General features: G+C 42.7%; 2 protein-coding genes across 3 annotated transcripts; both read left to right on the top strand.

Annotated features, from left to right (window-relative positions):
- Nucleotides 1–10,118: 10,118 nt before the first annotated feature.
- slc6a13 (solute carrier family 6 member 13) lies at nt 10,119–19,227 on the top strand (the record flags this gene model as incomplete). The annotated part of the gene is made up of 14 exons (XM_079162362.1): nt 10,119–10,323; nt 10,726–10,860; nt 11,753–11,893; nt 12,658–12,739; nt 12,954–13,086; nt 13,467–13,601; nt 15,543–15,646; nt 15,810–15,934; nt 16,387–16,499; nt 16,676–16,813; nt 17,267–17,369; nt 17,711–17,811; nt 18,042–18,212; nt 19,063–19,227. Exons 1-14 carry the CDS (start codon nt 10,137–10,139, stop codon nt 19,225–19,227), a joined length of 1,833 nt encoding a protein of 610 aa, XP_079018488.1. The 5' UTR covers nt 10,119–10,136.
- Nucleotides 19,228–22,536: 3,309 nt separating this feature from the next.
- Nucleotides 22,537–55,947, top strand: mon2 (MON2 homolog, regulator of endosome-to-Golgi trafficking). Of its 2 annotated transcripts, XM_079162544.1 has the most exons (35): nt 22,537–22,991; nt 28,550–28,613; nt 30,140–30,267; nt 33,378–33,509; nt 33,741–33,870; nt 34,125–34,222; nt 34,637–34,762; nt 34,965–35,156; nt 35,558–35,682; nt 36,212–36,351; nt 36,539–36,683; nt 37,833–38,023; nt 38,421–38,502; nt 39,002–39,183; nt 39,886–39,998; nt 40,833–40,937; nt 41,273–41,353; nt 41,453–41,526; nt 41,925–42,015; nt 42,228–42,329; nt 44,271–44,381; nt 45,958–46,133; nt 46,294–46,456; nt 46,972–47,265; nt 47,412–47,610; nt 48,096–48,733; nt 49,398–49,541; nt 50,393–50,410; nt 50,931–51,059; nt 52,351–52,541; nt 52,624–52,684; nt 52,763–52,886; nt 53,158–53,365; nt 54,528–54,610; nt 55,063–55,947. In XM_079162544.1, the coding sequence occupies exons 1-35, from the start codon at nt 22,884–22,886 to the stop codon at nt 55,224–55,226; spliced, it is 5,112 nt and encodes a 1,703-aa protein (XP_079018670.1). In that variant the 5' UTR covers nt 22,537–22,883; the 3' UTR covers nt 55,227–55,947. The 2 variants fall into 2 exon arrangements, with proteins under 2 accessions (XP_079018670.1, XP_079018671.1); XM_079162545.1 differs by lacking the exon at nt 50,393–50,410.
- Nucleotides 55,948–61,686: the final 5,739 nt, after the last annotated feature.

Here is a 61,686-nt window from a genome sequence, read left to right as displayed (position 1 = left end):
GGTCTGTGGGGGGAATAAAGACTCTTTTCCGGGGGCTGAATTAAGGATGTGTTCGGAGAAGGGGCTTCATGAAGCAAGAGAGATGTTTTAATTCCACTCAGTCAGAGAAGACCATTGAAATTATTTGAAATTGACAGGGTTTGAGGTTGATGCATTTCTTTATCTTTAAGAGGTGAATAGAGTAAAACATTTACTAATAGATGTCACAATGAAACTTCCCCAGTTGATTTTCTAAAATGTTATGTATAAATATGCAAATGTGGCATTGTCTAATCAAATACAAGCTAATTTGCATACATTTCAAGTTCAGAAATCGGAACATTGGACAGTCAGGTTAAAAAAAAAATATTTTTGAAAAAATGGTCATTAAAGATATGTAAAGATCAGACACTGCAGGTGAATGGGGTAAAAAGGTTAACTCATAATTATCAACAAGAAACTTCCCCAGATGATAATTTACATAGAGACAATTCTTTTTTTTGTTTAGATATGCAAATTAGGCATTATCTAATACTAACTTTTGATGAATTAAAAGGAAATCTGCTGAAGCAAATAAACAAAGAGTGGTAAAATAAACATCTAAATGCGTATTTGGGATGTTTTCTCTCCCCTAGTCTGAAAGAAGATGCTATAGAAGCATAATAATCCCAAAAGCTCAAAAGTGATCAGTGCACGAAAAAGCAGTGTTTTTGCCTGGGGGGGCTTCGACTTAAATCTTTTGCAAATCGACCCCAGAAATATTTGAACTCTGCAGATATGCACACACGTGTCCATGCCTGTGATATATGTAATCTGATGGGCCACCTAAACACAAGTGTGACAAGCCTCTCCCCCATGCTCCCTGGCTGCTCTTTGGACAGAAAGGCCCTGGGAGAATGTGTGTGTCAAAAGGTTACGCAATCAGCCCACCACACTGAGACAGCACAGACCTCTAGTGTGCTGTGGGGAGTGAGTGTGTGTGTGTGTGTTTGTGTGTGGGGTGTCTGAATAGAATTGGATAAAGGGAGGCGGGGGGGTCTTCAAAGAGGGGCAACTCCGAGGGAAAATCTCACTGCGGGCTGCACCAAAGATTTCAGTTTGTCAGATCTCCTCCCATCCATGAATGTTATATAGTGAAACCTAAAACGGCAGCAGGCCCGTATCTGGTGGCCCACTCTCTCCTCATACAACATTATGAAAGGTGAGTGCCTTTGGTTGTTGATCATGTGATTACATTTGTTTTTGCCAGAGATGGACAATAAGTGAAAGTGTTGCTGTTTATGAGACAAAATGGACATATTCATGGAGATCTTACACTTGTCTTTCGTTGTTTATTGGCAGTAGAGCTCAGTGAAGGCTGTTGTTTTTGAAAGAGTTCTGGCTTATTTTAGTTTCTTTAAGAAATAAACCCCGGTTTTGTCCAGCTAATTCAGTTCATTACATGCTGAGATCATGCTGTAATCCGAAAGCAGATCAAATCGGACAGAAGGTGTTCTAAGACAAGAGTTGATTGTATGGAACGTAATTCATCGTCAGTCCTTCATAACTTAATCAGCAGCTGGTGGTGATGCTGATAGAGAAATGTGCTTATTCATGTGCCTGTATCAGTCCCATGCTCCGGGACACCTGTAGCTGGCTACTCTCTCCCACTGGCTGGCTACTACCATACCTTGTGGAAAGCCGTGATCATCACAGTGGAGTACACAATTTTAACAGTTGTGGATGGTTTTTATCATGTTTCCTCTTTCTAAATCTTACTTGTAGCCCTCTTAATCCTTACACCTTGGTGTAGCCCACATAGGGGAGTGCAAAGGTGGGTGGCACGTGGTGCCTTGTAGTGGGCCGATTTCTTTGTACCTGTCCAACCCTGGAAATAAATGATCTGTCAGAGAACATGGATCTACAGTGCTTTATCATTGTTTTGTCATTATACATCTATTTGAGATATGTGACACTGAAAATATAACAGATAAGGCTCATAGCTAAGCTAATAGCCTTAGTCTAAAAGAAATATTTGCCATTTTTAGTTACAGTTTATGTATTGGTATTGTTATGTGTTCTTTTGCATCAACCAGATATATCTCTCCTAACTTCCACTAATCCAGTTATGCATTATGCAATTATCCAACTGTATAGCTGTTGTGCCAACGTATATTGATGCCATAAATAAAGTACCATACTAATGTCTGACTGATCTATCAGTGTACTCTTTGGTATTTTTCCACTTTCCCCTCGACTGTGTGGTCTCTACTTATCTCAATTGTGGTCACTCACACACAACAAACAGCTCATATTAACAATCAATTATGTGACTCCTATGTGAAAAGGGTTGCTCTTAATGACAAACCCACATCACCCGACTTTGCAGTTTCCTTCAGCTCTACATAGCGTTTGAGTGTCTTTCAGCTTATTCTTTTGGTTTCGCGGCCCTCAGTTGTACTAAGATCACTCTCAACACTCTCGTCTACCTTCTATCCCGCCACAGCAAAAAGTTAAGTGTTCAACCATCTCATTTGGTTAGAACAAGGAACTGGCTGGGGTCAGGTAAACACAACCTGATGCCTGATGAATCAGGGGTTATCAGGGTTAACTTTGACATCTTAATCCCTGGGTGCCACAAGACTTAACATGCTTGACAGGAAGCTAATAAAAACTGGAGGAAGTTAGCAGTTAGGAGGCAGTGGTGGATTTAAATTCTAATTTATTGAGTTGCATTATGGGAAATGTAGGATAGATTGAGCTTGACCCATACTAGAGACTAAAAGTCAGGATATCTTGGTCTCTGCTGCTTTGATCTTGGCCATTTTTTAAATATATTTCTCATTTTCAGTCCCCCAACTTTATGGAAGTGTACTGCTAAATCACTGTAGTTACCCTTTAGAGCAGGGGTGGGCAATTATTTTTTCCCAAGGGGCCACACGAGAAACAGGGACTGTTGTGGAAGGGCCGGAGCAATAGACTGAACTCAATCCTGCTCAATATTATTCCACCTCTTTAGAAAAAGCAGTAAATTGTATGGTTTTGATAAGCGGTGAGTGGTAAGAGTAAATATTATGATCAGTGGTGGAATATAACTAGTATACTTGCTTAAGTACTGTACTTAAGTACAAATACAAGGTACTTTACTTGAGTATTTCCATTTTATACAACGTTGTACTTCCACTCCACTACATCTCAGAGGGAAATATTGTACTTTTTACTCCACTACATTTGTCTGGCAGCTTTAGTTACTAGTTACTTTGCACATTATCATTTTTCAAACCCTTCCTAACTACCCAAACTGAACAACAGTGTATAAAGGAGTTAAAATAAACTCCACCTGAAACATCTGCAGCAGGAATAATGATCCAAACAATATACATATTTAATATCCATGTATAATAGTAAAACACTGGCAGGGTTGACTGACATGTTTCTGCAAAGTTAGTACTTTTATCACTATTGTTTGTAGTCCAATTACCTCATTTTCTATTTTTCCATTCAGTGCGAGAAATCTAGTCTGTGTTGAGCTTGAACGAGTGCACTGAAGTCAGGTTGAATGTGTGAGGTGAGATGTGAAGGACAGCTGACAGGTGATCGTCAGTGAGAGAGGATCTGGATCTGGATTTGTTTAAACTTCATCACAGAGAATGTTTGTTCACATTATGTAGGTCGATCCAAAGAGAAGCAACATCTTCTGTTGCATGTTGCTTTTGCAGCTTAACTAGCAAAGCCTCAGATGTCCGCGTCCGCTCTGCATCAGTCAAGTTTTTGTATTTCTCTGTGTTTCGTCTCATAATGGCGATTCAAATTGTAATCCTTAAACACTGCGATCTGTTCTCCGCAAACTAAGCACACGGCTTCACATTTGACTTCAGTAAATATAACATAGGCTGACATTTTTTAGGGTTAACAGCTGGGGCTGACAACTACAAGTTTGAAAATACAAAAAACTTTTATAGTGGAGTACCAGCAAACTTGATTTTGGAATGTTTAATCTGTATCAGCGCATCCTATTTCAGTCATATGTGTTGTGTGCAAAATCAGTTAAAGATGTCAGATAAATGTTGAATCTAAAAGTAGTTGACAGCTCAGATGGAGGGACGGAGATCTTTCTGTCCAATTCAGCTCTGGTAAAAGATCCAAAGGCCAAGCAGCCACTGTTTTCTGGTGGAATAAACAAGCTACTTTTAGACAAGCTCCTCATCTCTGTGTGAGGCTAAATAAGGCTCGAGGCTGCTAGCAGGATAAAACATCGGATTTCGTACAAAACTGTCGGAAGCCGACTTGCATTGTGGTCAATGTAGGCACCGGGTTTTGACAAGGAAGAAGAATGCTTGGAATATAAATGACGATTTTGCTGGTTTTGCTGCATCCTTTTTTGTACTGTTTTTTTTAACTGTCCATTGTGCGTCCGACAAGTTCAATGCCAAATCGGCAGAATAATGTTACCAAGGACAAAAGAGAAGACTCAATCGCCACTAAGTGAGCCACACATTCATCCAATCATTCAATAGGTCACTCTGTCAGTCAGTCACTTGCTCAGTCAGTCCACAGCTTTTCAGAGAGAGGTGAAGTTGGCATTATTTCCTGGGATAAAGCTCCACTGTGGCTCGATGAGGTAATTCACAGACTTGGCATATTTTCTCACAGTGTGCCTTTTCTCTCCCGTTCTATAAGCATGTATGTATGAAACCTATTTCAGCTCGACTATGCTACTATAAATAATGCCCGTATTTAGTCTCACCTATTAAAAGAACTGTGTTCAAAGTGAGATATTTGGCTTGTGTGTTGGGCTTCCCAGCATCCACAAAGGCTCTGTGAAAAAGTAAGGTAAACTGTGATCTGGCTGCAAAGCCAGTGAGGATTCTCATTTGCCAGCGCAGAGCAGTGGGGCTCCTTTGGCTTTTGTTGCACCAAGCCTTCATTCCCACCAAGTGCCTTCTGAAAACAAGGGGCTCTATTTTTACCTCAGGCCACAATTTGGCACAAGTGCTGGAGATTTTGGCTCCTAAAACATGTCCAGCCTCCAACCTCATGCGCACAGCACACACAGAGTCACAGTTGTGCTCCACCTCTGCCCCTTTTGACAGTTGGAGCACATTCCAAAAAGTGGCTTCACAAAAGCCTTCTGGCTAAAGGTGATTTCCATCCCCTGTGTTGTTTTCCGAACTCCCGTGAGACCGGGTCACACAACACGTCACACGTGTTTGTTTGTGTGGATGTGTGAAGGATAAATGAAGGGAAGGAGGTTTGATGGCATGTATTCTTGCAAGTGAATTAGTTTGAACATGTCTCCTGCAGACTGATGAACAGTCCGTCTGAATTTGGACTGCAGCAGCGATCGTGATGTGTTTGAGAGAGGGGGGTAACAGAGGGGCCGGTGAGAGGCCTGTTAATGCAACCTGACAGCAGTGAGCACAGTCAGTGAGTTGTCTGTTTCCTCCACAGAGCGTAATTCTTTCAGCGGCACTGGACCCTAAACAGGGTCTGGCCAAGGGCTTGACTAACTTCGAGCGTGGTCACGTAACATCAAGCCATTACTGACCTCATCCAACACAGGAAGAGTAGTGACAGACGTTATGTAGTAGCTCAGTTTAACAAAAACAGGCATATTTGGCTCATCACATACACAGTGGGAATTCTCCTTGAGAATTCGCCATGGTCCTGTAATTCTTTCTTCTCCCTCCAAGTACACTTAATCTTCCTAAGACCCCTTTTACACTTGGTCCAATTAAAGCAAACTGTTAAGTCCCTTAAGGACCACTGAGAGACATTTTAAGTTTGTTCTGTTTTGCACTGGGAGCCATCGAGGGGATTTAAGCACTGCAGTAATATGTTTGGTTTTGAGAGTATACATCAAGACTGTCTGCTGCATTTTGGATTTGCTGGCTGTTACGCTCCCCGATTAAGGTCTAGGGCAGGGGTATTCAATTAAAGTTCAGCGAGGTCCAGTTAGAGAGAATTTTCTCATCCAACGGTCCGGAACACCGAATAATGTCTCAACTTGCGCCATGATTTAGTCCCATATACACTACCGTTCAAAAGTTTGGGGTCACCCAGACAATCTCGTGTCAATTTTCAGTTTCTTCGCAATTTCTCGCATGGAATAGCCTTCATTTCTAAGAACGAGAATAGACTGGCGAGTTTCACATGAAAGTTCTCTTTTTCTGGCCATGTTGAGAGTATAATCGAACCCACAAATGTGATGCTCCAGATACTCCTATGTAGATATTTCATTAAAAACCAGACGTTTCCACCTAGAATAGTCATTAACCACATTAACAATGTATAGAGCGTATTTCTGATTAATTTAATGTTATCTTCATTGAAAGAAACAGTGCTTTTCTTTGAGAAATAAGGACATTTCTAAGTGACCCCAAACTTTTGAACGGTAGCGTACATATGTATATTGAAGTAGCCAACAGTTGTATTAACGTCTGTATGTCGTCAACATCTGACTGTCAAATCAAATAAAGAAAGTTCAACTGAATAATACAAACAATATTTATTGTCAGATTTCAAATTGAACTGGATTCATTATAAATAATATATACTCTTACTCTAGTACGTAATTTTAGAAAAATGAATTTAACTGAATTGTCTTTGCCCTGCAGCTTTAAATGCAGTTCATTCAGGTGTGAAGTGGTCAATCAAAAAAGCCACAATATCCATATCTTCAAAAAAGAGAAATTTGTGTGCAGGGACTTTATCTGTGTTTAATAAACCACTTGTTTCAGCTCTATTCCTCTCTGTTAACATTATTGTTGGGCAGTGAATTAATGCATTAGGATTCTGATCATTTTGGGCTCTTAGATCGTTTATTTTTTGTACCTTCATTTCATTTCATTTCGGATCTCGGAACATAAAGGACATACTGGTTTTAAACTGCCTGTAGGAAGAATGAAGATATACGAGTCTGTCTATTCTTGGTTAAAGACTCTGATCTCTCTGGTCTCTCTGGTCTCTCTGGTCCACATTTCTCTTCTTAGACAACGCTATGTGAAATAACTACTCTGACTCACGTACTTCTCCGACTGTTGGGTCTCTCTCTCGTGTGTGTGCAAATGTCACTGGAGTTGCGAAGCTTATAGGAATGCACATATATGATTTACAACACATGTAATTGGTTGGTGTGTTTCCTGGACCTCTGACCGAGTGCCGTAAAGGCTGGAAAAGCTGTGCCGGTAAAAATAGAAGAATTTCTAGAGGATGAGGGGAGTAACAAAGTAAATAACCCAGGGAAAAATAATCCCGGGCAACGGATGAATAAACAAAAAAAAGATTCATTAACAAAAAGATGCTCACATAGGCAACATCGGAAAACTACTTCCTTTAAAAGGAAAGTGACACTAACCAACAGCAGTGATAATGGAACTCAAAACACCACATTAGGAATCACACTAGTGGGTCAGAGTATTAACACTACACGTTTGAACGGAGGAGATCAACACACCAACAGCTGGAACGCTGCACTTGGCCCACGGGATTGTCTGTGTGGATCTCCCGGCCTTTTAACCACCATGGGCACTAATAGGTGGTTGAGCCCAGCCACTTCGCTGACAAGCTGCAGCTGCTAGGCAGGAACAAGGGAGGCACCTGATTGGACACTGGGGGTGGGATAGAGAGAGAGAGAGAGAGCAGAGAGACAACATGGCACATAACACCCCCTCCCATAAGACCAAAGCTCAGTTTGGCCACAACCAACCCCCATTATTAAACCAAACATGAATTTACATGAAAACACACAAAAATATCTCACCCACGGGACAGAGCATCAACCACCGCATTGTCTGCCCCCTTTCTTCTGCTATATTTCAATAAGGCGTTGGGCCCTGCACCAACCGCTGGTTATGGTTGTACATCTGGGCCAGGAAGACAAGAGGGTTGTGATCGGTGTACACAGTCACCGGCGATGACCTGGAGCCCACACACACAAGCATGGCCAGAGCGTCTCCTTCTCAATGGTGGAGTAGTTCAGCAGGTGGTGCTTGAACTTCACAGAGAAGTAGCACACAGGATGGCACGCATCTCCCTCGCCCTCTTGCAACAGCGCAGCACCGGCTCCAGAAGCACTAGCATCGACTTCAAGTTTAAAGGGAAGCGGGAAGTTGGGAGCAGACAACACTGGAGAACTGCATTGGAGAGAGTTGGCAGCATTAAACGCATGACAACACTCAAGGGTGGCACCCGAATGGACACTGGGGAGACAGAGCGGAGAAAGAGCATAGAGAAGACACAACACAGTACGTAATACCCCCTCCCATAAGACCGACACTGCAGGATCAGTAACGGACTCTGTTACACCCTTGGGGTCCTTTTAAGGCAGTGGTTCTCAACTGGTCTCGCTGCGGGACCCACCATCACCCCTTAATGACAAGCCGCGACCCAAATTTTCAACTTCTCAAATTGATTTCATGAAAAGATGGTGCAATTCGAACCTGAGCTGTAATTGTTCCTGTAAGTCCCCGTCCCACACATGTTTCACGTCAACGAGTAAAACTGCTTTGTTTGTGATGTCTGTAGATTCGTCCATTTGTAATACAAAATGACCTCCTGCCTTAACTCGAGCTGTGGTCTGTTGTTTGATGTCATCCGACATGTCTCCAATTCGTCTACTTATAGTGTCATTTGACAGAGGTATAGTGTTCAGCTTATCCGCTGCGGATTGATCCAACAAATGCCGCTTCAGTTTTGACGGCTTCATGCTCTCTTGTGCCAGAACCTCGCTGCACAGAACACACTGAGGTTTTTGCCCTCTTTTGTCCTCAATGTAAGAAAATCCATATCTCATTTAGTCGGTGTCGTACTTGCATTTCACCATGCTCAACTAGCATATGAAAACAAACTTGTTACATATGAAAACAAAAAAAAAGCATATGAAAACCCCCACAAAACTGTGGGTGTTCTTCTATACCAGGGGTATTCAAGTACATTTCCAAAAGGTCCTGATTGAGAAAATCTCCTCGTGCAAAGGTATACATTACAATAATACATACATATATATATAAATATATTCAAGAAGTCTAGTAGTAGTAACGTCTCTGTGTAGTAAACAACTGTCAAATCAAATGAAGAAAGCACACATCAATTATATTTTAACAATTATTATTCTCAGTTTTCAAATGTAACTGGATGGATTATAAATAATACATAGATATACATAACAGAAAGCTTTTGAAAAATGTGCATCTTAAAATAAAGTAATTGCCCTGCAGCTTTAATTCAGGTGTGACGTGAAGTCAATAAAAAGCCACAATATTTACAACGCATTATGCCGTGTTCACATCGCGTCAGTTTGGTCCGGTCTCTACTGATGTGAGGTATCGTAGAGCTCTGGGTGAACACAGACGGCTACAGTATGTATTTCCTGATTCAACAACGGCAGGACGTCAGTGATGACAGGAGAAACATCTCAACGCTGATAGGCTATCGCACCACAGCCGCAGATACCGCTACCTCTAAGCCAGTAGATTCTACCTGTGCCGGTAAGCTGAGAACACCCTTACTGCACAAACTATTAAGAAAAACTGCTCTGAGATCCCCTTTTTCTTCCAGACTTGTTTTGTTGTTTACTGTGAAAAAGGCAGGGATATAATTCAGTACAGTACTTGGTTGACTGCCAGTATATTCATTTTGTGTTGCTATCTTTGTCAAGATCTGTGATTCAGATCAAGAGTTTTGACTGGCATAATGCAAACTAAAGAATCAATCTGATTCTTGATGGTGTGATTTTCTGTTTTTGAAAACGAGCTGGACACAGACATGGGGTAAAAACCACGTCTGTGTCAAAACACTGTGACGTGGTTTTATTGCCACAAGGATGAGAATGTGAGACTAATGGCTGCGGAGAATGGGAATCCAGGGTCCACAGGGAAGAATTGGAGATGGCAGAGCTGAAGCAGATAACGAGGCATAGCTGGCAGGCAAATAGTCGACCTGAGACAGAGGGGGAAAAAACAGAACAGGTTAGAGCACGAGAAAACACTATGGAATACATTCTACTCAACATGGCCTGTCATGTGTAGCTATACCTCTGGCGTATAGGGACAACTACCTAGTGAGGAGTTGTTGGAGAGCCTGGAGTTGCATGTGGGGGAGCTGATGAGAAGTAGGTGCTCTTGATGAGATTTTTCTTTATTTCTCTACGCTTTGGTCACACAGGGGATACGGAGAACATGTCCAAAATGGAGCCCTCCAATGGGCACAGCAGGCCCCTGGACATTGTGCCCAGTACAGAGGAGAAGATGACAGAACGGGGTCAGTGGGGCAACAAGATCGAGTTCGTTCTGTCAGTGGCTGGAGAAATTATTGGCCTGGGAAATGTCTGGCGTTTCCCCTACCTTTGCTATAAGAACGGAGGAGGTGAGTGCTAGAATTTCTATTCTCTGGCCTGTTCAACACAAAAGCTTTTAGATTTAGTCATCGGGTTTGAATTAGTTTAGCAGGAGATAATACACGGGTTAATACATAAACCCGTGAAAATAGGAAAAGAGCCAGTGGTTGCCAATTAGCTGATGTCTGAGAGATCAGTGACGAAGAATAAAAACTGGTAAACAATATAATCTTGTATCTTTATTATCCCATAGGAAGTACAATTGTTTGATTCTCGAGATGATCTACCAGCATGATATCTGCATGACTTTGTATCATGACCATAAAAGGCTTTAAATTCCAACAACTTGCAGCGGCCTCTACTACCCTACATTGCTTGGGAGCACATTGATGGGCGAACTGTTCCTTTTAATAATCTGTGTGCTTATACAGGTGCCTTCTTCATCCCATACCTCATCTTCCTGTTTGCTTGTGGGATCCCGGTCTTCTTCCTGGAGACGTCTCTTGGTCAGTACACCAGTGAGGGAGGCATCACATGCTGGAGGAAAATCTGCCCCTTGTTTGAAGGTAATCTAACTATTTTCTAAAGAAATATAAGTTAGTGGATGTTAAAAACACTCTACAGCACCAAGAGTGGATCAAACTCTTCAGCCTAGAACTTTTAAGTGTCTCCCAACATCACAGCATGCGTCTTATTCTGAAACGATGAAAAACAATGGGTTGCTTGTGCTCCAAATGGGATACATACGAAGATTTAAAAGGACAAACCAGTGACATATTCAAAATAGGTGCAACCATGTGGGATGACAGGGGAATTTCTCTTTGTTTATGTGCATATATCCTTTTTGTTCACATTACGTGCATTATATGTGTGACTTTGTGTGCGTCTGTGGCTGCACTCGTGTGTCGAACAACCAGCGTGAACGCCATACACATGTAGGATGGGGATGAATGCAGTTGTTACAGCTGTCAAGCAACCAACACGGGCTAACATTGCTTTTTTTTTTTTCTTTATAATCATAATCATGATATAATATAATCATGACCCACACAGGATTATAGTCGGTAAATAGTTGAGTCGAGCATGCAATCACATGTTGGATCAAGAATTATACAAAAAAAATGAGGCCTGGTACAATTTAGGATGCGTCTAATTTACTGTACTCATGCTGTCGCTTGAAAAGGCAGCAGCGATGACCTAAAGATGGGTGTAATCAAGCTGTTTACAAGGTTAAACTGTGCCTCTGTCTATAGTTAATGGATCTGTCAGGGAGCTCTTGTCAAAGTCATTTCTGTGAGTCATTTGAGAGAAACTGTGGTGGTGTTCTCAGACTTCTGTCAAATGCAACATTGCGCTTGCAGCGGATGCAGGTTGGTTATTTAAAAAGTCTTTAAATTTCCCCTTTTTCCCCAAAAAGGTTTACAGTTCAGTCATAAACTTGATGTTTTTCTGTTCCAGGAGTGGGGTATGCCACCCAGGTGATTGCTGCCCTGCTTAACATCTACTACATCGTTGTGTTGGCCTGGGCTCTCTTCTATCTGTCCAACTGCTTCACCTGGGATCTGCCCTGGGCCTCCTGCAACAACACCTGGAACACAGGTGAGCCACTGGGCCAAATGCCAAAAAAACAATGAGTGCTTCTGCTAGACATCTCTACTGTTGTGTGTATTCATTAATCAGGTGTAGCCAGGTCTCCATCATGTCATGCTTATGGAGATCTGAATAAAACATTTTAGCCACACGTGGATGGCAACGGGAGTCACATGAACACATTTGGCTAGACTAAAATATATATAATATTTGAATTGCCGTGAAATACATTCATGGTCCACAGAGGATGAATCATTGGGACTTTGGGGATTTCTTGTCTTTTCCTATTGCGCCATTATGAAGTCGACATTTTGGAGTTTGAGTTAAATGTTTGTTAAATGATTTTAATTTGTCCAATACTTTACTGGTTTATGACAAAATACTGTGAAAAACCTACTCCCATTAACTCCAGCAGAACTTTAGTTTAGTGCTAATTAGCACATGTTAGAATGTTAACACCAAGAACGTAGAAGCTAAACATGTTACACGGTAAATATCTGCATGTTTGCGTTGAACGACTATGGCTATAGACTTTTCGTTTTATTTATTTCAAAACAATTACACATATTTTTTTTTCCCGGGTGTTCCCCATCAACATTTCATTCATTTCCAGTTGCATTTTATCTTAAGGTAGTGAATGTTCCTGCACCGTTTCACTTCTCCGTCTCAGTGGTGGCATTGTTTCACTTGCCTGTGTGTAACTTGGATACCTCAGAGAAAGCTTGGTTTTCTTCACAGGATTGAATGTCTTTCTGTCTTTTCTTTCATTCAAGATTCTTGTATGGCATTTCAGAGGGGGAATAGCTCCATCAATCACCATGAGAACACCACCTCTCCTGTCATTGAGTTCTGGGAGTAAGTGCCTTTTTGTTTTGGCCTTGTCCTCAAATGGCCTTATAGGTGCCAACAAGCTCACCAAATATTCAACTTGAATCTTGTTTTCCATCCTGTTTTTAAAAATGTGTGACTGTTAGACCGGATACAACTTTTACTACTGGTTCTGAAACTTTGTAGCTTTGCCACAAAGCCCTTTTGAATTTCTTATATATTATTTGTGTGCGATCCCCAGGCGAAGAGTGCTGAGAATTTCCTCAGGTATTCATCACATTGGCTCTCTGAATGGGGACCTGGTTATCTGTCTGGCCGTTGCGTGGGTCATTTGCTACTTCTGCATCTGGAAGGGAGTCAAGTCTTCTGGCAAGGTGAAACCTCTCCCCTACTCAGGACAGACAAATATTCACTGAACAGGATAAAAAGAGATTATTGGAAGATAGTTTTCTGTAGCATTCCTTATTTAAAACACTTGTTTTGCTCTGATTTCCTTCAACATGTGTTCGCTGTGTAGTTAGGTCCTTCCCAACACTTGCAGGAAGTGTTGCATTGTTTACAGTAGCAGAAGATAATTGAGTTGTGTCAAACATACATGAGTTGTGCAGAACCCTTTAACACATTGTCACCAATTTAACACAATATATAATTTCACGTTTTAGCCTAAACACTCTATTGGAGAAGGAAGAACGTCTCGTTGTTATAAGTCTTGTAAATGTGTCTCTGATTGAGAATTGCTGCTATTCCCCTGCAGGTGGTTTACTTCACAGCCACCTTCCCTTACGCTATGCTGGTGGTCCTGCTGATCCGAGGGGTCACCCTGCCAGGAGCCTCCACGGGAATCCACTACTACCTCTACCCCGACCTGCAACGGCTGTCTGACCCACAGGTATGCTGCAAATGCACTTGCAACATTCACAGAAACAAAAACTCAGACACATGCAGATACAACTGTAAGAGACTATGATGTCATGTCTACCAGCATGTTAATATTGGTCATTATTTGTATTAATATTAAAACTAACAATAGTTACTAAAAGTGTTTTGGGGAATGCCAAACCAACACATCCTCCTAGCTCCTTAAAGCTTACGCCATCTCTTCGATTTTATTGAGAAATTAAACGATACCTTCTGCTCGCCTAGCAAAACAGTGGCATCAGGATGAGGGAGATGGAGATACGGAGGCTGAGGCTGAGCAGTGACCTAAAAGTCGCTGGTTAAATCGGGAATATGTGGAGGACGTTGCTATAAATTGGAATGATGGTGATTAGTTGTGCAGACGTTTGGCAGTTTAGGCATTGAAAGCTTATTATTTACCACATATTCCACAGCATTCGAGTTGGCATTTATTCGCTTGAAAGTTTGTTTCCATCTTGTTTGGATGCGATTGATCAGAAACGTTACACTGTCAATAAATAGTTTGGGTGCAAATCCTGTCTTTGGTGTCAAACACATTTTGCATCCATCCACTCAGGCGACCGTCTGTGGCAATAACGTCACATTACTTCCTGCTTTTGCACTGAACCAGGACAGCCCTTTCCAGGTTGATATTTGTATTTTGGGTTTCTACTAGGAACATGTTTACATGCTTTAGTGTTTAATAACGCTTTTATTTTTCTCATTCTGTCTGTCTGAATATGCCTGTTTTCACCTTCTGTCTGATACGCTCCATTTACGGGCATTTCAATGGAATTGTCTTGCTAGTCGACAGCTTGTTTACTTCCTGTCGGCTGTTGTCATTCACATACACTGCAACCCGAAAAAAAACAACGAAAGAGTAGAATTTGAAGTTTTTACGTTAATAAGAGTGAAAAACTCTTATATATGTTTAATGGTCATTATATATTGAATTTTTTCATTTTCTGTTGTTTAATTGTGACATCACAACCGTACGGAAATCCAGACGGCTCGTTTAAAGCCACAGTTTCTGAATACGACTGTGTGTATTTCCCCACGGATTGAGCATTTTAATACTTTATAGCACCTAGAAATGCTTTATAGCTTTATAATAAAAAAGTGTCGAGGGGACAGTGTCATTTAATGGTGCTAGCAGAATCTCATGCCTTATTCACCGCTTCAGGAAAGAGTGAATAGGGAATGGTGCAGGGTTTCCACAATTTCTTCTGTCCGATAGATTGCAACCAGTGTGGAAATCTAAAAAAAAAGGCCCTCTTAAATCCCTCTCAGGGCTCTAGGGATGAATACGAGCCCAGTGTGTGCAGAGCCTGACAAGCTAGGCTGGTGGAGTCGGTGCCTTGGGAATACCTGCCTTTGTGTAGTGTTGTGTCCAGAGCTTGTGTTGTTGGTTTGATCCCCAGTCAATCAGATCTTCAGCGCTGGCTGCCAGCTATCTAAAACATGCCCCAGTGCCCTGGCAGCACTTTACCAGAATTGCAAGCATAAAGACAAACCTCATTTGAATTTTGAAGTGCGAGTGAGTTTACAAAGAGAGGGTAGAAAAGTGCTGCACTTTATGCCTCGGAGAGACAGGGGTGCATAAATAGGCTTTGCTGAGTGGGTGAGGTCAGGATGGAGGAGTTGAATGAGTGAGTTTCGGGATTTGATAGATGCATTGGGTGTTTATAAAAAGTGAACCGAGTCTCCTAGGAGCGTTAGCCATACATCTCTTTGTATTGGTAATCGGTTGTAAATGTGCAGACTAGAATGATATAGAAAATATTCAATGTGTATAACTGGTTATACTTTGTGTTTGTTGTCATGATCAGCCGACGGTTCTGTTTGAACTCCATACTAGTGATTATCCTGCATGTGACAGCTGGCAGCTCATTTGTATAGGAAACTGGTATTATTGGTCCTATTCTGTCCTAAGGTATGGATGGATGCTGGAACTCAGATCTTCTTCTCCTACGCCATCTGCCTGGGTTGCCTCACCGCCCTAGGAAGCTACAACAAATACAACAACAACTGCTACAGGTGAGGACTGACACGAGGATGCACTAGGCATTAGGATCAACTGCACAACACTACCTTTCTAATCTGCTTTAAATTACAGTAAAATGCAACCTGTTGTTCAACCTCACACTACCATAATTGTTGACATTTTATCTTTACATTCCCCTCTCTGTCTTATTTCTAGGGATTGCCTGTCCCTTTGTTTCCTGAACAGTGGTACCAGTTTTGTTGCAGGATTTGCTATCTTCTCCATCCTGGGCTTTATGTCCTACGAGCAGAACGTGCCCATCTCAGAAGTGGCTGAATCTGGTTGGTTTTTCCTCTACTGCCATAATTATTGTGTCAATACATATCATTGATACATTCCTTTCCCTTCTGTCATTTAAACTACTTGACACATTTTTTAAAATATTTTATTTTTATTTTTCACTTACAGATAACACTGTGCATAAACTGACAAAAACTAAGAAAGAAAGAAAAAATAAAGAAACATATATTTCAAGTTTTTATATATGGGCATTCTACTGTGACATGTTCTTCTATTTCTGCTGAATTACTTTGGTTGAATTATTTTTTAAGACTTAATGAGTCAGAACACATGTATGCAAAGCTCCCGCTTGAATTAATGGATTTCCTTCAGCCTCTCAATGGCCTCTATATGGTTTTAATGATATTGATTATATACTTTCACAGCATGCACGTGAGCGAGGGTGCAATAAGACTTTGATGAGAAGATGACATTTCAATTATGTCCCACTCAGGTCCAGGTTTGGCCTTCATAGCCTATCCTCGGGCTGTGTCCATGATGCCTTTCTCCCCTCTATGGGCCTGCTGCTTCTTCATCATGATTGCCTTTCTGGGACTGGACAGTCAAGTGAGACCAACATATGCACCACACACACACACACATACACAACAGAGATGACAGCGAAAGAGACATTTCAGTATCACACACACACACACCCATTGGATAGCTCAGCAGCACACATGCACAAACAAACATGCGTACACTCTTATATGCAAATATCTCATAGTTCTTTCTTCGATCAGTTTGTGTGCGTGGAGAGCCTGGTGACAGCCATGGTGGACATGTATCCCTCCACCTTCCGGCGCAAAAACCGCAGGGAGCTCTTCATCCTGGCGGTGGCTGTGGTGTCCTTCCTCTTGGGGCTCATCATGCTGACAGAGGTTGGTCTCAGTGACCTCACTTCATAATGTTTTTTTTTTACAGATTAAGAGTACAGAATAAGCATTTCATCTTGCCCAAAGGAGGGTATCTACACCCCTGGTTCATGTGCAAAATCTTTTCACTCCTTTTTCAACATAACTTTGAACTCATATTGACGATACCCAACAATCAGCTATAGGAATATAAAGAGCTGCTACCTGCTACAGCTTCTTGTTAACATCCTTCAGTCCATGTAAACGGCAGTTCCTTGTTCATGCGCAGCCCATTCTCTCTGTATGTGTTGTTTCAACATGGTCCTCTTAATTATACTCTGCAGAATTGTCTTCAAGTATACAAAATTAATGAGTGGCTTATTAATAATATGTCAAATTTGAGTTTTTCCTCATAGTTTGACAGCCTGGAGGTTTTCTTTTGCTAGTTACAGGGTTATAAACCCATATCTGTCTCCACAGGGCGGCATGTACGTCTTCCAGCTCTTTGACTACTACGCAGCCAGTGGGATGTGCCTGCTCTTCGTGGCCGTTTTTGAGACTGTTTGCATCGCTTGGGTTTATGGTGAGTTGTGTTAGGCAGGCTATTTGGGAAGGCATAAAGGGGGCATTTAAGAGACAAAGGCTTTACTCTCACAAGGCACTATTCATCCCAGTGCACACTGCCCCCTACATTCAGCCAATCACTAAGAATTAACACATTGCAGCCAAAGAGTGTTTAGAGTGTTATTTCGGTTAGTTGGTTTATTTAGGGAATGAAGTCAGTAATATGAGACTAGCTTATTAAAGCAGTTCTCATCTTTCTGTCAATCATGGCTATTATTAATGTGTTTCTTTCGTCAACAGTTTTGACACAAATGATTGTTCGATATTGATATGTTTTCCCTCATCTCTCCCTGATTACAGGTGCCGACCGTTTCTATGATAACATAGAGGACATGATTGGCTATCGCCCCAGCCCTATCCTCAAATACTGCTGGCTGTACTTCACCCCTGCAACATGCATGGTGGGTCTCACATTCATTTTCAATATGCACGCTTTCACACTGTACTCTCCTGAAACAAGAGCAGCCTCTGCTGGCCAACGGTGAACACACAATGATGATTATTTAAGTTAAGGTTAAAGGTTTTTATCAGGTTTTGACTTAAAGCGTTCACTGGTTTTTCAAATATCAGGTATGTCGTATAGGCAACGTCCATCTATACAGAATCATAAAATATCTTTGTCTGTTTTTAGGGAACCTTTGCTTTTGCCTTGATCAAGTACTCACCTCTGAAGTACAACAATGAATACGTATACCCATGGTGGGGCAATGGGATAGGCTGGATCCTGGCCCTGTCCTCCATGCTGTGTATTCCTGTCTGGATAGCAGTGAAACTGTACTACACCCCGGGAACATTGAGAGAGGTAAGTTTTACCTTAAAGAAATAAAATAAAATCTTTAAAAGTGCTAATGTATGACTGGCTCTGCCTCTGTTCAGAAGAAGAATGGAGCGCGAAAAGATGGGAGTCCACATGATGACAGAAACTTGGGAAATAAATTGTGTTAAAGCTGCTCTCATCAATATGTTTGTATTCGCACTGGATCACATGATTATGTGAAAGAGATCACTCTCAACAAACTCAAGACAGAATTAACACCGGTAAAGCGTCAAGGCTTTTTTTCTGCTCATTGATTTGGTTTCGCAACTTAACTGTTTGATTCAGTCTCATTGCGCTCATCGACCTTGCATCCAGCAGGGAGCTGTTTTCAAAACTCTGATAAACTCACCGTCCACTACCTGCCCAGCGACAAGTGGATTGACAAAGTTTCCAACTAGCTGAACACAGTGGAGCATTTAGCAGCCAAAAAGCCAGATGTTTCCCTCAGGAGATGGTGGAGACCAAAATAGTTGGACATAAACTGAAACGGTTTGCTAACACGTTCTCCATAACTACTTTATAAGGTCATACTCTGTCGATATAGGGTTTAGAGCAAGTATGTGTTGTTTTTTAATAAAGCCTAAAAATAGCAGCTATTCTTTAAATTCATAAGGTGCATTATTGTGATCTAGTGGGTAAGGCGTTGACAAAATAACCGCAGTGCTTTCTGTTTTTGTGCTGATCTTGAATAATCCCTGAGATAATGTCACAGATTAGATCATTTATGTTGGTAGTTTCAATATTTGGTTTGAAAATAGTCATCAATTTCTCAAACAATGTATCAATGACATAATGTTGCAAGTTTTCCTCCATTGAATACATTTTTCGTTCACAGCGCCTCGTTATCTTGACCACGCCGTCCCCCGATTTACCGAAGACGAAGCAGGAACAGGAGAAGCTGCTGGCCGTCTATGCGGCCGACGGCGACAGCCTCCACCAGAAGTCACCTCCCTCTAAGGACGGCTACTTCCCCGTTGAAGAAAAGGAGTCTCACTGCTAGAGAGCTTGAGGGTTGGAATCAGAGCCCCGGGCGTCAAAGGTCACTCCTCAGCTTTGACACTCTGTCCGGCCCCATTCCAACTCCCTCCGCAATACCTCACCAGACAAGGTGGCGATACGGGCACGGTGCAGACTTTAGGAGTCACCCGACCTGTAACTGCTTATCTGCTGCTTTCTGAGCTTTCTCTTAAGTACACTGCCTTCAGTATGACGGCATCAGGATTGCTACTTAGAGAGTTACATCAGTTGGTTATCATCTCATTTGCCAGTGGCAGAGTCACATATACACTTGAAACAAAACAAAAAGTGGCCATTGTTGTAACACAGTGGCTAGGAATTTACTTTTGATGGTGTCTGCTTTCTAAGGAAGCATTTTGTTTTTCTCTTATGGACATCTCTAATGTTCAGTTAGTTTGACATGACATTCCAGTTTATTGATTCTAACAGCTATCTGATGCGGACGGAGCACACGAGGTGTCACATGAATAAAAGCTGTGCGTTTGAATGCACTTCTGTACTGTATACAGAGTACAAGCGTAATTCCATCAATCGATCCGAGTTATCATCTCAGGATGTAAGATTTTCTAATGAAAACAAATCCTACACAACTATACTAATAATCAATGCTTCACAATTCAATAATTGATTTTTAATGTATATTTAGCTCAACTGACCACAACTCAACTCAAGTAAGCTTTGCTCTTGTTTTGGGTTTTTTTCAGATTAACGTTATAATGCTCATTTATTCAATGTTTATTTCTTTTGCTGAACATTGCAGAGTGGCATGAATATGTCACATGCTTTTTTTCTGTCTTCTGATTATTGACATGATTTTAATTTAGTTGGTTTTGCCTCATTTCTAATGCATTGAATTGTATGGAATTAAAATGTTAAGTGCCTGAAGGAGACAGTTGTGCCATTTAGATAATATGAGCAGGGCAGGCTGGTTGATCTCTCTTTCTGCTGTATAATACTGAACTTCAGCATGGGTTTCTTTAGATGTTTGAATGTGTATATGGTCCGTTATTGCTGATAGGGAATACTTTTACAACTTTTAACTTTTTTATGCTGAAATTATTTTTTATGGCTGAATAAAAAATACTTTCATTTAAAATGTGTATGCGTGTTTATATACTTTCATGATTGTGGGGCATTAAACTGTAATATAAAAGAGTAAAATACAATATATTTTTTTTTAATCTTTTGGGCAGTTGCAGTTTAATTACAAATACAAACTATGAGCCTTAATTCCCTTAGAAAACAAGTTTTTTTTAAATATGGCAAGTGTTAAGCGTTGCTAAATTGATGTAATGTATGTTCCATAATTAGATTTTAACATTGTGAGTGATCTTGGTAAAATATGTGTAACTGTTATCTACACGATACAATGTATATGTCTGGACCTGTTTAATAACATGCTATATATTTATTTATAAGAAAATATCTAAACTTGTTTTTTATGATATACCGTTTTAATTAACCTCTGGGTTAACATTTGACTCACAAAATGCCACCTTTTATGCAACTTTAATATATTCGCCATGCAGTTTCACAGAAAATGATATAGGTATAAGTGAACTGAGACAGCTGTCACTTCAATTTCAGTTTCAATTTCATATAATTTCCTGTCTGTGGAATGCATAAAGGACTTGTTGTTATAACATAAAAATCAATAGGGTGTACCTATGCGGAAAATTCACTTCCCTGTCCCTCACACCTTCAAATCAGCAGACTCTTTGGTTCATTACTACGGAAGACAAGAACGGTCATTTTAGCACTTATTTTTTTATGCTGTTATCTCGAGATCACACGTTAATTCATCTCATTAAAACAGGCTTTGTTATTTTGATATCACAAGATAACTAACTGGTGATCATGAGATAACAAAATTCTTTCTTTGGTGTAGTGTTTACCTAGACACACAAGTATGACTGGCTTGTACAAGATGTTATTTACAGTCAGTGACACTGGGGAAATGACTTACACAGCCATTTCTGAAGAAATTACAGCATAAGGAAACGTTGCAACATTATACATAAATGTTGGAACAATATGCATTACCTAATGCAGTCAACTAATCTGAAAGTAACTCCACTTCCCCTATATGGTATGACAAGTGTTGCTACTCTGTTGTCGCTGCTCTCAGTGCTGCTGTTTCCCCTTTCATCACAAATCAAAAGGAGGTGTGGAAGACTGCTGCAACTCTCCGAGGACGAGAGCGGATTCTTCAGCAAGACAACACAGAACTCCACCAGCCTAGAAAACAAAAAGCAATAGGTGGGATGCTTCTTGTCAAATGAGCAGCTCCTACAAGTTGAGGACTGTTAACAGACTGATTACAAAGGAAAAGAATGATTAACACACGAAAACAATGTGGTGAAAATAGCACCGAAATCTGAGCCACGACAGAAAGAGAATCAGGAACCAGTCAGAGTTTGAATTACATATATGTTTTCACTGTTCTATAGATCCAAGTACATCAAACTAATGTCTAAGATTTGATTATCAGTTATATAATTAATAGGTAGTGATTTACTTAAGTGAAAGGAATAATACCACAGTGTAAGAATACTCCACATCAAGTAAGAGCCCAGCATTAAATATGTTATTTCTTAAAAGTACAGAAGTACCACATATCAACAACCATTCTTAAACTATCAAAAGTACTCATTATGCAAAAGAATGGCCACTGTCAGTATTGTATAATTTCATATGTTATTATTGGATTAATATGCTGCTGCATAAACATGTAAACTGTATTGCAATGTTGTATGTAGCTGGTTGAGCTGTAGCTGATTTTAGATACTCTGTATACTGTTGGGAAGTTTAACCTCAATGTTACATCATATTCCATAAACCAGTATTATGTTTTGGATAAGAAATCGTAATCTGCTCCAAAACACAGTAACTACAGCAGCTGACAGATTGATGTAGTGGAGGAAAACACAATATTTCCTCTGATATGTAAGGGTAAAGAAGCAGAACATTGAAATGCTCTAGTAGCAGACCTACCTACACATCAGAATGATGCTTATGTACAGGAGGTACTTATGCATCGCTGTATAATTTATACAGTAAAATATTTTTAAAAAGCAGCTGTGTCTAAAAAGCATTGCTGTCACGTCTTCCCTGGCCTTTAGGCGGTGCATGTCGACATGTAACTCGCAGAAGTGCCCAGACGCGGCTTGTCTGTCTCTGCTCTTTCCAGCAGGGGTCGCTGTGGTCATTATTCTGAATCTGTCACTGTTTACGGAAGTCCAAGTGACGTGTCACTGTCCACTGAAGCATTGTGGGAAGGAAAGTGGAGCTGGCGGCCGCTGATGGCAGACTGCTCAATTTGACCAAATATATTCGATAAATGAGCAGCCTTCAGAAGCAGGAAACAAGGGGGAGCGATGCTATTTCACGGAGCTAACGCCAACCGGGTGTGAAGAAGAGGAACGTATGCCGGTGTCATCGCTGCTCTCCTGCGCACAAAGCAGAGAAGAAGTGGGATACTGTGTCAATGGACCGCGGCGTTTTTTCTTTTCTTTTCCAAGACAGCCGAATAAAGTGAGCAACGGGAGTGTAAATCCCCGCTGTGGATGGGTGGGGGGCGACTGCGCGTCCGCATTCCTTAACATTTCGTGAGATTTCTGTCCGAAGACGCCGTCAAAGATGTCGATCAGCAGCCCCGAAGCGGTGAAGAAATTGCTGGAGAACATGCAGACGGACCTGCGGTCTCTGTCCATGGAGTGCAAGAAGAAATTCCCCCCAGTCAAAGAGGTTAGCCGGGGCTAGCTAGCTCAACTGGGCCGTTTACCATGATGTTCAGCAGCTTCTCTCATGTTATATATTATATTATATTATACTGTAGATTTCTACACGTTTGGTTTGGGTGAGCCTGTTCCCCCATCATGCATCGGGGCCCTACTCTGTGGACACTTGAGTTGTCCTCTTAATAAAAGTTGTGTCAGCTGCTGGGCCTTCCTGCCAACCAGGCGTCCAATTAAAGCAATATACAGGTGTTTGAAAAATGTTACGCCTTTTTGGTTAATGTGGTTACAATTAGGTATTCATAGAGGGAATATTGTTGAATGTCTGCCTTTTTAGAAGTTTATAGTTCAGCCTATAGTTTTATGCCCCACTTATTGCAAGAGCGTGGTGCTTTTACAGTCTATTGTTAGAATATATCCCACATATATGATCTAGAAATATCTCTCCACGAACTGATTTGTGAGAGCCAGGCTTTTATTTTGATAGCAGGGGCAGCAGTGCATTAATGACTGGACAATCATCAGCTGTGCTATTTTTAGAGGTATGTTTTTGTTTTTTGAAAACGTGTCATAGACAACCCTCTGTTCGACCTGAATAGGTTTGTCTAGGAGCTCACATTGCACGTTGGTTTCACAACAAGCTTTGCCAGTATCGACACAGCCAAGAGCAATTTCATACAAAGTGTTTTTTTATCTTCTATTTCTGGGAATGAATTCCTGGTTGCGGGTGTTGACGAGGCTTCGTTGTGTAGCCGTCTTGGTTGGCTTAGCTTCTGAACAGAACAGTACAAGGAGGTGCAGTGTCTGTGCCGTTGACTGTGTATTTGCATTGTTGGATTCAAATTGAGAGGACAGCCCAGTCCACCCAGCTGTTATGACTTCATTTTGCCACAAACAACACAATCCTCTTTATCATGCGATCTGCATCCCAGCACTCCACAGGGTCAGAGTTCATTTACATCAGGAATGTCTTTACGGTTTTTCTTTTGAACCTTAATTCCGTGGCTTAAAGATAAACACTGAATCATGAGGCTTGCAGCATACAGCGGTGGATGAACACAACCTCCATTCACTCTGTCATCGGTTTGGCCGAGCTCTATTTCCTAACTGTGTGGACATATAGATTGCACTGAAATGCCCACAGAGAGCACCTAGTGTTTGCCTATGTGATGCGATTCAGCTGACACCATCTCGGTCAGATCGTCTTTACCTTAATTCCCAGGTACAGCAAGCTCACTGTTTGCTTGCATTTGGTCACACGGGTCATGAGATGAAGCGCCGCACTGTAGGCTGTGTGTGTTGGCTTTTTTTTTAGGCTACGAAAATATTTGCCATCCAGCTGAGCGTGGGGCAATACATATCCGGCTACACTGGCTTAGTTTGTTTTTCCCCCTCAGTGCTCACCTTCGTTAAAGACGATATCACAAAGAGAAACAGCTCAGCAAGGGCTTCCACTTCCTTTATGTGCTTCTGTCACTGCGTACAGCGTAGCCTCCACCTGGTCTCACGTCTCAGGCTGCTGGCTGACCCTTGCCTAGGGGCCTCATGAAACATCTCCTTCAGTATTGATTTATCAACATCGTCCCCTCAGGGATCACAGCAGAGCATGGAGCCTCTTTGATGTTCCCCACAACCTGAGTTCACTCGCGCTGCGGCTGATGGAGTTGTGATTGAAACCACCTTTTTTTTTTTTCTCCAATTTGAGCCGTCATGGTTCTATTGGATGCGGTGTTATTGTGCGACAAACAAGTCGAGTACCGGTGGCATTTGTTGTGAATTCAAATCATTTGAGGGCTTTTTTTTCCATAGCTTACAAATGTAATCCTCGCTCTGTCCATTCTTAGAATGCGATTTCCTGTTAAGATTTGTGAGTTTATTGAACAAGATCTCCACATTTTCAGCACGTGCCGCTTTTAAAGGAACTAGCTGCATAGACATGAGTTACTGTGTTGTTGTTGTGCGTATATTTTCAGAACTTAATACCACAGCATTGAATCCTTATTGCACAAGAAGAACGACGAGGCCCCGTCCTCATTTCCCAGCCCATCTACATTCCAGTTCCTCCCCCATTTCCCAATCCATCTCCCACGGAGACATTGCTCCACAGCCGGTGGTTTCTCTGGGTTAAGAGGAGCCAAGAAGGAGGCCCATTGATTTTCCTGTATCGTTGCAGGATCTTTCTCATTGAGTAGCAGGCGATGAAAGTAAACCACCAAGGCTTTGCTGTTTGTTGTGTTTTGATTGCGTTTGTCTATAGGTGAAAATAAATAGAAATAAACATCAAGCAGCAGCTCTCTCTGTGGATGAGTCGGGTGCTGTCAACTGCATGTGGCTCACAGTGAGATGTGCCTGCTTGTCTTGGGTGGAAACCTGCAGAATTAATTAAAGCGTTTTTTTTGTTCGTGTCACTTAGCGCAGCTCGTTTGCTCGACAGGTCACGTAGGATGCACAGAGACAACGCAACAGAGAGAACTGACGCTGTTGCACTGAAACTCTTGACAGTTCCAGTCAGTTCCCCCGAAAACTGCTGAGTTCACAGACTCCCAGCATGTTTCTAAGGAAGTCAATCTGTGGTGAGCTTCCCGAATGTTGCTTTGCACTCAGACGTCGGTCAGTTCTGCTTTTGAGGATCTCAAAACAAAAAACGGCCCCGGAGACGAGATGGAAGCACCGAGCACTTTCTGATTCGTTCAGCAGAAACAGTAATACTCTACAAAAAAATACTATGTCGGGTCGTTACAGTCACAGTATTATTGCTTGGTTGTTTGAATCCATTGGATTCTGTAATATTAGTATGGACGACACATAAAAGCCACTGGCTGAAAGTAGGTGATTTACTATCCAGCACAGTAGTACTGTTGACACCTCGAATAACTAAGCATAAAGACTCCATGAACCGGTTTTTAGCTTTTCAGTCCATGAAATGACGCATTAACTGGCTTTGGGGTGGCATTTCCCTCCACACGGTGGGGACTTGATAGTGCTGACAGTCGTCAGAGATGTAAGGTCGAGACGTGACAACAGAAAGCTTAAACGGCACTTTTCTATGAGAAGAGAGGTGGAACTTGTGTTTACGTGCGAAAAGAGAGACTTGAGCTTGACTTTGAGCCAAACATCAAGTAGTATGATGGAGAACATGAGGCTGAACAAAGGGAAGCCACATAGTCTGCTTCTAATTAGAGGCATTTATTGGATTATTTGTCCTGTTTGACTGAGTGGATTAAAAATTATTATTATTACTATTTGAGGAGTTGTGCAGCGGACAGATAGAATTATTCAAGATCATTTTATTTTTTTCAAATGCACTTTTGTGTCTCATCATCATCAGCCTCCCTAACAGCCACCATTATCATTTAATAACATCCTCCGGCCAAATATCTGGATTCAAACCTGCAGTCGTCCCTCACTTTCATCAACCCCGTCATCATCAACATCCCATTATTGTGCCCTCGCCTCTTGATTGGGGACTTGAAATGCTATTTATAACTTTGCTCATGCCTCTCACTTGCCCTTGGGCCACAGGCTGCAGAAGTTCTTGTTGGCTCATTGCAGTCGACTAGATTGATGGCTGTAGCACAGCGGGCAGCTCGGCTGTGCTCTGCTGTACCGGCGCTGATGGAGCATCGCAGGTTCACGGGTGTGAATGCATCTACCGAAGCACGACTCATCTTAGGCCGAACGATTCTTTTCAATTATTATTATTAAAATTGTTGACTATAATTTTTCAGTCCATTAACTAATCGTTAAGCCCTAAAATCATCGGACCACAGCTGTAACTTTGCAGCTTTAAACTAACTTTAAATGACCAACGCAAAGTCAGAGAGAAATATCGCCGGGCTGTTATTATAAAGCTGTAAATATTGTCTCGGCTGTTTCTTTAAAGATCTCACCACCACCTAAGACGTTCTTGCACTTCACTATTTTGTTATCCTTCATGGCTACAGTGTGTTCTGGCCTCTGCATAGTTCTGCAGGGATAACTTACTGTTGTAGGCGTCACACTGTTTCCGGCGACTAAACACTGTGTTCAGCAAGATAATCTTCACAAATGAACAAAACGTTTATGATTCGAGTGAGTCGAGGGAACCAGAAGGGCAAAAATGCTAAAGACTAATTTCTGTGTTTGGTTGTGACTCGTTCCTCCGGGCGCTCCGTATCTAAAGTAACCACAGCGAGGTTGTAGTTATCTGTGTTCTCCTCACTGCCCTGCAAAGACGTCCGGCTCTGCTGGAGGAACAAAGGACCAGAGGGAGGCCGGCATTTTTTTTTTTTGGGAGATTAACTTTGTAAGGAGGTGTACGGTAATAGGCCAGCTCCATTTGTTTTAACAGCCCCACCCACCGACTAGCGGTCGCTTTCCACAGTGGCTCACATGACATGTTGGAGTGATACGATTATGTTGACGGCCAGCGCCTGTGTTTCAGCCACTCTGACGTAAAGAGCAGTTGCATTATTCCCCCCCCCCCCCCCCCCCCCCCCCCCCCCCCACAGTTTATTTTCAGACCTGTTCAAAACTTTCAAATGCTCTGAAACCACCACCAAGCTGTTGCTTAGTAGACTATTTGCAATACTGAGGTAAACAGCACAATGCTAATACTTTGAACTACAGTAAGCTACATTTTATAGACATCACTGTACTGTATTATATTATTATTATGTATTTGAACTACACACAGTGCGGCAATTTAATTTGTGCAGTAAGTTGACGAGCTGAAGCTGTCCGTTTCATTTCTTTATATTCATGTAATAAATATATAAATGTCAGTTAGATGTCATCTGCATGAGAAAAAAGGGAAATTATAATTAGCTGCTTAAGGTGTTTAATTTGACCCACTATTGGAGGTTTCCCCTGTAAATGTAAACATTTTCTTTAATTTATTTTTTTTTTGCAAGGAAATCAAACCAAGAGTGATGAAACGATAACTGGATGACAGGACAGACTGCCTTTGTTCACCATGTGAGCCTTTCTTGATGTGTGTGTGTGGGCTTTGCAGAAGCTCGTTACCTCAGCGTCAGGTTGCCGAATGAAAAAATGTCTCCCGTAAGAGACCGATAAAGGACATAAATAATGCAGTTGTGGTCCGTTACACTGCAGTTCAAATTTGCACCGTGTATTTTTTAGACATTTGAGATAAACGTCACAATAGGAGATGACCATTTAAATAAGATGGAGAAGCGCTAGAAAGTGTGAGAGGAGGAGCAGTGATTGGAGAGAAGACCTTGAAAGGCGTTAACAGCATCTTCTGTTTTCACTGGTGAATGCTCAGCATCTCTGTTTCTGTCACACAGACTGACTCACAGTTAGTCTGTCTCCATGTCTCCCCCCCCCTCTCTTGACATTCCTCCTGTCTTTCCTGTTGCACTTGGGAAATCACATTCTGCTCGCACGTCCCTCTCAAGTTGAAGTTCGTTGTTAACAGCCTTACCTCTGCCTTCCTGTCTCTCTCCCCCGGGGGGGGGGGCCGTCATTATAAGAAGTTGTGTCTACCACAGGTGCTACCACACCATCAGCAACTTCCGGTTCATGCATCACCCTAAATGTCTCATCTCTCTCTTTACCCCCCCCCAGGCCGCAGAGTCGGGCATTGTGAAGATTAAGACCATTGCTGCCAGGAATATGGACATACTGGCAGGTGAGTGAGAAACTGAGAAGGCTGGTGGTTAAAGGATGTCATCCACTGTATTTTGATTTTATGTAGTTTTTTTTTCATTACCTTCCATTCCGCAAAAAAAAAAAAAAGAAAATAGTTTTTCTCACCTAGTGCACTATAAGCTCAAGGAAACATGCATATTACGATCAGTGCTCATCACTCAGCTCTGTTTGTAAACTGATTCCATTCAGCCGACTCGACATCTGCTCTGAAGCACAGGACAGACTGTTGTTATCGGTGGAACTGGGCTCCGATAATGGCCGATGGCCGCTCAGCCACGTTGGGGGGGGGACGGGGGACGACGACGACATCATCGAGGCTCCACACACATAATGAGGGCCACCTTTGCTGAGAATAACCGCGAGAGTGTGATTAACTCCTGATAATAATCTAATCTACTGTTAAAGACCCCGTGAGATGTCACTCTGAGAATAAGAGGGTGGCAGAGCGCTGGCACGACATACTTTAAATTTCTTTTTCACAAATGTATTATTTAGGTTGTTTGAGAGAGATTTCTTTACGGAAACAAATTCTCCACCTCCGCCAAAACTTTCAACGCATTATTCTGGCGACATATTTAGAAAATATGGGCTAAAACTTCCCGGGAACAGCTGATTTTACAGCAAGCTGACGAGTCATATCTGACTCGAATGTACAACGCAACACTACGAGCTCCTGATCGTTATCGTCCGATTAATCGTCTATCTGTATCGTGATTATATCGGCCTATGAAAGCCATCGGTGGACCTCTACTACAAAGCTCTGTCAAACGTGGCCGGTCGCTTGAATGGGGAATTGTTTCCATCCAGCTTTTAGTATTATTTGCAGAGTTGACACATAGTCGACATTTCCCGAGTTCCGCCGCCGTCGAGCGTCTGACTCCCGCTGCCCCTCTGCACAGCGACGCGCTGCAGAACAGCTCATTTATCTTTGTTTTCAGAATGGATTTGTTAAAGCGGCGTAATGAGGCGGAACACAGAGATTGAGCGGTGAAACCTGTAGAAATGATGCTAGAAACCAGATGTGATGAGAAACACTGCTTCACTGTTGAGCTGTGATTAGACGGCAAGAATGGAGCAAGGACACATTTTCATTTCATTTCTAACCATTTATCATAAAGACAAAACTTTTGATAGTTAAAAGAAATTGGATTAACTTTTATTTTACATTATATTTAAGTCTGTCTTTGTTATTGTAAGTTGTAGTTTGGACCATGACATCTCTGCTTTTGTAAGGTATTCTTCTGCCTTACCAGTATTTGTTACTGATATTGATTCAAACACATGAAAGGCTTCAGATTATATTGATAAACTGTATTTTTGATGCATTAAACAACATGTAATTTATTTCTGATAATAATTTCAAGGCATGTAAATCATTTATGTAATTTGAATGTTTGCATATTTGTACTTTTCCTCCCTAAGCTTGAAGCATCTGTGTGTGTGTATATATTTATATATATATATAAATAAAAAAGAACTTTCAGTGACATTGATCTTTCTCTGCAGCTCTGAAGGAGAACAGCTTGGAGGTGGTGCAGCCGTTTCTGATGGGCTGTGGCACCAAAGAGCCAAAGATCACCCAGCTGTGTCTGGCAGCCATCCAGAGACTCATGTCCCATGAGGTGGTATCTGAGGTGAGCACCTTGAGCTAGCTTCATATCTCATGTGAACACAGTACACTGAGGCTTATGTTCAGAGGCGAGATACGTCCTGACAAACGACACGATATTATAAGCCTGTTCAAACGGTTATACGGTCGAATACATTGTTCTAATTAAAAAAATGCAGAAGTGTAATTGGAAATATTTGGCGTTTTTAGATCCTTTTTACTCTAAAGGAATATTTTGGCCAGTACAATATCAGAAGAATATAAAATATAGCTTGTGTGACGTAGTTTTTGTCGTGGATGAACAATGTCGGGTCAGACAGGATTAACACCTGGCCTCAAACATTAAAAACATCCAGCTGAAACCAAGTTGAGCCATATTTTCCTCCAAAATCTCTCAGGCTTCACTTCCTCCATCTTCCCCTTTTAGTCTGGTGGTTTTAAAAAAAAGTGACCTCAATAAGAGGCCCCCCCCCCCCCCCCCCCCCCCCCCCCCCCCCCCCCCCCCCCCCCCACCGCTCTCATCTGGATTCATTCTGTCACTCTAGAATGACACGAGGTGAAGAACGAATCAATACACATGTCCTTGTGGAGAGAAGTTTCCTTCTGTAGTCATTAAGAAAACAAGAGAGAACAGGTGTTCTCAGACAGATCATCCACACAGCCACTTGTTTTTCCGAGCAATAGGAAATGTATATATATACACAGCGGGACATTTGCTTTATCACAAGAGCTATCTGTAAAAAACCAAAGAAGTTTGATAAGTAATTAATCAAACAGTGAATATATATCCTCAATGTTCCTTAGGATTTTTGTAAATTCAGTGTTCACACACTTGCAGATTTAAGTTCACCTCCACTTTAGGCACTTTCTAATATCCATAGATCAATACCCGATTAGACAATGTAAATATTAGAACAGTTGCTCTAGATGTATTCCTTCCTTCCTTCCTGTTCCACGACTCCTCCCGTCCCGCAGAATCTTCTAGTCTTCGTGCAGCCTCTGTATTGGAGGAAGCTATCGGCCCAGAGAGAGCACCGGTAGAACTGGGCGGCTCCGGTAGTTTGATATGATCTGCGTGTGCGACCGCAGTTTGAAACTGCGCTGAATGATTACGTGGAATAAGGTTTCCTTTTCAGGAAATGGGTGTCTGGAATCATTTCTTAATTACAAATGTATTCTAGCATAAGCTTATGTGATGAGTGAACCGGTTTTGAACCCTTTTTTTTTTTTTTTTTTTTAAATATCCCAGCTGGAGTCCGACCTGAGATTAGAGCCGGCACCCCGGAGCTGCTGCACAACTGTCTCGTTACTGCAGCGTAAAAGAGTTATTAAAAGCTTATGGAGCCGCCCCAGGCTTCCTACATTTTGATATCAGGCGTTTATTTAATTAGGCTCACGTTGGTTTCAAAGCTTCTTCCTGTGGAAGGAGAGTCTGCGTGCTCTCCCCTCCCAGAATAAGATCAATGTGACATGACGGGGGATTCAGTGTCATTTTGACCAACTCTGTAACCAATTTAATTTACTCATTTCATTACATGTCATTCACATTTGTGTTACACCTAATTATCATTACTTCACATTGCTTGCTTTGTCTCAACAGTCCACAACCTTACAATAGACTGTTGAATATAAAAAAGAAAAAATAGCATAAAAGCCCTACATTTGAGAAGGCGGGACCAGCTGCTGTTTATCATTTTTCTCTTTATAAATAACCATGATTGTCGAAATTGCTTGTTTTTCGCCTTAAAGATACGAACTGAAATGAACACATTATTACTGTGGTCTCCTCGAGTGGGTGTTGGTTGAGGTTCTTGTTCAAGGGCAGCTCAACAGGAGTGTGTGACGTGAGGCAGACTTTACATATTCTACCACACACACACACACACACACACACACACACACACACACACACACACACACACACACACACACACACACACACACTATCTGGACCGCCGGCCGTTGTAGCGCCTCTCTTTTCATCTGCCAGCAGCAGCTCTGAACTGCGGGGTTTGTTTTCCTTGAGGAAGGAGACGGGTCCGTTCAAACGTCTTGAAGGAGAATGTTTTAACAGTAAAGAGCAGACTCTGAATTTTCCTTCTGATGACACACACATGCAGACATCTGCTGGTGTCCTCAGGAGCAAGACCGTCAACATTACCAAACCGGGGCATTAATATCTACAATGAAGACACTGCTAATGATGATTGAATGCTCCTGAACCACTTCTACTTAGAAAAATGTGCCGCCAAACAAGTTGTTGTTGGATGATTCTGTGACTCAATAACAGAGTCTACGTAGAGGCTAATCCAAAACTAATTGCATATAAACCCCTTGTATAAATATTTGGGAGTTGCAATGTAGCATAAACTCTCTCAACAGAGAGAAGTCGCCCCGTTAAATCCTGTAGTGTCTTGAATGTACTAGTGGATTTAGAGCTGAAACAAATTATAGACAGAATTATAAAGACCACAAATTGATAATCCGTCATATTGAGTCATTAATTCAGCTAAAATACCAAACATTTGCTGGTTGCAGCTTCTAAAATGTGAAGATGTGTTGATTCTCTTTATCTACTGTATGTATGTCTTCTCTTTTTGTTTTGGACTTTTGCTCTGACACGAGCAATGTTGTGATGTTTCACAGACTAAATGATTCATTTCTAAAAATCTAAAAAGCAGAAACTCATTATGAAATGTGTCTTGTTTTAGATTTAATTATTTTTAAAGTAATGAGTCCTCCTGTGACTCTGAGGGGACTGCGTGAAGAGAAAGCTGTATTTTGACCTAAGAAAGGAAATGCAGTGTCACTTTCTGTGAGCATCAAGTGGCACCATATTAACTGGTAACAAGCTTCCTCGTGAACTCGATGATGTTGTGACCCCGAAGCGGGCGGCTCCAGCTGGTCCCATACGCGTGTGTGTGTTTTTGTGCACGTCTTTGATTTAGTGTTGTGTCTCCTCAGGCGGAGCTCTCACTTTCCTTTTTTTTTGTCTGTCACAATCCAGCAGCTCTCGACACTGCCTCTTGAGTTGACAAGTGCCTGTGTGTGCAGACTGCTGGATGATCACTACTAGTAAGATTTAAATAAAGATCACCGTAAACAATTGAAGGTGTTTGTGTACGTACGTGACAGGCAGCGGCGGGGAACATCATCAACATGTTGTGGCAGCTGATGGAAAACGGTTTGGAGGAGCTGAAGCTCTTACAGACGGTCCTGGTCCTGCTGACGACAAACACGGTCGTACACGATGAAGTGCTTTCCAAGGTACACAAACGCACTCCTATCACACAAACTGTTTGTATGTCTAACTCCCTTCTACCATCTATAAGTGGACCAACATACCTGTAATGGCTGAGATCACACAACATGATTTTTATTTCACCTCTCCTGAAAATGGACCACAAATGCAGCAGAAGTTAATTTAGGTTCCGTATTATACTTTATACATGTGCTGCATAATAAGTTTAAGTATTTTTATTTTTTTTCCCTGTCCAGGCCATTGTGCTGTGTTTCCGACTTCACTTCACCAAGGACAACATCACCAACAACACGGCGGCCGCCACCGTCAGACAGGTCGTCACTGTGGTCTTTGAGAGGATGGTGGCTGAGGACGAGCGTTGCAAAGGTCAGAGGGCGCCGGTTCCTGTTTGAGGAGAGTAAAGAGTTCATATAGTGATAACAGTAGAGACTCTGGTGGGAGGCATCAGTTCATGAAACATGGTGCACTGATGGAGAGAGCACAGAGTTATTTATATTTATATATGATTTATTGGAAGTCCTTGGTCATTAATACAGATTAATCGGTAAGATCGCTACTCTGAAGTGCTAAATGAGTTGCTTTAATGTCTAAAATACAAATGTTGTACATCCCCCCCCCAGGCATTGTGGAGCATCCTCCTCCTGTCCAGGGAAACACCAACAGGCGGTCTGTCAGTACGCTGAGGCCCAGTGCTAAAGATGCATACATGCTGTTCCAGGTATGTCCACCAGGGGGCAACAGCCTTCTACAAAGTGTCATGCCCTCTTCTCAGGACCAAGTTGCTTTTGAAATGGGGGGGTCATGATGTCATCATTAATGGACTACAGACAAAAAAATCTAAATGGTTTCCACAACTGGAAAACACTGGTATTACCAAACACACAAGCTGGCGTTTTGAAATCGAGAATAAGTTAGATAAATTGCTTTCATCTCTGCAATGAAGTGACATTTGCAGGAAGAAGTGAAGAGCTCCCATGTCTCGAAATTATTCATCACCCACGCTGCGCTTTTGTGTGATCGTTGTCTTCTTTCCAGCAGAGCTCAGCAGTGACTGCAGTGTTTCAACCGCTGTGATGTGTGTCGCACATAACGCTCCATTGTTTTGAGATGCTGTTGTGCGTCTCCTTTGCAGGACTTGTGCCAGCTGGTGAATGCCGATGCCCCCTACTGGCTGGTGGGGATGACAGAGATGACTCGCACATTTGGTCTGGAGCTGCTGGAGTCTGTTCTTAATGATTTTCCAGGGGTATTCCTACAGGTACATGCAGCACAAATGGACAAACATGTAAAAACAAATATATTTTGTCCCCCTCCTGTATATATTTTATTATCATAACATCGGAGTATATACAGCTCACTGCAGTGAAACAAATGCTCTTTACCAGAAGTGTGTCTTTGTGTTACTATGTTTGATCTGATCCCAACGTCCCTCCCTCTCTCTCTTTCTGTGTCACACCCAGCACCAAGAGTTCAGCTTCCTGCTGAAGGAACGTGTTTGTCCTCTCGTCATCAAGCTCTTCTCCCCCAACATCAAGTTCCGGCAGGGCAGCAGCGCCGCTTCACCGGCGCCCGTGGAGAAACCTTACTTCCCCATCTGCATGAGGCTGCTGCGCGTGGTCTCGGTCCTCATCAAGCACTTCTACGGCTTACTGGTAAGGGGCCGATCTGCAGCGACGGTCGGCTGGCCAGAGCTGTTGCCTGATGGATGCTTTACGAGTAAGGGATTTTCTCCAGCACGGAGCTGGTACTCTTGATTGATCCGGTCTGATTAGCATTGGATTAGCGTAGCAGTAGTTTTGTCTTAGTTCTGCTTCAGGCGCTTTAATGAGCTTAGCTGCATCTAAGTAATTAACCTTTGCTTTTTTTATGGTGATATTCCATCAATCTTCGAAATGGAAATTTGTCTTTTTGCCCATCTGTCAAGGAGCGCGGCGAGCCACAGAATAACTTCATCAAACCTCGAAGGGATTCTGGGATTTTGCCAGAGGCCAGCATCCAGTTACAGGACAAAGCTGGTCTGTCCCAATCTGATTGGTGTGTGTTTGTTTTGCAGGTGACCGAGTGTGAGATCTTCCTGTCTCTGCTGGTGAAGTTTCTGGACGGGGAGAAGCCACAGTGGCTGAGGGCGGTGGCTGTGGAGTCAGTCCATAGGCTATGTGTGCAGCCACATTTATTACGGTAAACAATGTTAAGCTCTATAAAAACAAACCGCACATTTTAATTATCAGTAATTTATTTTATTGCTCTTGATACAACAGAGATTGAGCAAAGCAGGAAAAGAAACCCAAAACGCATACCACGTCGTACTACCGTATAATTAATACAAGCAAATTATTTTATTAGTCATCTCGTAATTTAATACTTATAATGTCCGTACTGTCAACAGAATACTAAATAGTTTAAATGGTATGAAAGATATTTAACTATGCCATCAGCATGGTTAGGCTCTGTGGTCATTTTTCATAGTTCCATAAGTTGAGGATGATGTTTGCAGGTTTACATGCCAATATTCATGTTAGCTACTATGTACAGCTGAGGCTGACAAAGCACGAGCTGAGCCTGAGCCAATCAGAGTCTGAGATGTCCTGAAATTGTGGGGGTTTTTTTCACAGTATAGTTCTGCACCATGTCAGCACCCAAATGGACAGTTTCTTGCTGTTTCTTTCATGCTAACCTCACAAAATTCTGTGTTCCTTTCCTTTTTCAGTTCGTTCTGCCAGTCTTACGACATGAAGCAGCACTCCACCAAGGTATTCAGAGATATTGTCAACGCCCTGGGCTCCTTCATCCAGTCCCTCTTCATCGTCCCAAATGCGGGCAACAGTACTGCTCTCAGTGCACCTGCTGGTCAGTGACCAAATTCTCATTTTGAGCTCTCTAAGACTGTGGTACTAATACATCTTAAAGTGTACAGACACAAGTTGTCATAGGAATGCGATGGATATTTAGAGTTGCATAAATGGGTGTTGTTGTTTTTAATCTTGTGATTTATCTTCTCATTTTATCCATCTTCCATCCTAACACTCTGGCTCAGGTTCAGGGGCCCAGGGCACCGCACAGGGCGGCCCAGGGGCAGGAGGGGTCAGCGGCAACCTGACCACCCAGGCTGCGTTTGAATACCGTGGCACCTGGATCCCCCTTATGACTGTTAGTGTCCAGGGCAGCGCCAAAGCCACCTAGTACGTACCGTTCCTTACTTTCTGACTCCCTTTTCCATTTTCTTTCTTTTGTGCACACAAATTGTATCCCTAACACACACATACAGAACAAGTTAACAGTTGTAGGGTGCTGCTAAGTGGGATAAATATGAGCTCCTAGCATAGCTGTTACGTTAGCTGCAGTGGGATAAATATGAGCTCCTAGCATAGCTGTTACGTTAGCTGCAGTGGGATAAATATGAGCTCCTAGCATAGCTGTTACGTTAGCTGCAATGGGATAAATATGAGCTCCTAGCATAGCTGTTACGTTAGCTGCAGTGGGATAAATATGAGCTCCTAGCATAGCTGTTACGTTAGCTGCAGTGGGATAAATATGAGCTCCTAGCATAGCTATTAAGTTAGCTGCGGTGGGATGAATATGAGCTCTTAGCATAGCTATTGCGTTAGCTGCATCCTGCAAGCAGTGATTAACAATTTAGCATTAAACCACAGGGGATTATAATACTGCAGAGATCAAAGGCTTAACCCTGCTTGAGGAGAAAAAAGTGCTTTGTCATTCCTCATTTGGAGTCTCACAGGAAGACACGGTTTGAAATATAGAGAATTACATTAGCCAGAGGCCTTCCTGTCACAAAGAGAAGTGTGTCTAAATTGCCCTTTCTGATGGTATTTAAATGTATTTCCTGTAGTTAGGATTCTTGCTGGTGGTTTTGGAGGCTGACTTTCCTTAGTATGAAGGAGAGTTAATGCTTTGATGCTTTAAGTATCTTAAGCCGCATTTCCAGCAAGAAGTTCCTGGTAACTTTAGTTCTGGGATTACTTCTCCAGTTCTACATCCCAACCAGGGCCTTTTTGGGGGTAAAACATCCCCAGAAGTTAGACCGTAGTCCCTACAAACGAAATGCAATGAATTCCTCAAAAGTGTCCTAGTGCCTGGGGAAAGTTCCTGTGTTCTAGAAGGGACTTTAAATACAGAGTGCAGTTTTATAAAAGTATGAATACTACACTGTTGTACTGCAGTCATTTGTGTAGAGGGAGGCAGTTTTTAGATGTCATAATGGAACATATACAAACATGGACTTTTATTTATTCATGGCCTCCACTCAATTCACACCAGAACACACATACACACACTTTATCATCCATCTGTCCCGTTCCTTCATCCTCTAGTCTAGAGATGCTGGACAAGGTGGAGCCCCCGTCCATCCCGGAGGGCTATGCCATGTCTGTGGCCTTCAGTGCCCTCCTGGACCTGGTGCGGGGCATCACCTCGATGATCGAGAGAGAGCTGGCCGTGGAGGAGGAGGCGGCTGCTGAGTTCAGGGACACTCATCCTGATAAGCAGTGGCAGCCACAACCTGGTGAGAATGAACAGGAGGGGGAGTGTAATATACCAATATATATATATATATATATATATATATATATATATATATATATATATATATATATATATATATATATATATATATATATAAACCAATCAAATTAAATATGAAGATATTAGTAAGCTTGAGCAACATGTTAAGGGGGGAATACCAAAGAATGTGCGCAAACTGTACACACACTATGTTTTACTGCATTGTTGCCAAACCGGTTAGCAATGTGTGTGCTAGCACTTCTATGGCCCCTGGTGGCCAGTATTCTGCCTGTATGTCTTCAACTTTTCAAATACGATATAAAAAAAATGGAGGAATGTTTTGTTTCTTTTCCCAAGTGATCCCTGAATGAACTCATGAATGCTTTGTGTTGTCTCAGGAGTTCACCTGGTGTGGGAGGAGATGGTCAGTGCCTGCTGGTGTGGTCTGCTGGCTGCTCTGTCTCTGCTGCTAGACGCCAGGTAAATGGACATTTTGCAGTCAAGTTGCATGTACAAGTAGGAGAGAATGAATTGTCCCATAGGAAATCCCCAAATTATACTGAATAAAGAAACTGTTGTGTTTTAAAATGTCAGTAGTTGACAGGGGGTCAACTTGGACCTCAACTAATTGCTAGCAATACAAAAGGAAAGAGTCTTATAGACTGTTTCATATTTGTTTTATTCAGATATTAACTCATCTTCATGTTCAGGCCGAGCAAAATATAATACTTTTGAGTGTTTAGTGTCCACACAACACACAAACACACACAAAGATTCAGCTTCAGTCTTAATACATCACAGACCTTCTGCTTATTTCTCCAGAGGGATAATAATCTTACTCTAATACCAAATGAGATCATCGGAATCAGCCATGATGGAATTGTTTTGTAGTATCAAAATAAATGCCACAACGACAAGTTGATTGCCACAGACAGACTACAGCCTTCACTTCTTTCTCCCTCTCGTCCCTTCACTTCAGCACTGACGAGACGGCCACAGAGAACATCCTGAAGGCAGAGCTGACCATGGCCTCGCTGTGTGGCCGCCTGGGCCTGGTGACGCCCCGTGACGCCTTCATCACAGCCATCTGCAAGGCCTCCCTGCCGCCACACTATGCCCTGACTGTACTGAGCAGCAACGCCGCCAACCTCTCCGGCAAAGGTGCAGCTCCTCAGTTGGGAATGCCACTTAAAATTACATAGAAAACACAGTATGAGCAGTACTTCAGGGGTCCTTTTGCCTCTTTTAATTTGTACAAGATGTTGCACAAATATTTAATTGCCTGTACACACACAAATAGCTGAAATACCTGCTGCAAACCATTTGATGCTGAGTTTGGAATGCATGTTTGTACCCCAACTGTTCCACGCACAGCTCAAAGTCCCCCCCCTTTCCTACCCTGAGGATGGCCTCTGGCCGTGTGTGTTTATGTTAAACTAACAAGCACCTCTCATCTCCCATATGGTTAAACGTGAATGCTGCTAAACTCGGCTTAACATGTAAAATATTGGCATTCTGCCTGTCCCTCTTATTGCATTAATCCTCAACTTTTCACTGTGGCTCCTAATTAGGAACAACACGGAGAATGTGTCTAGGGAATTTATACGTGCACGCGCACACACACACACAGCTGCTCTCAAATCAACCACTCAGACATTCGTTATTTGCATATTAGCTTGTAGAGATAAAGCCGGCAAATTGGGTCTCAACTGGCGATGGATGTTTGCCTTTGGAGTTAATTAAGAAAGCTTTTCTTGCATGTCGTAAGCTTGTTACAAATCCTGTTTGTGTGCTCATCGAAAGACCTGACTCCTGTGTGGGTGTGTGTGTGTATTTGCTCATATCTGCGTGTGTTCTCCACAGCCTACTCCATCCAGGGCCAGAGTGTGCAGATTATCAGCCCCTCCAGTGAGTCCCATCAGCAGGTGGTGGCTGTGGGGCAGCCCCTCACCTCGCAGCCCCAGGGCACCGTGGTGGTAAGGTCACACACACACACAGTTATGAAGAGGCTATCGGTACACTTGACATTTTGATCATTTATTCACGTTTTCCCTCAAAAACAAAGCCTATAATCAAGTGACATCATACAACACTTTTCTAGAATTTTAACAGCTGCAAAAAGAAAGCACAACTGTTGCCGTTATGGATGATAAATACCCTGAATAATACAAGAGCTGTAGCACTGGCCACCAAAGTCTAACGCAACAAGGAGCACAGTTAAGTGCGACTCGTGACCAGTCTAAAAAGAAGGTCGGGTCAAGATTGGGTCCAAATGGGCTCCAGAGTGAATCATACAAAAAGACGCCCACATGTGCTCTCAGAGTGAAATGCAGAGCAAAGCGATTTCTTTACCAGGTTGTTCATGTTATTAATATGCATTATATGCACAAACGGCCCCATACAAACAGACACACTTTGTCTCTCTAGGCACGATTCAGGTAAGGGGACAACTGTTATGAACATAGGCTGGTCAGGCGAGCTTGTGCATCTTAATTTCCCTTGAGGGAAATAACATTTCAAAAATACACGGGCTGTAACCTTAACCCCATCCTGGAATCATTATCCTGTAATTAGAAATCTCCCCATAGAAATAATAATGTGAACATGTTTTTTTTTCCTGGTCTCAGCTCTTACACTGTGTATATATTTCCTCAACCTTCTTTTTCTTACCATTGACTGTGACTGTTGTGTTTCATGGTACCAACAGCTTATAATTTCATTTTTTTTTTATTTTCTCCCGGAGAAGTGCATCAGCCAAATCATTGATGACTCTTATTAAAATGTATTATGATTGTCTGTTGCTCTGTCAGCTAACTGCCAAGAACATCCAGTGCATGCGAACCCTGTTGAACCTGGCCCACTGCCATGGGGCCGTGCTGGGCACCTCCTGGCAGCTGGTACTGGCTACACTGCAGGTACTGCCGACTCGTACCACACGTTAACACCTAACCACACACACACACACACACACACGTATGCACACACACTCTTAGATAAGACATGACAAGATAGACAGTCCACATTCTCTCTTACGCACACACATGTGCACGTACACTTCCTCCTCTAATGAAGAAAAAATACTTTTATACATGCATAAATGTAGAAAGTATAATAACTTAAAATGTGTTACTTCACCTGTTCTTAGTGCTTTGTAAAACTCACACAAACTGACGAGGTGAAACATCCGCATTAGATGATGTAAACGTAGTTTGTCATAACTGTCCTTCAGTGTCTCACTTTTGTCTCCCAGCACTTGGTGTGGATCCTGGGGCTCAAGCCGGGGATGGGTGGTGCCCTGAAGCCTGGCCGAGCCGTGGAGGGACCGAGCACAGTGAGTTTTTACTGAGGACTGCGCATTGACCGTGCGTTGTGCTGTGTGTTTTGAAGGCGATGCTCTAACTGGCTGTGGTTGTGTCCTTCACATGAACAGGTGCTGACCACAGCCGTGATGACGGACCTCCCCATCATCTCCAACATCCTGTCCAGACTATTTGAGAGTTCCCAGTAAGGACGAGTCCTTTTCCTGTGAAAATGATCACTCATTTCAACACTCCAGTTACTCATCCCTATGCTCTTAAATAGACCAGTAGATTTTTTTTCAGAAATATACATCATTGGGCTACATGTTCTGCTCAGAACCAATAATAACAATAGGGGCATAAATAGTCATTTTTTTGTGTCTACAAATTCAGGAAACCTTTGTTCTAGACACATTAAATAATAAATCCCAATCTTTAGTCTTTCTACTGTGGCTTGGAGAACAATTGTTCAACCTGAAGAATAACATACTGAATCTGCTCTCTTGATACTTGGGAGAATTGTGGGTCCAACAATTGCAACTATTCATGCAATGCAAAATATGCACGTATGATATGCAATATGTGTTTTAATATGTGATCCAGGTACCTGGATGACGTGTCCCTGCATCACCTGATCAACGCTCTCTGTTCCCTCTCCCTGGAAGCCATGGAAATGGCTTCTGGAAACAACAAAGTAAAGACTTCCTGTGTTTTAGTACAAGGTGGAACTTTGTTCACAGACGTTTTGGATGTGTCATTATTTGGCTTTTGGTTTAAATGTCAAATGTAGGATAGTAAAATGTATAGGATTTTGGGTGTTAGCCATACTTATGCTATGATCATAAGGGTCAGGCTATACAGTAAGGTGTCCAGTTTTTATTTATAGTTTCTATTTTCTTCTTTCAGGAGCCATCTCTGTTTGCTGTGGCCAAGCTGTTGGAGACCGGCCTTGTCAACATGGATCGCATAGAGATCCTGTGGAGACCTCTAACCGGTCACTTACTGGAGGTAACATCTATTCACAGCTACGTCCCTACTGTCCCAACATTTCACTCAAACTCTGTGAAAGATCAGAGTTTTATACACGTGGTATATTTTTTGTCGACTAAGGTCATGCAGTAATATTTTTGCAATAATTTTAGAATTTTCATTTATTTTTCTGGTTACGCTTTGATCAGACTTTATTTCACTTGGTACAACAAGCGTTCAAGGACTCTGACCTGTTAAGCGTTTCTCTCTCCAGCTCAGGTTTGTCTAAACTTGCTAACAGAAATTGTCAGCTTTCCCAAGGCTGATGAACTCATTGGAGAGGTCATTGAAACATTTGGAACCAAACTCTATAATAATAATAATAATCATAATAATTAAACCTAAAAGAATGTCTAAATTGCCCCCTTCCACCCTTTTGGTTACGTGATCCAGGACCAAAGCTCTAATAATTACATTTTTCCATGGAGTCTGGAGCACACATGTGGTTTAGTCATGAAGGAGAAAAATAGTTGAACGAGCTAAAGAAGGGATGAAAGTTTTCAATTAGAATTACAGGTTTTTAGTGGATAAGAGATTCTTCTCTTTCCTGTTTGTTCTTACGTATTGGTGAAACTTTCAAATGACGGTTTTAGCTCCATTATCAGCAGCATATCTGATTCCATGTTATATGGGACCCGACCAGAGGTTTCATGGTTTATCAATTCTTAGAAAGAAAGAAGGAAATTCCCATCGTGTCTTGAGCACAATTTACTTTTATTTCTGCTATTTTAAAAGAAAGACGACAGTGTTCAAACATAAGGTGGAGCACGTTTATTAGCACTGTAACAAACCGATATAGGTGTTTGGGTTTAAAGCACTTTGGATCGACTGCGCTGTGTGTAAATGCTATATACTCTCTATATACTATAAGTTGAATTAACGTGTTGTCATATCTGTAAGAGGATTCTCCTTTTTTTATGTGTGTAAAGACGTGTGTTTAGAGGTTTTCTTTACATTTTCTCCATCTCTTCTCTTTTTGCACTCCTGTCTGTTTTGCAGAAGGTAAGCTCAGATTCCCTCCTCTATGATCGTATGCTTTCCCGTCTCCTCTCTATTTTCCCGACCTGTTCTCTCTCTCTCTCGCACTCAGTCTGCTTTAAACATGCTGGACTTGAGAGGTCGCTCTGTCACAATGTGTCCACAGTGCATTTGCTCCGCTACCCGTGTTTGACCTCGCCTTCTTTGTGCGCGTTTTTGCAATGTGAAGCTCTGATTTGTCGCAGAAGCAGAATCTGAAGCTGCACCTGCAAAGTATACTTCCTGCTTCGATACAATGCTGCTTATCCTTCTTTGCAGACTTTAAATGCAATGCTGTTGTAATTTAAAGGAAACGTGACAATGACATTACCTTCATGATATCTTTATTTGCAGATGTACAATATGATAAAGATTAAGATTACAATCTGACACATCACTGATCATGCAGGGCTATGAAAGCCAAATTATTAAATGGATACACATGGACCATCTGGGCTCTGAAGGGATGCACTATCTACTAAGCAGTCTCTCTCTATGCCTTTAAGCAGTACAACATTTTCTCCATCCTTAGGATTATAAAGCCTCGCGTGACAACAGTGAAAACGTGTTTGACATATTTCCCTAAAGACCAAAGATGATTTAATTTGGCTCACAAATTAACTCAAGATCTAAAAAGCAGGTGTTGCATCACTCGAGTGTACTTTTCTCTGTTGAGCCCGGCCTCTTCCTGTGTGTCTATTCTAGCTTTCATGATTACACCGTCTGTCACTGCATATCTTGTGATCACAGGGGATCCCGGTCCTGATCACACAGACCGAGGTGTATTTCACCCACTTGTTGTTTCACACCCACACACTGTGAGCGCTGCTGGGAAACACTGTGCTCAGATCTGTCATCGTGCGCATGTGTCTGCATTTTGTGCGTCTGTGATGTGTCCTGCAGGTCTGCCAGCACCCGAACTCCAGGATGAGAGAGTGGGGGGCTGAGGCGTTGACGGCACTCATAAAGGCCAGCCTGGCCTACAAACACGACCCTCCACTGGCGCAAAATCAGGTGGGTAACACTACAGAAAAGCAGGGAAAGCACAAATCTGCAGTAGGACGTTGCATGTATAAAACAATGCAGACCACAATGTTTGCTTTTTGCCGTTCTCTATCGTATAAACACCGTAGGGAGTATATAATTCCATGTATTATTGGTCCTCCCTGGGTTTAGCTCCTCTAATATTGTTTGTTTGTAATGCTGACATTTGAGAAAGCTGCTCCTCTGTTGCAGTGTATGGCATGAGAGATAAAAGTGCGTGCCTACTGCTTAAAATGTGGAAAACAGAAATGTCACAGTCACTCTCTCTCTTGCCACTCGCATGCACGGTGTCTGTGACCTTCAACTTAGTGAGCCAGATAAAGGGAATGGCACCGAGCTTATCTAAAGGAGCCGTGTGGAGGTTAATAGAAACGGCACAGCTCCATACAAATGATGGTTGTCCTGCAGAAATGCACAATACATTCGCTTCCTCAAGGACTTTTTTTCGCAGCGTGGGCAAACGTTTACCATTGCGTGTTGTTGTGTTAAAATATTGAAAAGACAACATAACGGATTGAAAAGAGTATTTGCACACAATGTGCAAAAATCTATTTGCGGTCAGAGACCTAGCAAGTGAATGCAGTGTTCAGGGTTCAAGGAACACCACTTGATTCGCCTTAATGCGGAACACTTGTGTCAATCAGTTGAACTTTTGTGGCTAAACATCAGAGGGATTTTAGTCCTCGGTATAATGAACAACAAGTTAAAGACACAATGTCTATAGAGAGTCAAGAAAAACTAAGCTGCACATTGAATATATAAAATACACAATATACACACCAATAAAAGGTTGAATACACAATCAGTCTGTGTGCACATCAGGAGTTTGTGCAGATGATTTTTCATTTAGTTTGATAGTCTCTGCTATCAGCCAAGTCTGATACTGGGTAAGCAATGTTTTTTTTCTTCACAACAGACTGAAAGTGTTATTAAATAGCAAATAAAAAATGGGGGGGGTTAAATCAGCCATTTCAATAATGAACTGCTTTCCTCCGGTAAATGAAGTCATGCATTATTTCTTTATATTTTTTGTTTTTCAGAAAAAAAGGACTAATGGCTGCTATATATTAAAATACATTCTGTGCTACACTTTTCATATTTTAACAACCATAACAGAGATCCATGAAACATCTGCAGTCAGTCTGTTTCCCCACTCATTTATTCAGGCGTGTCTTTTATTTTCTACGTGTCTGTATGTCATCATGCTAATCAGGGAACTCGGTTATTGGGGGGAATCCATTGTGCTGGAACAAATCCCCCAAAAAAAAAGACCATTATGATTCACATTTAACAGCTGTCAGCAGGAGCACAAACAGAACTGCCCTGACCTGGAAATACGCTAACTCTTGCAAAACAAAAAGACATCTACGTGTCCCCTAAACTGGATGTAATAAATGAGTTTAATTAAGATGCAACTGTTATAAAGTTTGGTTATGTTAGTTGCATATGTGTACTATGCAGTGTTGTAACAGCGAAAGTGAATTGAATTCAAATCTTTATCTTCGTTGTCTATAAGTCAATAAATCAGTTGATTTTTGTTCCCAAGCGGCTGCAGCTTCTGTTGCTGAACCCCCTGAAGGAGTTGTCCAACGTGCTGCATGCAGACATCCGGCAGAAACAGCTGGAGAGTGTCCTGCAGATCCTACAGAGCCAGGGAGACAGCTTGGGGCCCGGTTGGCCGCTCGTCTTGGGGGTCATAGGAGCCATCCGCAATGATCAAGGGTAAGAGCACAAGGGGGGGACGAGGGGCTGTACAAAGCAGGCGGGGCGTCACTTATTTAGCTGTGGCTGAAATGGTTCCTGTTTTATGCTAAGAGAAAATATTTTATTTGTGGGAGCCGAACACAACCAAAAGCGTGCCATGTGTCTTGCTTCCCTTCAGCGAGTCATTGATCCGAACAGCCTTCCAGTGCCTGCAGTTGGTGGTGACGGACTTCCTGCCCACCATGCCTTGCACCTGCCTCCAGATCGTAGTGGATGTAGCCGGCAGCTTCGGCCTGCAGAACCAGGAGCTCAACATCAGCCTCACCTCCATTGGCCTGCTGGTGAGAGAACTTGTTTTGGGGTCTTCAATTTGTGTTCTGCTCGGACACACACTCCTGCAAGTATTTCATTCTCTGCTCTTGTTTTAATGGATCATTTGATCAACCCGTCGACTGGGCTTTCAGAAGCCATCAGTAGACTAATGCGTGTAATTATTCTTACTGTGTGTTGTTGAAAGGATTGACAGGTTGGACATGTTTCTTTTCCAGTCATTGTAAAATCTTAAACATATTATCTTTAATATGATTACATTTACAGTATCTCATAATTCCTTGCTTTTACATTGTTTTATCTAATTTAGCAGCACTTAAGCACTCTGCTGACATTTCACAGATACTTTGTACAGTATTCAGGACACGCAAAACCCGATATCGATCTGTGGTTTGCGGGTTTATTGCTCTTGGACCGTGGCTGTTCCTGCGAGATTACTTTATGGTAATAGGATAGCAAAACAGCCAGAAGCATTTTACCAACCTTCCTCTCCAATTTGTGCCCGCAATTCCCCTTTCACCCGCAGTGGAACATTTCGGACTACTTCTTCCAAAGGGGCGAAGCCATCATACAGGAGTTGGAGATGGAGGAGGAGGCCCTGCAGAAGCAGGCCCAGGAGAAAGGAGAGACCCTGAACAGGCCGTTCCACCCCGCCCCTCCCTTTGATTGCCTGTGGCTGTGCCTGTACGCCAAGCTGGGCGAGCTGTGTGTGGACCCACGCCCCGCTGTGCGAAAAAGCGCCGGGCAGACGTTGTTCTCCACCATAGCCGCCCACGGGACCCTGCTGCAGCAGCCAACATGGCACATTGTGGTCTGGAAGGTAACGTTGAAGAATTAGTTAGTCATACTAGAAAAGGCTGTCATTCATAGATATTTAGTTATCTATTATCTTATTGTAAATGATTATTGACTAAATAGGCTTTAGAGCTCTTTCTGCTGGTTGAACTACCCTGGTGTCACCACTAGGTGCTGTTCCAACTGCTAGGCTGCGTGAGGACGTCGTCCACCACAGCGGACAAGGAGAAGATCGAGTCTGGCGGCGGGAACATCCTCATCCACCACTCGCGCGACACAGCCGAAAAACAGTGGGCGGAGACGTGGGTGCTTACGCTAGCCGGAGTGGCACGCATTTTCAACACTAGACGGTATCTCCTCCAGCAGTTAGGTGAGCCAGACATGATCTACTCTGATACCTGACGCTGTTGCACATTAGGTAGACTGGGACACACTGCTACAGTTTGCCACAGAATCGCAAACAATGACGGTTACATATTGAAATGTATTCATAAGCCTGTGCCAAGTGTAGCAAAAGGTCAGTAACACCCCTGATGTTTCTGCTGCTATATTAATTTACATTTAGTCACGTTAAGCCCCACGCGGACAGGATTAACACATCGGAGAGATATGAATGATAATACATGAGCTCCTCATTAACTGCACTCATCCCTCTTAACATTTTAGCCAGTGCCAAATTACAAGAGGTGACTCATAATATACAACACATTAGACCTCTTTCTACATGCAGCCGAGATATAATTTATAACTGTTTCTGGCAGTATAATATCACAGTACGTTCCTCTGAGGGTGAACGTATTTCATATTCCTATTGACAAAATGTGCCCCCCCCGTCGTTGTCCTGTGTATCTGCAGGTGATTTCTTCGAGGCCTGGGAGGTGCTGCTCAACCACATTCAGTCAGCCGCTCTCAGCAAAAACAACGAGGTCTCCCTGGCGGCCCTGAAGAGCTTTCAGGAGATCCTACAGATCGTTACGCCTGTTAGAGACTCAGTAGGTGACTCATTCGCCGCTATGGGCGTCCCCCCAGTGCTCATTGACCCCCTCTCAGCGTCCGGCCCTGGCAGACCCCTGGTGCGCTCCGATTCACTGGTTGAGCGGCTGACGCGATACAACGGCGCCGAGCTGCAGGCCCCTCCCCCGGGGGAGGAGTCGGCCTTGGAGGACTCGGCGTTATGGTGGTCAGCGTGGAACACCTGGTACCGAACAGGAACAGACAGCACAAGACCCCCTAGTGGCCCGACAGAGAAGTTCTCCTTCATCCCCAGCCAGCCCTTCCTCACGGCGTTGATCCAGATTTTCCCCGCGCTCTACCAGCACATAAAAGCCAACTTCAGCATGGAGGATCTGAAGAAGCTGGGGGTCATCCTCCACGGGGCCGTGTCCGTGCCCATCAGCAGCGATGCCTCGCCCTTTATCCTCCCCTCCTACACTGAGGCGGTGCTCACCAGCCTGCAGGAAGCTGTGCTCACCGCGCTGGATGTTTTGCAGAAGGTGGGCAAAGCAAAATATACTGGTACCAAAAGAGAACATGTGTTAGACATTATGTACCATTGAAAATAGCTTAGAGCCAAGTGAGGTGTCGTGTTGACCTAGGAGTCTCAGATGATGATGTTCCAGTTTGAATCCAGCAGGGAGGTCTTTGTTGCATGTCGTCATCCTCCTCTCTCCCCAAATTCACAGTCTATATGTTGACTTCACACAAATAACCTTAAAAGAGCCAAGTAGTTTTCCTCTCGAAAATCGCAAGATTATGTGGGAGCAGCCCTGATGCTTTATTCCAGTGTTGAGCCTAAATATAGCCCAAAACTGGCTGCAAGTAAAGATTATTTTGTATCTTTGATTGTTCTGATGTATAGTCTTTAAGATGTCTTCAAATTGCTTGTTTAAAAAGAAAAATTCAAATAATATACAACAGAAATAAATAAATTCTCCCATTTGAGAAAGTAGAATCAGCAGACTTGATACAGCATCCCCAGACCTCTCTGCTATGAGAGAAGCAGAGCCCTTTAGTCTCCCTGTCAACCAAAAGTCATTTCTTCCTATTTTGAGTCAACTCAGTCCAGGAAACAATGTGTCAGTCTGTTAAATTATGCAATACGCAGTACCCGTGGTGGATGTCAGCAGTGTTTGTTCCTCCCTTCCCTCCCTGCTGCAGGCCATCTGCGTGGGCCCGGAGAACCTGCAGGTCATGTACCCGGCCATCTTTGAACAGCTGCTACTCTTCGTGGAGTTCTCCTGCAAGCCTCCTCAGTACGGCCGGATGGAAACCAAACACGTGGCCAATGCCAAATACAACCAGGTAGGGGGAAATAGAATTGGCTGTCGAACTGCTTTGGTTTTCATTTTTCTGTCTTTTTACGGTTTGTTTCATTAACGCGTTGAACGGTGTGCACTTGTTATTCGTTTGCCCTTCTCTCTTCAGCCATTTTCAGCAAGTTCATGAAGCCCCTCCCCTCCCTCCTTCAGTCTAGTCCTTATGACGCCCCGATCACGGCCCCTTCATGAGATTGACAGGTTCTTCTGGACCCCCATCAGTAGCCCCAAGCCATTCTTTTCCAAATATTCCCTCCCTCACGCTTCCTCCTGCTGGCAGCTCGCCAGAGAAATATCTCTCCTCTTTTCAGTTCAGACACAGTTCAGATTCCCAGCGCACATACGTAGTCCACTTCACTTATAAACCCACAAGCAGGGGAGTCTTTTCTCAACAGTGTTCTGATGTCAGTGTCTTTATTACTCATGGTGGTTGCGGAAAGTTACAAAATTCGGCAGGTGTCTTGAGAGTGGTCTCGATCCGGCAGGCTGGTACAGTCATGCTAAGAAATGTTAGCGCAACACATTTCATGTCTGAATTCCTGCCTGGCTGTTTAGTCCTGCATGAGGAGTCTAGACTATCGGAATCGGACACTTATAAGTTGTGTAAGTGAGAATGTCAAACTACATCCACCCAGCCAAACAGATGTCAGGGTTGGTCTTTATTGCCTTGTTGGCTTTTGGTGCTAGGAATGTTACCTCCCCCTAAACCAGTCCTGCTCATTGAATCTCATTTATAGCCAACCTGCCACTGCAAATGGGATACAATTGAAACACCAGTTTAATTGCGATCTTCTCTCATTCTGTTTCTTGGGACTACTCACTGGATTACCATTTTAGATCCAGCTCTTTGCACCGGTGAGTTCCGTCATCTACTCCAGCCCCCTCTATAGTTTGACTAAGCTGTTCTGAATGGTGAGGTCCTACCCTCTGCGGTACATCACGCCGCACGGCAGGCTCTCGCATCTCATCTGCGTCTCCTCACTCCATGCTCTCCCCCCCCCCCCCCCCCCCCTTCTTTCTTCTCTGCCTGCCACTAACTGGTGGTTATGCCTCTGTGTGCACAGTCCCTGTGCAGTTCCATTATCAGTTGATTTATTTGTGTTTTTGGTGACGTCCATATGCACACGTGTTTGATTCTGTTTATATTCCTTAAAGACACACTTTGTAGCATCAAGTCTTTTGTTTGGCTGAAACATCTCCGCTGTGGTTCTAACAAAACTTGAAGCAGACTAATAGTCACTGTAACTTTAAAATAAATGTGCGTGTTACTACTTATACAAAGTGTGCCTTTAAAAACTGCTTTCATTGTGGCTCTGTGATGCTTTTAAGATTTGTTTGACTAATATCCACTCCTGTTGTCGTGTCGCCCCCGCAGGCGGAATGGGTTGCCTTAAACTATGTGCCCTTTGCGGAGCGCTCCTTGGAGGTGATGGTGGACCTGTACCATAAAACAGCGTGCCACAAAGCTGTCATCAACGAGAAAGTTCTGCAGAACATAATCAAGGTATTTTCACCACGATTGGTACTCGTGGTCACGGAAATAGTAGAGTTTTGGGAATTTGTTTTTTTCCAAGACTGTAATTCAATAACAGTCAGAAGTAAAGGTTTGTATATAGCAATATCAAATCACCTCTAAAGTTTGGTTTTTCTTATCACTTTTTAAGGGCAATAAGGACTTAAGTGTTCTGTCGTTATACTTTCTACTGGCTGCCTGTTGAGCACCAGTTATTGCTGAACCATATGCAGTCATAAAGTGTGGTGTGATGTTGTGAGAAGGTTTTAAGAATACGCTAACAAAGAGTCACACGAGGCAATTGCCGCTGCACTGCTATCTGTGTGATGAAACCTCGAAGCGAGTTGAACTTCTGGCACGCGAACCCGATCAATGATGTCACAGCAGGTGTTTTCCATTTGCTGACTAAGGCTAAGCTCCGACTTTGGCATCACTGTTGATTTTCTCTTCAAGCTGCTATAATCAATATTTTTGGATTAGCAATGGATGAAAATATCTTAAAAGAGAGAGTATTACATGTTCTGGCACCCAATAGAGGAATGTATGTGAGTTACTTTCCAAGATGATTGATGTATATATATTTATAAAAACAAGTCCAGGAGATGCTTTGTGTATAAAATGTATGTGGTATATTCTGAAATCTTAATTCTGTTTGCTTTCAACTTCCACTTCACTTGTCTCCCTGACATGATGGTATTAAGCTCAAGGATTTAAATCTTGAAGCAAACATGAAGTGCGGTGCCCGATAGCAGCAGCAGCCTTTTTTCAACGCGCTCTGTCAACAACCAGGAGATTCTGTTAGTGCAGGTCACAGAAAGCCTTCACTTCCTAAAGCTGCCACCGATAATGGCTTTTTTTTTTTAATCTGGTTTCTGACACCTGTTTAACTGCTCTTTTCCCGTAGTCTGCTTTATAAGAAACTACAAACTAAAGAGAGTTAATTTGCCAAAGAGCTACTATGAAGGTTCCCTTTGGACAGATCTAAATCTGGCCCCCAGTCTTTTGTTGGTCTCCAAAACAAGAAGGCAGTACTGCATTGGGGAACCCTGCTGTTCTCTCAAATGATGGTCTATTACTTGTTACTATTGCTACGTCTTGACATGACTGCTTTGATGTCTCCTCTGAGATTTAAAGTCTCTCCACATGTCAGTGTAAAAGAGAAGAAGGGGATTCAGGCTACTGCAGTTAGTTGAATAGATGTTTACCTTGAAGTCTTTGTATTTCAGCCTCATGATGTATTGTTTCTGCCACATCCTCCTTTGTTTTTGCCTTCACCCTCTAGACTTTGCGAATGCCCTTGGGTTTGAAGTACTCCTGTCCATCTGAGAGCACCTGGAAGCTCGCCGTGTCGTCCCTGCTCAAGGTGCTCTCTATCGGACTGCCGGTGGCACGCCAGCACGCCTCGTCTGGAAAGTTCGACACTATGTGGCCAGAGCTGGCCAATGCCTTTGAAGACTTTCTTTTTACCAAAAGGTACAGAATCTTAAAACTGAGTATGCACAATTTGGAAGTACTGAGTACCAAGCTCATTGTTTCTGTGCCTTTTCTCTTATAGCACACCTCCCGATAACGTGTCCATCCAGGAATTCCAGAAGAATGAAGCCGTAGATGTTGAGGTAGATACTTGTTTCCAGTCCCATCACTGTGGCTTTTGTGTGGGAGCCGATATCAGCGTTGTGTCCTCTCTATTTTAGGTGGTCCAGCTGATCAGCACAGAGATTTTACCGTTTGCCAATTTCATCCCCAAAGACTTTGTTGGCCAGATCATGACTATGCTCAACAGAGGATCCATTCACTCGCAGTCTGCCTCGTTCACAGGTAAGATGTACTTTTGGCGGCTGAAATAATTTGGCGTCAGCTGCGTTGTTTACTTGTATTTCCGCTGGGACATCGAGGTGGCCAAGTGCTGGAATCACTCTGTAACCATTAGGGGATTGTTGCTAAAGCCCTCCCTGTGTCTCAGCACAAACAATGCCTCATGTCAAACTCTTCATGCGTTCAGCAAGACAGTAAATCCCCGTCTGTCCACTCATTTGTAAATCACTCTGGAGGGCAGAATGTCTCACGTGTAAAGGGCTTTCTTCTTCAGAGGCAGAGATCGATGTGCGGATGAGGGAGGACTTTTCTAAGGTATGCTTTGAGACGCTGCTGCAGTTTTCCTTCAGCAACAAGGTGTCCACCCCGCAGGAGGGCTACATCTCTCGTATGGCGCTCTCTGTGCTCCTCAAGAGATCCCAGGATGTTCTCCGGCGCTACGTAGAGGACGAGAGGCTGAGCGGACGCTGCCCCCTGCCCAGGTACGCCCCACTATACACCGCGAAATAAAACACATGGTGCACTCGCTTTGGCAAAAAAAAAAAAAAAAAATGTCTGAGTTTTTAGACATATGTCCTCATCAGCAATTCCGCGTCAAACTCTGTTTTTTGTTAGTGCCATTATTTTACCACTGAGCTATTTAGCAATGCAAAACAAAGACCACCCCAGCTCAAGCTGTGCATCCATCATTTCTCCTCTCCTCTTTTGTAAACACAAAACCACGGTACTTATTCCGTTTTACACACTGGCACCACATTTTAGGGTTGGCTGTAACACTTCATTCCTCCCTTTAATACTCGATGGCAGTTAAATGACACCCAAGGGGATATTGCACCATTAGCACAGAAAATGGCAAAGGGATGGTGGATGGGGGGATTCAGACAAAATAGGATAATTAGAAAATACACATGGAAAGCAAATGGAAGGTTGCTAGAATTCAAACGAACTACATTTATAAACCATGACATATTGAAAACTAAGGAATAATAGGATCATGGATTGCGTTATTAGAACATGTACAATGAAGATGCAAAAAGTGAGAAATGGTTTCACACTCAAATTGGTAACATTTTACAAATCCGTGTTAGATGTGAAGAGGAATCTCCGACCGTAACTGTCTGAGGCAGAGTTGCATTGTGGGTAATGGCTGCCGGTTTTTTGACAAAGGGAAAATATAGTCTTCTGAATGAGAGGATCGGTGAATGTGGGGGAACAAATAAAGCTAATTGTATATAATAAATTGATTTGTTAGATACAAATATTATTTCTTGTGGTTCTACCACATATACTGTATATCTATACCTCTCTGTAAACCTATTCATAGTGATTTAAATGCATATTGAGTCTTGATCTCCTAATTAATCATATTTAATCTTTTGAGCAACATTTTTTCTGGTTCTTTCGCTGTTCTTGTCATAGATCAATATCTTGCATTATCACGGACATATAGTATAAGACATGTTGATGTTGATTTCTGTCTGTGTTGGCGTGTTTGTTGTTAAAATGTAACTTATTCATCAAACATCTTTCATTCAACACCTCTCATCTCCCTGTTTTTTCTTTTAACCCGTCCTTGAACTGTACATGTTTTCTGTATTGTAAAAGTCTTTGTAGCCAAATACGTTTGTTTTTTCTTCGTTTCAGGCAACAAGTGACTGAGATAATCTTTGTCTTGAAAGCTATCAGCACTTTGATGGACTCGCTTAAAAAGACACAGCCAGAGAATGGTGAGTACCAAACTGTGTCACGGATTAAATAGATCTTGGAAAAAGGGGGGACACGATGGGGGGAAAAATACAACAATGCCACCATAAAGCTATCATCTATTCATTTCAGATAAATGTGTCAGAGCACAGTTGGGACCATTTTTCAAATGAGTTTAATCTCCAATCTGGGAGGAACTGTTTACGTTTCCAGCAAGGTCAATTACAAGAAATAAAGATTTTTTTCTCGCCGCAATAGATTGAAGTCAGACGTTCTACAATTACGTTTTTGAAGTGCCCTTCAAGATGTTTGCAAAAACTCATTTTCATGCGCCCGTGGGGATTTTATGAAGGCAATGATTTCTTTGATAGCTTTCTATCACAATTCACATTCTCCTCTTCCCTTCTCCCTCCAATCCCCAATCCTCCTTCTGTATTTCATCTCCCTCTGCGACTCTTTTGTTTACCGTCTGCAGTGGATGGCAACACGTGGGCTCAAGTGATCGCCCTGTACCCCACGCTGGTAGAGTGCATCACGTGCTCCTCGCCCGAGGTGAGCTCGGCCCTGAAGGAGGCCCTGGGGCCCTTTAAAGACTTTATGCAGCCACCCGTCTCCAGAGTCCAGAATGGAGAGTCCTGACCAGGCTCACTCAAATTTGTTTGTTTTTTATAATGAAGAAATCTTGAATGTGTCTTTTTCGACCCCCAACGTGCTTCACAAGTGCACGGACATGAACTCCATGTGAGCCCCCCTCCCCCTCCCCCCCTCTACGGTGACATGAAGCCCCCCCGCGGTGAACGGGATCCGCTCAGACCACGACCCTCATACGCATCATCGTATGCTTCTCATGTGAGCTGATTACGCATCTGTCCCTTCCATCCTCGTACTGACTGACTGCACTCTTGTGTTAAAATTGCAGTGTTGCCTCTGGGTTTAGTGTGTTTTTCCTCCCCTGACGAGGCCGAGTCGATGTACAGTGTGTGGTGACAGTGTTGATGATGTAATTAACGAAACAAAAAAAAATGCAAAAGAAAAAAAAAAAACTGGGCTTTGATGATCTTAAAAAATTAACACTTAGACTTTTGCAACATTTTCAACGGTGAGGATTTTATGCAAGAAAACAAATCTCGCTGTAACATTCCATGTCATCTTTAGCCAGCCATCTGAGGAGGGATGTACTTGTCTGTATACAATAAATGGAACAGTTCTATGGTCATCTCTGTGCTCTGGGTGTGCTCCGTTACAATGCATGGCAAAGGGAACATTGGCCACCTTTTTCTTTTTTTTTATGTGGATGTCCAATCATTGCTGATGGTAAATGTAGTCCACTGAAGAAATAAATTCCCTTCTGCGTGCTTTATTGACTGAGAAAGCTGATCCTTCCTGCTGCGGGGCGGTGCCGGCTGTGCCTACATGTACCAGGATGCATTGCACCAATTTGACAAATAGACAAAATGAACTTTACACCGAACTAAGACTGATTGCCTTGTTAAATCATCATTAAACACGGCATTCAATCTGGACGGAAACAAAAAGAAACTTGCCAAACACATCTTGGTTGGACTTTCCACTGTTCCAACAATGAGCAGCTCTGGTTTGGTTAATTAATCCTGTGTTTTGTGTAAAAGAAGGCTATTCATGACAAAAACTACAGTTAAAAAAAATGATTGTGTCATGCAAATTAAATAACGCCTCCGGTGTGTAAAGGCCTTGGAAAAACAAGCCAGTTTTACACCGTGAAATTCATTTAAAACTGCACAGGACACCTGGAATCTCACGTTTTTCTAATGAATTTAGCTGCATTTTAATATTTTACAATATAATTACCATATTGTAATGAGGCCCACACTTTTGATTTATGTCTCAAATGCGTTAAAACTAAAATATTGTCAACCATAGCTATTTAATGAACACTGATATAATAGTAATATAACATATGAATAGTGTATTAGAATGTGGTATTACAGAAGTATAACATATTTGTATTTTCTGGTCAGATTTTATCCAAAGTTGTGGGACATTTTTTAGTAAGTTACCTTTAATAAAGGTCATTTTTTTAATTCTGGTGTTGAGAGTTGTCTAGAGTTGAAGTGTTTGTGTCCCTTGTACTTTACAAGTGGTTTATCTGTACAGTAGGTGGGGTTATAGCTGACAACAGGGAACTCTCACGAATAGAAAACACCTTTTCTTTATTTTTTTTTACTCTTAACATGTTGTGCTCAGTAGTCTAAACACGAAATAACAGCTTCGGCTCGCTCTCAAATGTCCCCTGGAGCTCCCCGAGCACCAAGTCTCACATCATCCAGTGGGTCATGCGAGGGGAACGGGCCGTTTTGTGGTTTGGAGAAGGAGGAGGAGGAGGAGGAGGAGGGGGAGAGGGAGAGCGAGCGAGAGAGCGAGCGAGAGAGCGGAGGGAGCAGGTCTGCTTGGGCGGGGTTTCCCCTCTTATTTCTGCACAGAACGAGGAGCGGCGCGGACGAGGACGGACCGTCTCCGGCTGTGTAGGAATGGCGCTGTGTAGTCGAGACGGTGCATTGCTTCAGCTTTACGACATACAATATGTACATTTTCTTTGTCTTTTTTTCGCTCATGCTCTTCGTTTTTCGTCTCCCGTCTGGCGCTTTTGACCACGCACTGGCTGAGGTAGTAGTTTGTGCTGTTGGTTGGGTTGTGACACTGCCCGCTATGGAGATGACTGCGCAAGCTACTGCCTTGCTAGTGCTGGTTCCTCCACTTCAGCCGAGGAAGGAGAAGAAGAAAAAAAAAAGCCCTGCTCCCAACGCTGTTTTACGGTCTTAACAGGTAATGCACGCCGCTGTTGTTGCAGCTAGCCCCCGTGTTATATTTAAACGCTGTAATGTACTGCTTTTAAACATGAAATAGCTCGTGCTTGCATTGTTGCATTTTTTTAGATCTGTATCGTGTGTTTCGTCCAATAAAATAGAGATTGATTGAGGAGGAGGAAAAAAAAAATCACTTTTTGTATGCAGTTTTAATTGTACGGTGTGATATTTGACTCATTGACATGCGTTTGATTTTAATTGGTACTATTATTCCTTCTTTTTTGTGTGTGCAGGATGGAGCAGAGAGCTTGCATGTATTAGCAGGATATCCGACATGCAAGTTTATGTAATTTGTATGCATATTTTCTTTTTCTTTTTTTTTTTTTTAAATGCACGAGGAAGTCGACATCTTGTATGGATTTGCATTTCCACCACCTCGGGCGGAGTGGGCTGTGTAGAAAGCATGTAGGTCAACGGCACTGTCGCTGTGACGTGGCTCCCGCTGCCCACAGAGGTATCCCACAATACATCTGCTCTGATGCACACAAGCTGGCTTCGTGGCTCCCCCCCCCGACGTCCTTTGTTGATAATGCTGCATACCACCAGACACTGGAGCAGATAGCGCGTGCTGCACCTGAACGCCTCATCTATGCAGGGCAGAGCTCAGCCATAAATCTGTGCAGGGCTGTTGGCACTGCCCTAGTAATAATCTGATTATGCTAAATCTGGATGGTGTGTGTGTGTGTGTGTGTGTATTTGAACTCTGTGGTGTGCGCAGACAGGCGCACCACATGACCCCCCCACCCCACCCCCACAGGGGTTTTAGCAGCAGCATCCTCACAGAGGTCTGCGAGTGCAGCGCCTATGTGGGTCGTGCGTTGAGGGTTAACCTTTTGAAATCCTCCCCTCTGCGGCCCAACAGCATCTGGTTGCTCTGTATCACATAGCATGGGCAGCCAGGGGTCTCGTGATGGTGGGGTGGGGGTGGAGACCGGAATGAGCTTTGATTGGCTGCAGGAGCCAGGCAGCCCGGGTTGATGAAACCGTTCGTGGGGGGGGTGCAGTCTTGACTTCAGAGTCAGACCCCCACAGCCCAGAAGAGAGCTCGCTGCTCACTCGATGACTGACTGACTGACTGAAGATTGAATCCTGCGTTTGACCTCCAGAGAAGACACCCGATGAATTATTTATGAGTTCACACTTGATAGTGTGTTAGGCATGAGTTATGAATCTTGGGCCACAGCTCTGCCCACCAGCATCTGTGCTGATATCAAACAATAAATTCTACTCCACACTGAGGTTGGAAAGCAGTGCTTGTCTTTTGCAGAAGAAGCGTACGACCTAAACACACACACATGAGACTTGTGGTTATCCCTGTTGAGTTGCTGTCCTACAGGTCTGCATCACATGTATTCAAATAAGAGTCTGTCTCGTTTAAGACATGTAATCCAGCCTCCCAAAACATCATTCATCATATGTCTGTAAAGAGAGCCGGTCTGCGGGCCAGTGAGCAGCTCAGATGCAGCCCTCGTCCTCATCCATCTTGTGTCAGAGCTCTCGTTTGAGCCGGGCCGCAGATAAATCATACTTCAGGCAGCCGAAGCCCTAAAGCGGTTAATTCGAGCCCCCTGTGGAAAAATGCCCGCTCAGATGGTTATCACAGCTGCACCGCTGAAGCAGCCGCACCCTGACTGGACGGTCGAGCCTTTAATTCCTCGTCACACGCTGCCTCTGTAATCCAACATGCTGGAGTAAAATTAGTTCTGAAAACATATTTAGTTGATTAAATGAGTTAAACGATTAAATGAGTTGAACGGCAAAATAATTTGCCAACAATTTTGCAGTAATAATCATGTGAAACCAAAAAAAAAATGTTGTTTCTGCCTCTCAAATGAGTTTGCTGGTTCCCTTTTGTTTGAATAGCATTTTGAATAGGGGTTCAACTAACTATTTAAATTATCGAGTAATCTGCAAATGATTTTCTCCAATAATTAATCAATAGCTTGGTCTATAAAACACAAGGAAAACAGTGAAAATATAAAATGTCTGTAACCTCCAAATGTTCGGCATGTGGAGGTGCCATCTTGGGCTCGGAGAAAATTTTAAATTAACATTTTCTTTCTTTATTTTTTCAATCATTTTTGATTCAAAATCAAATAAATGTGTTTTTCACAAATATAGCTGAAACGACTAAGTGGTTGACAGGAAATTATCCTGCAAATAATTTGATTTAATTTATTTTATTCTAAGTTCTGAAAAAAATATTGAGAGAAAAATCCTTGAAGAAAAAGCTAAAATCAATATAAAGAATAGTATCTTTTCAATGAAAGGAGGCTTGAAGGCTGTGGCCTACAGCAGCGCCTCACCTTTTTCCAGCACAAGAGATGAGTATCTCGCTGCAAGCCCACTCAGCATCTCCCTCAGATCCATCCACGGGGGGGGGGGGGGGGGGGGGGAGTGCTGTAACCTTGGAAAAACCAGCCGCCCACAGGAATGACTGTCATCATTGCCGTCATGCAATCTGGACCACACACACACACGTGTGGAGAGTAGGAGTGGGGTGCCTGATCAGAGCTGGCCGGACTGGAGGAGGATGCAGCGCTGGCCTGTGAGGACCAGATGGCCCCTTCAGCTCCTGCAGAGGAACCCAGGAGTGTGAGACTCCCACGACAGCACTGTATGACTGTCTTTAGTATGGAAATGCATCCATAAATGTGTGTTTGTGTGATGCAATCATACTCTTCCTGAATAGGAGATCAAGCCAGTTATAGAAGTGATTGTTTACAATTGTCATAGACATTGGGTGGTCCATAAATCTTTCCTGGCTCTCAGAGCATTAACTCTGTGTCTAGATTCAAGAAAAAGGCAAAATATTAATAAGAAAAATAAATAGATAGAAGATAATTGATCAACTAAAGGGGTGAAAATACAACAAATAATTTGGTAATATGAATGGGAAAAGCCACAGAATCGTGTTTATTATCCTAAAATTCAGTCATGCCTGCACATATTAAGTTGTATTGTGCAGCCGTGCCTCTCAGGTGCAAACAGTCTCACTGATTGAGCTCACTGATACAACTATGATGTGTGTGGACTACTTGAAAGTTAATCTCCCCAACTTCCTCCGCATAAAAAAGTAAGTTTTTATCTATGCTTCAGCTGTCATGATCCCAGTTTTATATGCCTTGGTGTGTGGTTTGCGATGAGTAAGAGAAACAAAAGGATCTTCCATTAGGTCAGACATGTTGACCTATCGAAGCACAGGTGTGAATATTTACATTAATGCCGGGCTGAACTCCATATAGCTGCTTCATTGTCTGCACGCTGGGTCACGGGCACACTGCCACAGCTTTCTGGGACACTTGAATATAACAGAGCCATCATTAATGTGCAACACCTCAGCTTTTCTTACTATGACATAAAGAAATGTCTGCTGTGAAAAAGCAAACAAAACACAGGAATCCTGCTGTTTCACACAAAAACATTTGTGTTTGGTATCATGTAAGTTGTCTGGTGCCAAAAAAAAAAAGAAATCTTTTATTTTTACTACTCACAACCCATAGACGTACTTTTTCATACCTCCGTTGTGTCATGAACTCTGAAAGCTTTATCCTGTGACTTCATTTACATCTTTGATCTCAGGTATTTGGTATCATGAAGGTATTGCACTTAAAGTTTCACAAAAAAAAACACCGTTAGTTCTGTCAGCACTGTTGCCGTTGTTTGCACCGTTAGCTCCTAGCCACTGGCTCAGCCGCCTCCACGTTGAGAGCCGTGACACTGGATATGCTCCGATACGCTATCGTGTACGGAACCTTTCACGGAGGCGTTGAAAGGAAAGACCAGTTGAAATACGGACGCACATCTTGTGCACTTTTCAAGTCGTCTTTCATCACCGTGTGTGTGCTTCAGTGTCCGATTACGCCGCTCACAGCAGCCTCCACCGTGAAATCCTCCGTCAGGCTATTCTGCGAACTGATACCCTTCATCGTGTAGCGGTGGGGCTCACTTGACACAGTTTGTCAGTGGTGATGGTCTTATTCTATACAGTTACTTAAGTCTAAGGGAGTTTGCCAGCATGTCTGGCACTCACAATTCCTACATAATTTCCTTTAAGACGTACATTCCCTTTTGGAATTGACCGTCAAATCTGATTATACAGGATTTAAATAAATCTAAGTAGTAGTTTAACACAGTGCAGGCAGGCCGTGACTTTGGGTTTAGGAATTTTGCTGTTGTTGGGCCAGGATCAATCTTGTATCGGTTTGTTTCTGTCTACTATACAGTGAGTACACTATACATTCTCAATAACACAG

The sequence above is a fragment of the Pholis gunnellus genome (genome assembly GCF_910591455.1).
Source record: "Pholis gunnellus genome assembly, chromosome: 7".
Lineage (NCBI taxonomy): Eukaryota > Metazoa > Chordata > Actinopteri > Perciformes > Pholidae > Pholis > Pholis gunnellus.
The sequence above is the reverse complement of the archived record's forward strand: the minus strand, read 5'-3'. Positions and strand labels throughout refer to the sequence as shown.

Coding starts and splice junctions, on each gene's coding strand:
- mon2 (XM_079162544.1), top strand. CDS start 22,884: ATGTCGATCAGCAGCCCCGAAGCGGTGAAGAAATTGCTGGAGAACATG. Junction 36,684..37,832: donor GGCAGCGCCAAAGCCACCTA/GTACGTACCGTT, acceptor TTCATCCTCTAG/TCTAGAGATGCTGGACAAGG. Junction 39,999..40,832: donor AGCCCCAGGGCACCGTGGTG/GTAAGGTCACAC, acceptor TTGCTCTGTCAG/CTAACTGCCAAGAACATCCA.